Consider the following 72,089-nt stretch of genomic DNA (forward strand, 5'->3'; position numbering starts at 1 on the left):
ACATAACACTCTGGCGAAAAGTGGGTGCAGCAATGCACCTCTGCCTACCCTGGAGTACATTAGTCCAAGGCGTGAGTGCGTGTTTTTTTTTTGTTCGCCACAAACTTGTTTTAACTAAAGCTATGAAACCGTTTTATTTTGCAATTTATTTTTGTGAAATCTGTAACTAACTGACTAGTTAGTGACTAGGTCAGAAATTTCAACTACCTTCAATTTTTTTTAAATTTAGGAACATACACATACAGTGTACGCTTCAGCTACCCACATAGGTATTTTAAACTATCGACTGTTTTGTTAAAAAAACAACGAAAGTATATTTTTTTAATGTTTCAGTGAGAGGAAAAACACAAATAGAAAAAAAAAGTACTTTTTAATTAACTCTTTATTCTCCTGAATTTTGGAAATTAATATTACAATATTGAATGCGGGTACATATTATACAATTACCCAACTATTTTGCTTAGACATCGACACAGTCACAAAATTCAATCAAATAGCCATGTAAAAGAGCTTTACATGTTCTCGTACATAACATACATACTTAAAACATAATAAAACAGAAAATAAACAAAAAACTATGCGCCACATAAAACATACACGACTTTTATTTACAAAGTTCTTACGTAAGAATCATTAATTTTACCACAATTTAAAAATATATAGATATATATTTCAATAATATAGGTACGCAGCTACCGTAGTGATAAACGCTAATTTAAAAATAACAAAAAAATCCTGTTAAAATAACCTTTTAACGCTGCCGCTGTTTCGTTTGACAGCTAAAGATTTTACATTTTGGTAAATAAGGAGATAGTTCTTATTTTAGACAACGGAAAGTTTTAACATAACAATAAAAGAAACTTAATATAAATACAATAAGATAATCAGACAACTTATGAACACAAATATTAGTTATTGAAAGGATGTTAAACTTTGTTACAAAATAGGTATATTGTAAAATAATAATTATAACGATCCAACTAAAATGCATCAAAATTGTTGCTTTACTTAAGATTTCCTTTTTTGTGTCTGTAAAAGTAAACCTCTAAAAGTGTACCGTATTACGCAAGTTGCTGAAATTTTGCATATTGATATCTGGATTTACCCCGTAAAAAGTTACACGTTTATTTTCATAAATTATAAAGACAATTGAAAGGGGTAAAGGACGAAGAATTTAATTATCAAGTCTATATTCAATTATTATTACAACTAGTTAAAATAATACAGTTCAAAAACACCTAGCATGCAGTTATGGCAAGACAGCAATATGGGATGGAGGACGTAGTATATAATGTGCTCAGTTAATAGCTTATTGTTTCAAAATGATTTACAGAAGTACCTACAGTTACTCTGGTACACGAAACAATGAAATGACCATAAAATCCATGGCTTTCATATTGGAATTACCGCTTGAGGACACTTACAAGTAATTATAACTATGTATATTTCAACACAAACTAGTAATTAAGTTTAAAACTCAAATATAATGTAACTACTGCGTGTGTGAGGTTGCACAATCCCAATAAACGACAACTGGAAAACGGAAACCAAAAATGTTAGAACATCAACAACCATTTTTTTATCTCGTATACCTACATAATTTCGTGTACAAACCCATGGTTTTGATTTAAATAAATTATCTTAATAAACAATGTTTTTTTTGCTTCTGATAATACGAGCCGTTAGACAAATACATTGCACTTACGATTAATAGCATTTTATTGCAATACGTAGAAAATGAAGTTCATTTCATGATTGAATCCGTTTTAATTGGATTCATTCCCAATCGTTTTAGCAAAAATTCCGTTTTGGTTGCCAATGTTCGTGTATTCTATCCTAAAATGTATGTAAGAATTTTGAATAATTTTCTTATGAATAGTTTTTTTGATTTGACACGGTCGACGCAAACAAATCATTGAATTTATCCGTCCCTACAATAATTTTATTACTTAAGCATTGTAATTTATAAAGCCTACTTAAACCGACGACTTAAGTACATTTTGTTCGATTTACCATCTCAATTTAGGGTAAAATAAATTTTAGGATGACTTTCAAGAACTACTTCTAACGACAACCTTAATTTGTAGGCATTTCTTATGCTTTAGTCAAATAAATACGAAAATGATGAATGTTACCGTGGTAATATTTTGTATTTAGAATCCGTTATTGGATAGAATTAACTTTCTTGAGAAATAATGGTTTGTTCTAAATGATACTTTTTTAACATTCACAACACTTATAAAGATACTGACTGTAAAGGTACCTTATATTTTACAAACTACAAAATTCTATTCAAATTTTGAAAATAATTTAATGATGGGATGTAAACATTTAACGGGATTTATTGGGAGTGTCTGTGTTTCTAAAAATATGACAAGCAATGTCTATAATTCCATAATTACAGATATTTTTATTATTAATCTACCCTGAAATTAATTTACGTATAATTGTGTAAGACTATAAACACTAATTATTTAATCTAATTTTATTTGATCGGAATTTTACGTATCGAGGAAATGAATTATCATAGAGATATTTTATAAGTTATGGACGCATCTGCTTACATTTTTAAACGGGATTTGCAAAGAATTGAGAAGGTTCCGGGCGATGCCTAAATTATAATTAATTTAAATCCTATTTGGCACAAGTCGGATAAAAAAACTGTAGGTCAAATGAACAGTGTGCTATTGAAAATTTTGCTTTGAAACATATTACCTACTAATGCTACTACAGAAAAGATTTTAGACATAGCGGTTGAGAGTGTTAAACTAGCATACATGATTTACTTATTTTAAGATCTAAGCAATATTTCATACAAACTCGCGCCTATTTTATTTATAATACACTTAAACTACTCAACTTTTAAAATTACGTGTATAATATTTAGTTACATTATTGTAATCTATTATATGTATCATCGTTACGTATATAATTTTGAACATCTGATGACTTCAGGTTGTGTGCCCGCCCGAATGCGGGATTTGTTCAATTCTTTGTTCAATTTCTTGTATTTTGAAAATCTGGACACGGCTTTCTTTTCAATTACTAGAATTATCAAAAAATACACCTAATTTCAATATCCATTAAACGTCATGAAGATAAGAAAATATTAAACATAAAACGAAGACTTATCTGCAATTGTACTTCGATACGTATTTTTGTTATAATCATAGATTTACTTATGGAATTATTAATGAGAGATGATGTTGCTGAACTACCTAGAACTATTTTAAATAAACGTTCAACTTAAACAACAATCATGAAACTAACTAAGGAAGTGAATAAGAATCACAATCGACCAAAAATAAGAGGTTAGCAGCTACCAACTGATAATACAACAAATTTTACAATAAAAATGTGATTGTTAAACATAACTAACCCACCAATGGTGGACAAAATAATCATAAAATATACATCAAAATGTACAGAGAATATAATATTTATAATAAAAAAATATGGATAAGATTAAGCGGTAGTAATAAATACTATGAGATTCACAGATTTAAAATCTTAACTAACAATACCGAAAACTCGGACTCAATGTAAACTTAGAGCGAATCTAACGCTTTTGTAATTTAGTAAATATTATTGCAATACAAGGTGTGGTTATGGCAACAAAATAAATGCTTAAAGCACATCACCAGCCTGTTCACCTCGGCGACACGACGGCCTCGTTAAAGCTAGTCCATCTCACACTAAAGGAACATGATCAACCAAAGTCTGGCACTGGCTCCGCAGCGTCACTGATATCATCAAAAAGAATCCACCGCAAATAAAACTACTGGATACAAAACGACTAAACGCAGGTCCTGGCGACCTCTGCCCGTGGAAGTATTCACACTAATATGATACAGTCAGTCGTGGAATTGCCTAGTCACGGGCACCTTACGTGGGCACCTTGTTGACTTTGAGTAGGTCGCCGGAGCCCTTGTCGATGGGCATCTTCATGGGGTCGTGGTGGTGCGTGACGTGGTGGCCACCGTGGTGCTGCCCTTCCAGCTTGGCCTGCTTCTCCTGCTGCTGCTGCTTCATGCGGTCCTGCTCCTCGCGCTCGCGCCGCGCCTGCTCGTTGATCTCCTTCACGGCTCGCAGCTCCTTCTTTAGCTTCATGCGCCGGTTCTGGAACCAGATCTTGATCTGTCGTTCTGTGAGGCAGAGCGCGTGCGCGATCTCTATCCTGCGCCGGCGCGTCAGGTAGTGGTTGAAGTGGAACTCCTTCTCCAGCTCCAGCGTCTGGAAGCGCGTGTAGGTCTGCCGGCCTCGCCGTCGTGGACAACCGTTTGGTCCTGGAAATAAAGTAAAAAATCTTTAGAATGTGCATTAAAATGTCGAACGGGCGGACAAGAAGGTGCAGTTGTCACCTTTACGATTAAAAGTATCGAGTAAATTGTTTTATTGCACCATATATTATTAGAGACCTGAAACTCGTGCTCGAATTTGCGCCGTGAAATCTTTGAGCATCCATTAAATTTCACTTTTATTCCTTCTTAGATTTTAATGGCTCATTAATATTTTTATTACGGCACTTAAGTTAATTTAAGAGTTATTGGCTACTGTGACAAACCTGACAATAAATTAGATATATCGATCCTTTGTGCGAGCTTTGCTATATACAGACATATACGTACGGAGACCTAGGGCGTAGTTTAGTGTACCATCCAAGATGAGAAACCGAAACTATCTGGCGAAACACAAAAGGCAATATTCCGGTCGAGGATGAGTAAAAACAATCTTAACAGAACAATAAAGTTAACGGAAAGGGTTACAAACAAATGAAACTCGATGCGACGCAACAAAACAATAGATCTTTCTAAAAATCGTACCGGACAATGTCTCGGGGGTAAAAAAGGGTTGCGCAACTTTCTAATACTTCGTACAATGTACATTTTGTGTCTGTCCCAAGAATTTGTGAAAGTTGCTCTTTACCGGCGGGCCCAAGTCTAATCTCCATACATTTTTCGATGCTAAAAGGCATTTTTATCGGGTCGCAGTATCAATTAATACCGAAAAAGCATTCTCACGTACTCGCGTTTTATTTACGAGCTATCTGAGGCTTTATAAAGTTGGTTTACATAGTGTGGGTCTGACAAAGGCGGCGGGGACTGGTTTCTGAGCCAACCAATAAATAAGGTAAGATAAATGACCAACCGTTGGGTATAAAATTGATAGCGGACCAACAGTGTAGGAATGTATGCAAGTGTGTGTGGGTTGCGGCCATGCCTGGGTGTGTTCTATTGGCCTCTTGTGTTTTTAATTGGTTAATGTTGTTTGTTATTGGCTTAATAGATCGATGTGTTGGTCCTTCGTTAGTGTTTTCTAGGTACTTTAATGGTACACGTTTTCTATTAAATTGATTGTTTTATTCAAACGTCAACTTCGTTTGTTACCGGAAACCTGTAATTTATTGGATATTCTTGGTTTTATTTTATTGAACTAAACTCGTGGCAAATTGATACGTGGCTATAGGTACGACATAAGTATTGTTTAATTAATGTCAGAATGATTTAGTTTACAGCCTTCTGTGTACTAAAGTCTTTCAAAACTAGGCAAGTATAAGCAAGCTTACAGTTAGGTAGGCACCTATATATTCAGAGAATATAAACACAACTTCTCTTTCAACATTTACACCATATCAAGTATTAATTAAATCATGTTTTATCTATTTATCTGTATCATGGTAAGCATTGAGAAAACAGTTCTTGTCTATCTATTACCATAAATATGTGCTTATACGGTAGGTAGGCAGGTACGTAAAAAGTGCTAACGTAATGATTTTATCTTTAATTTAAGAACGTGGTTATTTAATTAGTAATTGATAAAAATCTGACAGTTTCAATAATTATGATGTGGAGTGAAAATCACGCGTTTTAATATACTCGAACTTGAATATCATTTCCAATGTTGCTGATAATGATTAATATGCTATTTAGTAACAAAAATAACAAAATATAATATAAACAATCAATTAATTTATGTTGTACCTAACTATAATTACGCCTGCTATTAATGTAAGTGAATTTGTAATACTTTTTGAGAAATAAATCTCTCAAACCGTAAACCGAAGGAATTACATGCCTAGTTAGCTAAACCTATTTGAAAAACTCGTTATAAAATGCGGTTAGAAAGAGACAGCAGTCGTGCGACAAACAGAGATGACGACTTCTATTATAATTTTAAAAGCAAAGATGGAGCCGAAAGCAGAATACGGGTCGATATCAGTGATTTGCATCCGAAACGTCATAAGTGATCCATTGTTGCCGAATGAAAAGGGATCGTTTTATTATGGGTGCAGGGTGTAAAGTTGTTTGAGGGGTGGTTAGGGATATGGCTATCTGGATATGTGTGTGGTGCCTTTGCCATGACAACTCCTCCTATCAGCTGGCGGCCATTATTCCCCGCGGTATTGTGTCTCGGCCGGGCTCTGAACCTGTCGCATGTTTGAAAAAAAACTCTCCTGTTTTTTTCCCATGACACTCGATAAGCATCAGATTGAAAATTGAACAGGACATAATACATTAACCCCGTTAATATTTATGGGCGTAGTGTTTGGAAAAACGTTTTGTTATCTACACGTCATCTGTGTTGGGGGAATATCAGTTTAGATTTTTTTAAACTATGTAGAGGTATATTGCCTATTTAATCAGATTTAAATGCCTATTTTGCATGTCAAACGTTTGGTTAGATAAGATTCCGCGAATGTAATTCAATACTTTAGATTGCTACCTATTAGATAAGTCTTTTATTTTGCCGCTTCTTTCTTAGTAGTTACACGCTATATAATATTCACTTATAAGAATAGGGTGATGTATTTGGGTATTATTCCATCGTTTATGTGTCTTGTGTACCTACCTACTGCCTCTAATTACAAACTACAGAATTCCTCGTATTATAGCTATAGGTGTTACAAAAGTACCCACAATCCACATACATTAATATCGCTACCAAAACCTTCATATATCTTAAGAGAAAGGCATGGCCCAGCCGTAGCATTAATTAGGCAGACAACATACGGTGACACCGCGGCGACGCTACGAACATAAAGTTTCTGTCACAAGAAGGTTTTACCTCGCCTTTTTCTCCGAAATAAATCTCACAGAATGCGGCCGGCTTTATTTATTATTTTATTTTACATACCCTCCTACCTTTGTGGGCTAAGAAACCAGTCTCATACGCTTGTAGGTCCAAGATTTCTTTTGATTAATGGCCACCACTGGATTTGAGTATTAAAAGGGCTGATTATGAATTAAAAGATTTATAAGATACACTTTTTGTCACGTTAAGTTGACTATTTATGGGTTGAAAGTAAACACGGGTTGGGTTTGAGTCGGGTGCCTCGGACAAGCATGGCGGGACCGGGTTTAATCCAGGGTTATTTGTGCCACCAGCTACGAATAAATTGGTGTCATTTTGACGCTCTCGAAACTGTTTTAATAGGATGCTTCAAAAGAACCGAGTCACGATTCGAGGATGAACTTTGAGAATTTAAAATAAGAATTATATTAAGTGGGCAGTCTAGTGAATTATTGGGCAATTAAGGACACAAAACAAGTGCTAAAGAAATATATAGATTCTAAACTAAATTAAGTGTCCTATATGATATTAATTAACTATATAGATCGCGGTAAAGGGCGATATATTCACGTGTTGCCGACACCGCAGTTTATTGCGTCGTAACTCGCAAAATGTCGTAAAATCGTCGGACGCCATCTTAAAATAGTTTGCGTTCGAAAACCACTGTCATAAGTGGAGCACGCCGGATTGTTTTCCGATACTGTTTGACGTTTCCAAACGCACCCGTGAAAATGCTGCTTCCTGTTTGTTTACAACAATAAAACGCCAGTTACATGTCAGCATAAAAACTAGAGTATTCATAAAATACGAACATAAAAATTATAATTATCAACAACGCATAAACAGAAAATTAATTTTAACGATCCCATAAAAATCTTCTCCATATATCATTAATTTAGAAGGAATTCGAGAAACAGTTAGTTAATTCTTAAATTATGTCGGAACACGCACAATCAAGCCGAAATGAAAGACAGAATCGCCATTACGCGTATTAAAATCGTTCCGACATAAATTATATAGAGCACGGTGGAGGTTATTATTCACTCGCACGGAGCCCCGCGGCTTAACTGGCCATTATTTTAACGTTTAAGTGCCTGTTATCAAAAATACTGGCCAGTTTCAAGAAGAAAAAATAGATAAGGTTAGAAAATTTAAATAAAGAACCGCGAGTTGTTAGGTAATTGTTCAAGTTCTCAGACTCAACGAATGGGTAGAAAGCATTGAGTGGTTTATGTTGCAGCGAAGTCGCTTCCCGTGGTTAAGTCGGAAAAGACTATTTTCGCTCATTGTGAGTCGAGTTTAAATCATCTCAACTGCATGCGCTGTGGCGCGGCGAGGACGTTGCCTCCCCACAGGGCTGTTGATAAAGCAACACTTTGCCTGCAACTCGAATGAGTTTAAAATTAACCTATTTGAAAGCTGCAGGTTTTATTTTAGCCGAACATGCAAGGGAAGTGTTAATTGCCCGATGTTTTGTAAGAAAGTGTTTGCAACGCGCGAAAAGGCACTTGAGTTGTTATTTATTTGGTGATAAATCGTGATTGTAGATAAAGAGACGATGCAAGAACAAAGTCGGTTGTGTGCTGATAGCGGAATGTTCACATCAATGGTGCAACGGTTTGAAAATGTTAAATAATGCATTAGAATTTCAAGGAGCTGGTGTCAAGATTATTACTAAGATAAGTACCTACAACCTACATAGTTACTGCGCAGTGACAACCCTATAAGCAATGATTCAATGAATGGAGATATAGAGCAAAGTGATCTTTGATCAAGCCCACTTTTGCTGATGATGACGTCACAATCCCTTCAGTGCCTGCAACCAGTATTGTCGTATTTTATGAAATCATAAGTCACAAATAATTATATCTACATAGTTAATATTACACACAATCAGCAGGGCTCCTTTATATTTTGTTAATCATTAGTATAGAGGGAAATCTTCATTGCCGACACAAAATCCTTGAGAAATCATTCATTTCGACATATTATATAGCGACGATGCCGACGACGAGTATATTTATATAGGTATTTCTGCATGACTGTCTGCACCTAAACGATTTACGACATTATGCGTGCGTCTGCATTCTTAGTGGATCAGCGAGATGGATGCGGAATCAGGTTATTAATATAAACTTGTATATAATACCTATATATGTATATGTAGCCCACAAGCCTGTCCTGCGAGCATCGGTTCGCCTTATTCATTCTGCTTTCAGTCATTCTGAAGACTTTCTACACGAAGTTGGAAACTTTTTATTGAAAGCCCCTATATAGTACGTATTAGGAAATAGATTCGCATATTTTGCAATGGATTTATTTATGCACCGTTTTATACCGTGGGTACCTAATAGAGTAATTATTAAATTCCCTTTTCCGTCTCTAAAACCATCCATCGTGTGACAAAGTCGCATATGCAACGGCACGGAGCGTTTCTGTATTTTGCCACTGTAAGTTTACGCGGCAAGCAACGAAATGGGCGATAAAAGCCGTTGTAAAGATTGACATCAAATGGGATATAAAATTAAATATTATGATATCACTAGGAACAGAGAAACAGTTGATTTGCAGATCACGGCAGTTATATTGGCCATAAAGAGCTATTTATTGTTATATATACATTAAATGTTATGCATAACGACAACTATTATTGAAATATATGACTTTATTGAAGATAAATGGGTCAAATGATATCTGGAATGACACATAATGTTCAATTTAATTAGCCTCAATGTTTTCATTATCTTGCCGGTTGCTATACTTATAAATAATATCATCAATGTATTTTTTTTTGCTTTTACATGATAAACAGCTTAATTTCTTTGTAATTAAGTCAGGATTCTGGTAAATTTTATGGAAAACTCAATAGCTGAAATTGGTAACCGCTAGATGTATTTACGTTTTCGCTAATATAAAAATAAAACTGTATAAGTCTGTATAAAGTTAAACCAAAACAAGTTGATTTCCATATTTTGCGGCCTGCTGTTAATGCTGCTACCAAACTCACATACATATATATCTTAGTCATAACAGTTGGACTATAAAAATCAAAACAGGTTTAATGCAGTTGTAGGGTAGGTACAAACGTACTTAGTCCATATAGGTATACGTAGAGTAGCTTTATTACCTGACATAATTTAAAACTCGACTGATGACAAAGTTTAATTCGCTAAAGTTTTCTTTTACTGACGTTATACCTATTCTTAAAAGAACATTAATTTATGTGGTTGCAGTTTTATACTTGCAATTAGTGAAGTCAATCAATAAACCATTGTCACGATAAAGCGATTAATGCCGCGTAAATTAATTCGATGTAAACAATGGTACCACTAATTAGCCACAGAAGCATTTAAAATAAATGCTAAAGTCATACTGAATGTATACCTACCTACTAATGACAGTATTCATGTATATGTACAATTGTACATGCGTGTGTTTGTGTATATACACGATATAATGAAATCCACAGAATCTGGTGTAATTACAAAGTCTGCTGCAAACGGCAGTAGCTGAAACTGAAAAAAGTCGTCGCATAATAATCCGATTCTCATCTCAGTCTACACTGCGTAGCGTTGAGTTTCCTTTGAAACTGACTGGATTGGACAAGGATTTCCCCTTTAAGCTAAGTCTGAAATATACGCGTCGAGGGCACAAATAAATATCTTTACCGTCTGCAGTCCTGCGGCACGGCGCGGTGGGGACTAATCCACTTTGTCTCGATGTTTTAATTAAATCGAGCGGAAACCGCCTGCATACCTAACCTCTAATACCTGACAAGGTTCTAGGAACTTGCTACGCGCGCTTTGACATTTCGCCGGCCCGTCCGGCGAGCGCAGATCGACTTACTTTTTGTAATAACATTTATTTACATTAAAACCATCACGTGTTGAGACTGTAACAGGATGTTTAAAGCTCCAAATAGCCTGATAAGTACCTTCTTCATTTTCTATTATTGTTAGTACCTCTTTTTAGATAAGCGGCTGCGACGGCGCATTTCTGAAGCTTAGAAAGCGTTCTTTATTAATAATAATGTGAAGTGGTCGTATATTTCTTGTGCTGTGAAGAACTGTATTATTTTTGAAGATGACTCCATCACTCAGTGATAATGGGCAGCGTGCGTCACAGAAAAAAGAACTGTTACGTTCAAATGTATTCTGGAAGCAATTAAACAATGTTCAGGTCGGATTAGTGGATATTCCTTTGACATAATTGCTTGTTGGATTTCGGGAAAGGTAATTTATTAAGACGAGGAATGTTGGAAGTATTGCGACATATCGAGGCAACGATATGTCTGGGAGGGAGCGTCTGCCAAAGAAAAACTTTCGTCTCGATGTTTAGACAAAGCCCGAAATGGAATGCAGACCAATTGCCATGTGTAGCTTGTTTTTTTTTAAATTATGCTTTGAACTAACAATCCTGCGCCGAGCATTCCATATGATATTAAGTCGGTAATTAGAATAAACTTTTACATTTAAATTAATACATTCTAATAATTAATTAACCTTTTAAACGGGTTGCTCGACATAGGTACGACGACAAAATGCAAACGAAGGGAAAAAGAACAACGCCGATATTAATAACGTTAATAAAACAAGAAATCAAAAAAAGAACAAAGCAGCTGTTCGAATTATAAAGTTTTATTGTTTTAAATATGTAGCATTCAATTACTGCCAAGTCCGTTGTAGAAATCATCTGAATGCTGTCATGAATCACATTGGCGAGAATGAAAGAGCTTTTATACAGTACGTTGATATCTACGCCATTGAGCTCTTATTACGCCGTGTTTTGAAGCCAAGGCATTACGGTAACGTTTCGTCGAAGCGACTTCGGGTTACGTTTTATACCGTCATTCGAATCTGGTGTTTGGTGCTTCGTTCATTAGCATTTTATGACTGATACGACCGATAAAAGTGTAATAAGAAGCATTGGCCGGGTGAGCGGAGAGGAAGTTGCCACTACGTTATGGGCGATAGTCGTCCGATGTAAATGCACACTCGTTCATCGAATGGCCTATTGGGCTGTTCCGATTTCGCTTTGCAGTTTGTGTAATTGAGATTACAGATGTGGCCGAGTCGGGGCTTGGTTGCGCGCGCTTTGAGCCAGATAGATTATAATAATTTATGTTCACAATCTACACCTAACTATGTATGTTATTAAAAAACTACTAGGCGGCTATTATTTATACAGTAAGGAGGTATACTATACAATTCCATGTCCATGATATTTGTGAAAATTTTACAATTCTTGTGAGTGATAATTGTTAATATTAGTATTTTGTGTTAGATGTATGACTAGATCAAAGGAACGTATTCAGAATAATCCATTTCAACAGTGATGTATCTATCTCAAATAAGATATTTAGCAATCGAATAAACAAATAGAGGCGGACTTGGCACGAAAATGTATTGTTTTGATTCAAAACACACCGCTTTTGGAACGATATCTCTATCTTTGTACGTGGTTATGGTAATCCGACATTAAAATGAAGACTTACAAAATAATTAAGCGAGAAAAGACAGGAATGTGTTATGTTCAATTAAATATATGAAATACTCGTAACTACCGCACAAAAATGCTTTAAGTTCCAGTTGAGTTTTCCCACCGCCCGCTCCGCGCATACTCACGGATATTACGAGTTAGTTCAATTTAACACCTTGGCTTTAATATTAAAATCTCCTTTAATTACCCTCAGCAAGCTATTTAAAGTGGCTAAAAACCTTAATTACGTTTTCACTTTTGAAAATGGCGTGTTCTGTGCGGGTAATGGGCGATATAGTCGTAAAAACGCTGCCTCTGTTTGAATATGAGTTCAGTAGTTGGTTTTACAATATGTGTGTTTTGGAATGGTGTCTCGGGATTATCATGGTGGCAGGTGGGCCGTGACCAGTGACATCTGGCTGGGATCTCCTAGGGCCTCCACAATAGAGCCATCCACGCTCCATGCCCGAGGGCTAGACCAATAAAGCACAGGCCAGGGGCACGGAATCTCGTAAACTTTTTTCCAGAGTGCCCCTCAACAAAACGCGAATCATAAAAGTAATTGGAGCCCATTCATATTAATAGACGTTTACGAGGCTTTGCCTATAAAACAGAGATTGTCATCGGTCCTTGCGAAGTGACGCAACTCCGCGTCTCACAGACATCGGAAACTCAGCTAATTCATTTTAAACTCGATTTAGAATTTTGTTTGTGAATCTACTTAATCTCGTGGCAAAACCAGCCTACATGATTTTTGTGTGACATCAAAGCGTTTTGAATTACGATATTGGAGCTCATTAATTAGATTATTTTAGAAATAGTACAAGGAGTATCGTTAAGTATGTGTTCCATCTGATGATAAAGTATTCTGACAGTCTGTCGCGTTTGATATCGTCGGAGAAATCACGTAATATAGCTGTCGTATAAATATGATAGAATGAAGATATAAGGGGGGTATTTTCAATAGATATCTGTAGAAGACATTAGGGCACAGCTGCCGTTCCATCCTGCTCCTAAGGGATTCAGGCAATTTTCTTACCCTTAGTTTAATTCCGATTCGGAAAGGTTTTCCGTGTGGAATATTTATTGTTATATCTTTACTAGCGATTGCTGTTGCGTGGAAATGGAATACCTACGACTATACAGGGTGTAGTTTTGGAGAGTAGATATGAAACAGTTCGGTATGTAGAGTAGGTACATTGCCCTGCCTGGTAAGTTGAAAATATAACACGAATCCACCCTGTTTACCTTTGTGTAGTAACAGTAATGTAGGGTTACGTTTCAGCAGTGACATAAAAAGCAACGATTTCATAGATCGTTGCAAACGAGAGAAGACATGCAAGTACCTAGGTAGGTACCGTACAAATTTGCTAAACCTTAGCATAACAGAACTAGCATAGAATAGGCTGCATAGAGACCTCGAAGTTTCTACCTATGCTAATTAATATTATATTTACATACCTTTCAAGTAAAAGGTACATAATTATAAAGTAACTAGTAGGTAGTTTGATATTTTCTCTGCATAATTTATATATACATCTTGTATATAGGTAGATATTTACTACACAATGTTTCGAAAGATAATAAAAATGCAGTTGTCTAATAAATAATGAAGTGAACATTTCGCGATAACAGAGGTTTCCCCATTCTTACGGCCGTAAATTATGTTTCTACGTTGGTGGGGCCTAAACTCAGCCTTTTCAAATAAAATATACAAACACGGATTATTTAGGAAGACACCTAACTGTTTTCTCATAAAAACTATCTAAGTCAATGAAAATAATAATGTCTTTAATGTTGTAAAACACTTTTTATTTATTTTACGATGATAAAAAAGCTACATAAAATAAAACATAGCGCTAGAACTTAATACCTATTTGCAATTTAGTAAATGTAGCCAAATTTGGGAGCTCCACTTATATAGAGTCAAATTGGGCAATAACCAAATTTAATAACAGTAGACAGGCAGTTACTAACAAAAGTGGGCGCCTCTAATAATCCAATTAAGTTTAAGCCGGAGTGCCTTCTAATATTTTATTCCCAACCCTCTCCCACCTTGGCTTATTTCAGCAATATTTCAACTAGAAAGGCAATATCGTAACGTAATTTAAAACGAATTAGCTTCTAGCTTCCTACGGAGTTTCAAATTTGAATATTCCAGGATGTTCACTCCCCATCCAGTGTCGGAGTTACTTTTTAAAAACAAAGGGAACAAAAATGTTATTTATAATAAGTTCAACACGCCCCCCCGTTCGCGAGATGCACGAAATGTGCTTTTAGAATAGACCCTCTAATGTTCGGGAAATTCTAGGTGTGGCAGCTTCGGCGCTCTCCGGCAAAATGGACGCTTTATCTTTTACAAAGATGAAAATGTTTACGTAGCTCTAAAAGGGAGAAGCATGAAATTTACTCTCTTATCTTCTCTGGAGAGCCTGTTTTGTATAAATGAAATAATTAGCAAATATACCAACTCAAGATCAACTATCCGTAGCTATAGTGATCAAATACTAACTTTACATACCTAGACCATTGAGCATGCAATTCCAACAGTATCCAGTAAAAAGCAATGTATTTAGCATAATCATAGCGCCATTAAATAAAACAAACAATGCAAACAAACGCCCTCCATTAAATCCGCAGCACGGTGGAGGTGGAAAAACCAATTTCAGTCGGACTAATTTATTGCCCCAGTGCACCGGCCACCGGACGAATAGGGACCAAAACCTAATAAGTTTCACGTACACTTCGTGAGGTCCACGAAACCGCGGCCACCACACTAGTGACAAAGAGAGACGCATGTGGCCGTCCATAAGCGAGAAAAGGACAGTCGACCCGCAGTCAAACGTACGCACGCGATTGCGAATTCCCACTGCTGCAGTCTGACCACGGCCGAAAGGGGTTGAAACAGGGTACGCTATGTAGAGGGAATTTAAATGAAACTCGCGTTGGTTTCAACGCGGGCGGTCGCTCTCGTTAGAAGCCCCATTGTGCACTTATTAATTCAACTACGTAATTTATAGGTAACTAGTCTGCTCGCTGGACGCATAAATTGGTTTAACAGAAACTTAATGCGGGCTTCGTATGTATGGACGCTGTTGCTGTGTTGTACGGTTAATCGATAATGGAAATCGGCGGCGCGATTCATGTTGCGTTCAGCCTTGTATATGGGAGTTTGATGTAAAGTGAGTGTGCATAAGATTTAGCTAAGCTCGATGTATTGAGTTACAAAATGATTTATTTGCATATAAGCGGAAATCGAATAACACTACGTTTAGATAAAGTGTACCGATGTTTCCACGCAAGGGCTATGTACATAGAACACGCTATTTCTAAGCAACCTTTAGTCCCGTAGCCCCTGAGACAAGGACGATTAGTCAGCATAATTTAGAGGCCCTGAATTTTCACCTTAAGCGCGCATTATGTCAGCCGCTCAGACTTTATAATCGTCACTTTAGAGGCTTTTAATTACTAACGCTCGTTCTAGGGGTGTAATGCGCCCTTAAGCGCCCTACGCAATGCCATAGGATGCTTACTTTATGCGCTTGACAACTACTATGCTAAAGGTGAGACCACACTTGTAAATTTTGAATTTTTCATTGGAAATTCATTATTCATTAAATTTCCTATCAAGTTTTTTTCGTTACTTTCATTATTACACTTGGCAGCTACCACTAGAAGAGTGATATTTTATTAATGTGCTCGTATTATTGTTATTTTAACTTGATATTTAGGGCTACCTATCAATTACTAACCAACTAACTAGACATTTCACGTAGTTACCCAAAGAGCAATGGGTAAAACTATGGGTAAGCAGCATGCCACAACATGTGTAAAGACCCTAATATCTGTGAACTATGATAGAGCTATGTTTACTATGCATGAAGGTTTGTAGGTGTTTAATTTAAGGGTCTGTTAACCAAGTAGTAACCGTAACCTGAAATTATGAGAATGGCTTTGTAGGTTGTGTTATTTTGTTTATTTTGTGTTGATTAATTTGTGTACATACACAGAAAGCTCCTTAGGGGGTAAATTGTTTGAATGAACAATGTCAGAAAGTAAATTGTTTTTAATGGGAAAGTATTATCTTGTAGCTACTGGAATTATGAGTAATATAAACCGTTATTATAAAAGCATTGATGACAAGTTAGCATACAAAATAAATAAAACTCCAGAAAAGGTCAAAAAGTACAATGATGACTTCTCATTCGTAACTCATTCGCAATTATTAATTAACTGAGACGCATATAACCAAAGGTCGGTATATAAATGAACAATGTTTAATATTCGTTCCCTTGCTCCGTCGTTATAAGTCGAGTGATTAAGCATTTCTACTCACGCATTCAGGACGCGCGGGCCCAAGCAATTTTCCACAGCACAAATTATAATTAAAAATTAATCTCGCTCCAAGGAGAAAACTTTTATTACAACGACTTGCGGCTTTTTCCCTTATAAATTATGAATAATACCATTAATAACGATGACTTAAAATGCTTGATACAAATACATACCACGCTGTTTCAGAACACTCTCGGGGCCGAAGATAAATCAGTTTCGAAAATAAGCAACACAAAGTTATAGGCGGCCAAATGTTAGATATTCTGAACGGAAGAGGCTAAAAAGGTTTCTGCTTTTTTATAAGGTGAGCCCCGAATAGCTCAAAATAAAGTTATGTTAATGTTAGGGCTCCCTCGCTGGCTAAGGAGATAAGATTGCAAATTCGCAGCAATTTATGATGGTCCTGACTGATATTGCTTTTGCAGAGGTGAAAGGAGGGTTAAAGTATGGACTATAGGCTTTTGGCCGTTCTGCCCGGTGTGTGGATGACCCTAAACATTTTATTTGGTAGCATCACTATTCCGGTAACGCCGCAAAATGGCGTCGACTAATCTTAGGCGGCCATTTTAGGGGAGCGTTCGACCCGGTAGGGACCCCTGTATCTGCTGTGCGATTATGCCGGCTGCATGCGGCTTTAGGGTGTCTAAAATGGCGCTTACACGCGTGAATTCCATCGCAGTATTGTGTTAGACATGCGTAAATTGGTCGGTATTGCAGTAACATCTTAGAGGCCTACGCTCAATTTGATGATTGCTAGTTAAGGCCGCGCACAGGATGCGTGCAATATGCAAGCCGCATGTGGCGATGGTTATTTGTAGTATTTATTCCCGGACTTATTTATTGACGTGTGATAAGCATTGGCAATGAGTAGGAGATGTGATTGGATTAAATGTTTCGTGGATCACGAATAACGATTGCGTGTGATGTGAACATGTGGGAAGATTAACTAGAGTTTCAGCTCATGTTTATGAGTATGTAGATATATTTTTTTCCTGGAATGTTGGGAAGCCATTGACTCAACCAAATAAGTTCTTATCTGTCTAAAGCTAAACATCCCCATGAACATTGCTTTCCAAATGTAAATATGACACCCCATAAACAGAATGTTTTATCGACTGCTAGTACCATTCCAATTTATTCTGGTCATTTTTGTCTACTTCGAGGGTGTCCAATTTTTAGGGGAGAATTTATGGTTTTTATTATGACTTTTTTAGTACTAACGCCCTTAAGCCATCCGACACCATCGGTCACGATTTAATAGATCGATAGAATTGACAATGGGTGTGGTGTGAAATACTAACGTATTTATGTAAGAGTCTTCAAGAAACCTAATAATTTTACACCAATTTTATAAGTGCCTACCAAGCTTAACATTCAAAAATTCAAATTCCAAACGTTTCATGTATAAAAAGTAATCGTACACAAATTTCCAGTCACGTTAATAGTTATATTTTCTTCTCAAAATGGCAATTTATCGAGAACACGACTCGCATCCCGAGATACGGCACAGAAGCCCGGGGCTGCGTATGCCCTGCATTGTAATCTATTGTTTAGGGTCCCACTACTGGAGGTAGCTTGCCGACTAACTCCCCAGGCAAATGTAAACCTTAACTGCAGCCATCGTTTAATGAAAACGATACATGGCTCGTAGAAGCAATAGTGGCTGAATTCGCGTGGCGCGTGGTGAATATTCGTATCTTGTCACGGCGTTCGCGCCCCCGGCTGGCCCCTCCGCCCCCTCTACTTATGCCGCTGTTATTGACACTTCTTCAATGTCAGACGCACCCTGTGGCCCGCAGTCTTGGCTCCCCAACAACATACATTACGGGCTCGCAACACGGCTCGAATGCTAAGGGGCCACGCGGCATAGCTATATAAAATTATATCAATTGCAAAGATTTTATTGTTGAATTACAATTTCAGATTCACCACGACCATTGTTATCAGTCGGCGGCACAGCCCGCCAAAGGGTTTGACAACCTGAATATCAAAAAGGTCCGAATTTTATGTGTCTGAATCGCAAATTACTGGTGCGATTTTGTGACGACGTCGTGCAATCGGGACGGTGAAATTGAATAAGCTTGTTAATAATACCTTTATAACTAACCTGTTTTATGCTTATTGATTGATATAATCTGTAGTATCTATTATAGGTATGGCATCAAGCGCTCGAGCAGGGTGGCGATCAATTAATTGCGGATTCTAATTACAATACGGAGCTTCATCTCCATAAATGGCATGTTCTGAGGAATGAGTAAACGCCGCAGCAATTAAATACATAACTCTTGCCGCACAGTGCAGCAGTTGCACATAAAACGCGAACACCATTGCTTATGACTATCCCTCGTACGGATAAAGCTATTAAACTATTATAATTATTGCTGCAAAAGTAATATAAGGAAAGGAATTATTTTTATTAATGGGATATGTCCGCTAAATGCGTGGGGAAGGAACACGTTTGGGTTCGAAAGCGTCGGCGATGTTTAAACGGGGAAGCTCAAAAATGCTGGACCTCACATTTCAAGTGTTCAAGTATAAAACCGCAGTTTCATTACTTAGTAGTCGCAATTAAATTACTTAGGTTCTCTTAATTGGACTGTGTCGTTGGTGAGAGTTTTCTGTGGCGTGGGTGTGTCCGTTTTTATTCGTCAGATTGAAACCATAGTTACAAAGGGAGCTAAAATTCTTTGACGAGCTCAAGTGCAAACTACTTTTGATATAAAAGTACATTGTACAGTTTCAGTATACCTACTTAGTAACTATTATGTTCAGTTCTATATAATTGCCATGGAAACCCAAAAAACTAACCTATTTACTAGCTCTAAGCTTACGAGCGATCTGCGTTTGGTCAGTGACCAATTTATTATTATTAAGCTTCCCTCAGTTATGCAAGCTGGTCAGAAATTCTCGTTGTAAACACACGCCTTCAGCCGACCAACCTTCAGGACCTGCGAGCATTTACGTGCGCAATGCCTTCTTGCCCGGCTTACGTATCCCAGTAAGAGGGGAGGGAGGTCTGACTACGCTGGTCTTAGTCAATCAGGTCCACCTTTAATCTCGAAACGAATGTTTTAACAAACGCCTGTGTTGGCTCTCTGGACGTGTGTAAACAATGCTCGGTGCTAATAGAGATATAAATTGTATGCTTTTCATTTAAACCTTTTGAGAGCAATCGCCACTTATGATATTGATTGTTATTGTATGGCGCAGACCTTTTACATCAAGAATGTATGTAATGTTTGCTGGACTGTTTGTAGTTGCGACTATGAATACGAACAAAGGATCAGGCTAGGAGTGCGTGTTTTCCTATTTCTATAAATAGGTATAGTATGTACGTACATAGGTATGCGTAGGTCGGTGGGGGTTAAGATTTTGCAACGCTTGTAAAATAGTGTTCGTCTGAAAATTTGTTCGTAAGATTTATCTAATCGTCATTACAAGTTAGTAATTAAAGCAATAGTAAAGAACTCGTACCTATGTTAAATCTAAGTCAAACAATGCAAAATAGAGTAGGTAGGTAAGGTACTACCTAAATACTACTTCATAAAATTTCGTAGAAAGGAAGCCGGAATGAAATTTCATGAATTTTCGGAATTTCTCAGCACATAAATGTGGTTACATTTTCGGGCACGCTCTCTCAGTCGATGCTGGTGACGTCACCCGAAATGTACTTTCGCAAACTAAAATCGTTATGGAGTTTCATAAATTGTCTCGCGGGGCCATTAGCATTTCTCTAAGTCGGGTCTCGTGATTGTTGCCGAAATAAAATTAATTCTAAGCTGTGCTCAACTGTACTTCACTAGCATAGCTTTTAGTACAAAGTATGCACATATTTGAAGCATTAACATAAGAAACATTCAACTTGTTGTATTGTAAAGTATTTCCAAGCTGTTTTTTCTCAGCAAAAGCCCATTGTTTTCGGTCGTAAGTTAGAAACTAAACGGAGAACAAATCTACATTCTAATAATGTTCTCCGACTAAGTGCCTACTTTTACAGCGCAAGTTTACAATGTTATTTTAAATTAAATAAGTTTTACAGCACTCAAAGGGTACTAGAATGCTTGGGTCTTTTTCTTAATTAAACGATTTGGTTAATTTAAATTTTCGAATTTTCTATATCTAATTTAATATAATATATATAAATTGCAGATCCAGTAAAGCAATGGTCACTTGACTAAAACAACATATTTTATACTGTTTGATTTGAAAGTAATTATTAGAATTATTAGACGACCGAATGGCGTAGTGGTTAGTGACCTGACTACTGAGCCGAAGGTCCCGGGTTCGATTCCCGGCTGGGGCAGATATTTGTTTAAACACAGATATTTGTTCTCGGGTCTTGGATGTGCCCGTAAAATGGCAATAGGCCCGCCCCCTATTACATTGGGACTAGCATAACACTCTGGCGAAAAGTGGGTGCAGTAATGCACCTCTGCCTACTCCGCAAGGGAGTACATTAGTACAAGGCGTGAGTGTGTGTGTGTGTGTGTATTAGAATTAAATTGTTCAAATTTATCAGTGTTTTTTAGTGTTAGAAAATATTATTATGAAATTTCATCACCTAAAAAAATACTTCCAAAATTAAAGTAAGAATTTAAGTCTGGTAGCTATATAAATATGGAGTATTTTCCGATGTTCCCATATAAATTATATTTCTATATAAAATAGTGACCGGGGTCTCACCAGTAGAATTCTAAGACGCAAAATGCTTTATTACATCCTTCATACAAGATTGACGCGAATATCTGAATAATTCTCGATTCGATTAGGTACTAATGTAGTTACTTCACCTGTGGCAATAAAATGCTATATTTACGACGGGATACTAAGATTAGTAGTTATTCTTACGTACAGTTCACAGTCACGATGCCTAGCCCAGTTCTTAGTAATACAAGTTGTGACTAGGAACCTAAAGTTATAGTAGGTCTAGTTAGTTGTGACTAGTGAGTAACTGGGACTTTGGCGATTTTATGTTGAAAACACCTTTATGATCGGTTTTTATAAGTTAACATCGAACAATAAAGTTCAAATAATATGTCTGAGTTAATTGCACAGTCTAACTTGTTTACAAAACTTTTAAAAAATATACATAAAATCACTGGCTTAGGTACATGTTAAACTGGTTCCCATTCATAATGTGAGTTACTTAGATTACATGTAGGTAATAATTTATAGTTGAAATATATCTAAATATTCTATGAACACATTCCCAAGTCAACGAACAGAAAAACGGACGGGGAATTTTTAATTTCTAAATTGAACAACTTCCAAGAAACAGAAGGAATTCTTTGAAGGATGCCTGTGTGTGTCGAAATATGTATTTTTTTATGTATTTAACAACCTAATTATGAGCCTGAAAGCAATTCACATTAATCTTAACTGTTAATTACATACAAAGGCTTCATAAACACGTGGGATTTGCTATTAAATTACATAAATTTAAATAATATGTACCTATTCCGAAAATACTAAACGTGGCTAGGGTAACGTATGAAATTATTGTGTAAAAATCTGAGCTGTTTTTTTTCAAATATTTATTGAGTATATCATCACTCGTTCAATAAACATGAAATAAACACCTAGGTGATAATGCAAAACATATGACTGTGTTTCACTGGAGCGATACAGCGCGTGCTAAAGTCCGTCTGTCGAAAAAGTGTCGTCACATTACGTCACTTCACCCAATTCATGAATCCCACGACAATACAAGGAATCTATAACTATACCTACACTAGTGAATGATGAGTACACCACAGACGGTCTCACGGCCGTGATTTGAATAATACCTTTACCTGTGCAGACAAACAAACTACTACTGTGTATAAACATGAGCAAAATAATTCACGAAAACGAGTGCCTAGTTTAGGCTAGTTAAAGTTGCATACAACACGCCAAGCGTTCATGTGACTGCAGTGAATAAAGACCATTATAGCGAAACACTAAGCTCCTAAACCAAAGCTAGACATAATGAATTCAGAGCCGATCATATCATAGGAAAATGTTCCTTAGTCACACCGCCTGGTGAAAAGAGCTCCCGCCTACGTTCGCACGCGGTTGATAGAGGTCATCGACCCCAATGCATATTTTTCGCCTGCACGTCCGTCGCACCTGACGTAACAGAACCTTGAACCAGAAAGGATTCGCGATGGCTCACTCTTTTTAATGCATCTTAATTCTTGTTAATCTATCTCAATGTATCTCTACACGGCGCCCATGGAAGTCCGTTAAGGAAAGGTCAAACACTGACTCAAGTTTCAGGAAAAAACTAACTTATAACGCTCTTAAGTTAATGTCAGCGTAAATGAATTGACTAAGATTATCAATTTCGTGTTCATAATTAAAATAGGCATAACATAAGTTCGGACAAAAGCTATTTTTGAACGGTCAGCCTTATATATGATAGGTAGATACTTCAGAATGGCGCCAAAGTATCACGACCATGACCAAACACAAGTATGACACATTAAACCTTGCCTTTCCTACCAACAAACCTAAGTTCACTCGCAAATATGAGATATAAACGGCAGTTGTACTTTTCAACGTGATAAGCCAAATTTAGTCTTGAGCCTACGAGATAAGAATGCTTCATACTTTTACTGCGCGACAGCTTTGGACTTGAAAAATAAGAAATATATTCACGTAGTCAGTGACCTGTGTCGCGTCAACACATGAAATACAAACTGTTTTGTCGAGAACAAACACTTCTTTATTCGTGTAAAAACAAAACATTAGCGGTTTCAACGATAGCGCTGATGGCTGGGATTTCGTAAAAAAATGCACAAAGCATAGTAATTGCGGAACTGCAATGTAAAAGACATCAACGGGTTAACGAAAAGTGTTAGAACTTACTTTTTAACGGTCATCTTTAATAGCGTTTTATTGTCAATGGTAAAAAAAAATTGGAATTGTCTCTTGTCTGTGGTTTGCGCGGGACACATGGCTCAAACAGCTGTTTCTATGACACATTTGGAACTCCATTCCAAGTTTATTCTGAACATTACTATTACTGTTCCTTTGAGCTCGTTAAATTTTTATAGCCACAAGGTCGCATTTTTATGGTCAATTCTGTTGTCGGTTGGCCTGTGTCAAATTGTCAATCATTGTTACGATACAGTTGCGATAGACAGTGATTAGCTCTTTATTGTTATAGCGCTATAAAACGATTTTATAAGCTACGAAAGTGTTGAGTTAATCTGCTGTTAATATGTTGTTAAGTGAATTTGTTTTATATGAAAAGTAATACCGGAGCTAAGAGGGTGCCAATCCCAAAACTTGTGTTTAGTTATAACTTAGCTACTAGAAATAAAGAAGGAATTTCGGTAACGTTGCTTTGTAGTTTGTGACAAGGTCTTGTAGATAACACGTTTCTAACATTATGCGCAAGCACAGGTTGGTTGGTTTTCTAAAAAGTTCAAGTTCATAAGCGCTTGATAAAACAACGCTATAGCAACATTGTTTTGACTGCGATTTCGGCGATATCGGATTACGAGACGGCGGCCGTAATAAAGCAATTCACAACCAACAATGCACTCCTTCTAAGATTGTTTTAAAACCTTTCAACGCCGTTATTTAAAACCCTTTGATTTGTTACTTGTAAACACCTTTATAATAACAAAAAGGAAAGAGCAAAAAAGGTTTTGCGCAAAACTATTTGCCGTAAACCCTTTGTTTGACGAATTTAGCGAGGCTTGGAGAAAGCGATTTCTGTATTCGCAATTTCGGCTTTTTTACCTTAATAGCTTCGGGTTTTGGAATAGTGACCCAGTCTTCTTTTGTTCGTAGAGAAAGTTTGCTGTTTTTACAAATTATTTTAAACCCTTTCCTTTATTGGCCAAGACATCAATAGAGTGTTTGTGTTACAATTTGTCACGAGTTACAGGTTTTTTATTGGTGCAATAAAACTAGATACGATGTCTCAAGAATCGTGCCTCAAAAGAAGTACAAATTCATGTAAGTAATTGTTAATCGATAACAAAATATGATAGCAATATTTATAGCCTACCAGAATAGAGTTATAAAATCAATTCCACCTATAAACAAATCATGAAATTTACATTAAAACTGGCTACTACCATCACGAGTTTCTTTGTAGAAACCGCCCAAGTGGGCAAATTATTAAAAGAAATTGAAATGATTCAACAAAGCCGTATCAAATCAGTGATTGCAACGAAATCGTTGAAGGAGTCGATTTATTCGTTTATTTTGCCCACTCTAACGTATGTTGTCTTTATACAACTAGCCTTGGCAACAAAGATAGACATGTTATTAACGTTATTCATTGAAGGATATCAATCGGAAATTATGCCTGAAAGTCAATTAAACGACAATGTGACCGTGACGAGAATAATTAAGTAAATCCGACTACGGTCATGGGATGACTTTGTAAATAAATCATTTTTGTATAATTTACAATTACGAGTAGTAAAATTAAGATTATTTATTTTTATTGTTAGACTGCACAAGTCTATAAATCAATGATCTAAAGAAAAAATATAAAATCTTTTTAAATTAAGAATGACTTATTTAATTTCTTGCCGGCCAGGCTGCATACGTTAAAGTGAGCGTTCGGAAATTAAAACTACTTAAAAATTAAAGAAAAATAAAGTGAAACGATAAATACCATTAAACTCACCGCACACGACACGGTCGAAGGGGCTCATCCAATCTGGAAATGGAAAATCTATTGTCAATAGTATTGAAAGTTCTCTGTTCCAGTGAAATTACATGCATATAAGTAGGTTAGTTCAATGCAGTTATATATTAGGTAAGTAAAGCATAGTATGTAAATGTATTTGTTTAAAAGCAAAATCAAAGAAAGACACACTGCTGATGCAGATACTTTACATAGGGCTGATTTTTCAGTCTAGAGACAAAAGTTATAATAATATGGAGTATTAGATATTCTTATTCAGTCGCGTCACAATATTTATGTATTATGTAGTGACGGCAACAATTTTAATCCAGATAGGTATTGGACTCTTATGAAAAATCTGCCCTTAAATAAATTATATTATCTATGAAAGACCTGAAGAAAATGCAACTATATTAATTACTAGGAAAATAATAAGTTCATACATATACTAAGTAATAAATTAATTATTGTTATTTGAAAAAACATGCTTGGTTACAAAACAACTAGGTAAGTATATATTTCATGCAACTTAGTAAACTATGACTTTTATAACTTAGTCTACCTTTAGATGTCTAGTTTTTCCACTTAACAATAAAATTCTAAGGAAAATTTTTCTATACGTAATTAGGTTATCTATAAAAAAACAAGTTTATTAGTTTGCCATTATCTTCTTAGTTGGGATAGTTTTTTTATTCCTATAAAAATACTAAAATATTATTTAGGTACATATTAATTTATCTCAACCAAAAAGTAAAAGCAATGACGCAGTTATTTTTCTATAAAATTAAACAGCAAAATAAGAAAGTAATAATAATGATAATAGTATAATAATGAATTTGTCCAGCTTTATGAAAGTGTGAGTGAATTTATACGAGCAATCTGTGCAACATTGTAGTGGGATGTTGATATTTACTCCTTGTTATTGAAATTTATTTGTTGCAGATAACAGGGTTTAAGTGAAAATGTAAACATGATTTTGCTCTAATAAGTAGTTGATTTACTTACATTATTGGCGAATTATGAACCCGGTTTTATCATTCTTTTATTGGTGAAGGTATGAATGAACTATTATCAATTTAATATTTTTGTATAATGCATGGATAGTATGGATATGCGTGTTTTCTTTAAATCATTCAATCAGAAGTTATTTAAGTAGGTAGGTCAATTAAATTTTGCTCTGAGCTACAGGCACCTTATTACCAATGACAATAATAACATCATAGGTAATAACATCTTTAACTACGCCTAATTAGATTTTTTTTCAATCAAACTGCTGTTTCATACGATTTAATTATTTCCTATCTAGTTAAGAATGATTAATGGCATTTATTCTAGGACTATCGTTGCACTATTCGATAGTTAACGTCAGAATATTTAACAAAAGAAAATTTACGTGCAATTTAATACTAGGTAGGTAGCTAGGTACGGTCAGCTGCATAAGTAGCTATACACTTTTGATCCTTGTCAAACTACCTACATAACAAACTGACAATATTTGAATAGGCAGTTTGTGAGTTTGACAAGGTACAAAAGTGTACAGCTACCTATGCAGCTGACTGTACATGATAAATACAGGTGTATATCTACAATAATCTACATATCGCTAAAAACTGGTATAGGTAGTCAATTAAGACTAATTATTTACGTTTAAATTTCAACACTTTTGCCAATAGGATGTGCATTATGCACAGCTACGGTTGAGTGCATCGTTTATTTTACGAATTTTGCATTAAAATCGAATATGCACTCGATAATTGCCTCAGTATCAGTAAGACATTGGAAAAGGACAAAAAATTCAAGGTGTTTCCTCTTTGTTACTTTTTAGTGCACAAAATATTGATGATAGTTGTTATTAGTACTTACCTACCTAGGTAGGTATATAGAGATGAAAAATGTAAGCTTTGTCGTATGGAGTAATTATTTACTTTCTCAGAATTGAATTTACTGTAGGAATCATGCCGATAGTCTATATACCTTATATTTGTCTCTTTTTATGTGTACCTACATTTCTCATTTCACGTAGTTATTAATATTGTTTGTTAATAGGTGGATACATCCCTGAAATAATTTTCAATGAGTACCTGCGTTTCTAAATCTCAAGATTCAGTATTCATGGTAGTGATAAAATTCACATCAAATTTTTACAACCATCAATAAAACCCCATATCAAATTTAAAGAAACAATTACAGCTACAAACAGATTGTGCAAGTTCCTACAAATAGCAATCACTAAAATAAGGACTGATTTATTATCGTTTAGGCGCGTGAGCCCTGCTGGTCTCCTATTGGTCGACGCACGCCGCCATATTTGATCGAGCATGCGCCCTACCCGACCGGCCTAGCATACTCTTAAAACGTGCACTTGTAAAAATAAAACTCAATTCGTAATTATTAAAACGCAATTTTCGTCTAAATATTTACGTTATTTCCCCTTTAAGTTGCGGATTGCGTATAACGATGTATAAATGTCTGAATGCTGTCACGTTAGCCGGCCATCTTGGTTTCCGAAGCGCTCCGTGTCACACAAGGGGGCACCTGCTGAGCTATTTTGGTCCCGCTCGAGACGGATTTTTGCTCTTCAGCGGCCCGACATGTTTATAATACGACAAATCAAATGTAATAGTCATTTTTAAAGACCATAACGTTGGGTATTAGGCTATTTTACAAAACAGAGTAAGCTACAAGGCAGTTTCGTATAGCTTCTGCGACAGTGTGGATGAGCGTTTATTCATGCGATGGTTATTGATCGGAACATGTGCTGGCAAGGACGTCTGTTTCAAAATGTGATAGTTTTTCTGAACTAGACCGTCGGTTGGTGAAATGCGGGCGACAGAATTTATTTTCACAAACATTACATCGATTTACCTACGTCTGCCTTCTTAATAAATAATTAGTTTAATTAATTAGGTAAACTGTGTGGTTAGCTTATAAACTTGGATATAATGTGTTAAATTTTTATCAATGCAGTATTTATTAGTTATTTATATGAGTCATACGAATGGTAGATGCTAATGTTAGTAAGTAGTTAAGTACCAGCTATACCGAAACGTCTTTTATATTATTTCAACTGATCTAATAATCGAAAAATACTTTTATAAAAAGTTGAATTGCTTTTAACTCAAAGAAATGACTTGTTTAATATTTGAATACAAATTGGCTCTCAATGTGACATTCATTAGTTGGATAACGTGCAGGAAAAACTAACCTCATAAACATATACATACCTCTACCTACTGCTTCTAAAATTAAGTTAAGTATAAATATTAAAAAACATTAAAATATTAAGCGGTAAGTACCTATTTAATTATACTACACTAACTTTCAGTGAAATTCGGCAATACCTACATCCAAATCTGTTAAATATACATATAGGTAGTTATGTACTGTATATAGCTACAGGAAATTGCTATTGTATGCAAAACATACAGGCACTTATGTACTAAAAGTACTACCGCAATTGTGTACTAAGTGGACCTCACAAGCACTAGATTTATTCATGTAGGTTAAGAAGCTATAAAGTTATAATTAAACCATCGAAACACTTGACCCCATAATTTTATATGGTAGTTAGTTGTTTTGAGGTAAGTTAGTAGATGTACCTACACTACCTTAGCTGATCTGTAGTTAAATGAACGCCGTTTCCTTTAAGTATTTACCTACTTTTACTTACTATATGTTTAATATTATTATTTACTACTTATGTAAAGTAAATACTATGAAAGTGATGTTTTAGGGATAGTAATAACTCATAAGAATTGCCTATGTAGTTGGTTTTTAGTTATTCAAAGCAGAACTAGACATAATAACGTAAGTACTACCTAGATACCTACCTACCTAGAAATTGATTGAAATACTTACTTAAAATTTTAATTATAGTTACCTACCTATAGATATGTTACTATGTATTCGAATAGTCAGATACCAACCGTGGAATCTTTCCAAAACAAAAAGCTGCTATAAAAGTGCATTAGTTTTAATTTCTTTTTAATTGTTATATTTTGGATGCTGCATTTTGGCCAGTGTTCGGTAGGTCCGACGGAAGAGGTAATGCTAGAGTGAACTAGCGTTTACGACCCAACATTATTGTTTTATGGCTCAGTTTTACTACTAAGGTATGTTGGTATGTGTGTCGCGACACTTTCAACTGCATCCTTGTTTGTTTGTGATACGATACCTCTTTTAACTTCAACTTGTTGTTTTCTTGTTTACCTTTCTATTCATAACTAATTAGGTATAGGGTAGGCTAAGGTGTCATTATAGTCCCATTTCAATAGTTTGGGCACTGATATATATTTCAAAAGCCATTTGAAGCAATCCGTGTGTATTAGATATGCTATAACTCCATAATGAGCAGAGCCACCTAATTTCATTGCTATTTAATAGAAGAAAGTACCTAATTAGGTTTTTACAAAAATTTCTTATTTCAAAACGTTTATTTATTTTGTTTAAAGTACCTCAATACCTATTAGGTAGTATCTTGGTACTATTGACATTGTATTTTATTGATTAGTAATTAATTTGAAATGATAATTATCATGAATGTTTAAATGATGTTGTTTATGTGTATCTAAATGAGTATATGCATATACACCTATAGCATGCACATTTGCACAATGACATTACACTATAAATCCAATAAATAACTAAATAATAATTAATTGAAACATAGCAGTAAGTATAAGTATACCTACCTATCCTGTGAAAGTAATTATTTTAAATGATTGATAAAGGTTCTAATTGGAATTATTATAAGTAGTATAAGTATTAGGTACGTAGATCAAATCAATAAACCAAATAAATTTATGTTTTACTGCCAAAACAGAAACTAAACAACTATTAAGGCAAACTTATTATAGGCAACTAGGTACTTAATAATAAATAATAAATTGATACCCAATAAAATTATCATATACCTAAGAAACAATAATAGGCCTACAATAACTAATAACAATAACTTCTACATTTCAGGAGACAACACAGCATGCACGGGAAGACGGATGTAATAATTACCAGTGATGGACATCCAAGGATAGCGGGGTATGTCGGGCAGGGGCTGGGCCGAGCCGGGCTGCGAGCAGGCGGCGCCCATGGCGTCCACGGAGGCGGCCGAGGCGGCGGACGCGGCCGACGCCGCCGCCTGGTGGTAGAACTGCGCCGCCGCCGCCATGCTGGCCGACGCCGCCGACACCGCCGCGCCGCCGTTGTGCTGCCCCAGCGCGTAGTTCACCATCGGGTCTCCACTCACCGCCGTCGGGTACCGGCAGCTCTTATCATCCGCTGCTGACAACCCTCCTCCGGCTCCAAACGGCACCGACCCTCCAAACTGCTGGTGATGCGACACGTACGGGTACATCCTGGCAGGCGCTCCCGGCGACGCTGATGATGATGAAGACGAGCGCTGCGGGCTGCCCGCGCCCGGGGAACTCGCTCCTAGAGCCGCTGCACTCAGTCCACCTGACAGCGACGATGACAGCGACGTCGACAGCGACGACGACAGCGAAGATGACAGCGACGCCTCTATCGGCGACGCTCCTGCGCCCGCGAACAAGTTCTGATGATGGAACTGCTGATGGTACTTGGGGAGCATGCTATCGATGATGAACTTGGAACTCATCGCTCAGCGCGTGGCGGCGCGCTCGCGGTCGCCTCGCGGGATGCGTTTATCGCCGGCGATTCGGATCGATTCTCGCGCGTGCACCTCTACTATGGCCGCGGATCGTTTATGACCCGCGTATGAGGCTCTACGACTCCGAATTCCCGTCGTGGCGAGCGTTACCGCTGCCGCGAGGCCGCACGTGAGATGGAGAAAAACACTCGGTGCGTGTGAGCGAGAGGCTGATAAAGTCGTGGCGGCGCGGCGGAACCATTGCCGTCTCATTAATTCCTACCTGCGTGGCTTATATTAGAAAGAGATAAAAGCTATTCGCTAACGGCGTCTCCGCCGACCTTTGTTTGTAATGGCGCCGGGCGCCGCGCGCCCCTCGACCCCCCGGGTCTACGCCAATAGTGAAGCGCCGTAGAACATTCACCACCAATCACAAACCATTCTGGCACTTCTAGCTGTCAAATTGAATCGCAGTAAGCGATACTGAACCATTACATTGGTACTGAGTAGCACACTTATAGTAATTTCAAATTGATACTTTTACGTAGACTTGGACTTATGATTACATCTTCAATTATTTATTGTATATGTGGTATTAAAACACTACTACTTTGAAAGAAATTCTTGTCATACATGTACTTAGTTAAATATTGCTGCTGAAAGTAAGCATGTTGTATTAAAATTCTAAGTAAGGTTTAATATTGTATAATTAGGTACTATACAAACCAAAAAAAAAATATTTCAATTAATTGATATTTCGCGGTTAGCATAAATAAATAAATATATTTCCAGGCACAGGCCCGATAGTTAATATTATTAAATACGCATTTATGATATTTGATTGATACCTAATTTGTAAGTACTTAATAATAATACGTAATCATTTTCTTCAATAAATGTAAAAGAATAAAATGATAACGTGATATAGCAGCATTTATAATAATTATGTCACAAATACCCTAGTAGGTACAGGGTAAAAGTAAATTTGTTAATAGTTTAATACACAGGTATAATAGGTACTACTTAATAGGTATAAATGGTATTGTGATAATCCTTACAAAAAGGATTGTAGGTATGTTGTTATATTTTTATATACCTAACTTAAGTTTTTTTTAAACTTGGTTTTTAGTTTTCAGTTAACTAAAGTTAAAAATATGAAATAGTATATTATTATACAAAATTTAGCATTTTTTTAAAATAGTGTAATTACAGATCTAATTAAGGCGTGAGTAACGCAATAAGGTATAGATCGCTATGGTAGTTTTTTATAATTCATTAAAAGTATAGAAAAAAATGGAATGTAATCTTTTTCTTTTTTCTTAGCGTGTCAATGGCAAACACTAGAGGTGATTCTATAAAAAACCCCGTACCTATTCTTTTGTATGAATGTTGATGCCCAGACATAACTTTTTAATATAGGTAGGTACCTAATAGATTTACTAAGATTCATCAGTGAGCCTACGTTGAATTTCATACAGAATCGCTTAGCTGGTAGGGTTTGTGACACTGATTACTTTTACAGTTCTGATTAAATTGCATTTTGCAACATTCAATAGGTATCTTTTTGATGTACACTTTCGATTAGGGCAATTATCCATTTTGAAACAAAATTGAGTTCTAATCTTTTCTTCATAGACACAGTAGTATTCAAATTATAAAGCGTTTTTTTTTATCTGACCTGCATCTAAGTATTCAAGGTCACTCAAAAAATACAGCCCATAAAAAAGTATTTTCTACGGAATGCACAATTTATTTTAGGACTTGCTCCGTACTACATAAAGCGTGCCACGTGGTGGAACACGTATGAGTCATCTCTGTCTTCCGGCTCTCGCTCTCTCCCTCGCACATTTCATTCATCTTCACAAGTCGTAACCGCAGCTACGTCACGTGCAATAACAATCTTTATTACTATAAAAATAAAACGTTTTATGGCGTGCAGAGTTTGTTTATTTAGTGCCGTTTTGATTGTAATGGTGTGTTTAGTGCATGGTTTTTATAGGCTTAAGTTGCCTTTTCAGCTTTATCAGGTCGAAGCGCGGGTGTGCTACTAGCACATTGCATTAATATAGGTTTTATGATGTTATTGTCAGGTTTTTGCAGTGACATTCGATGCAGGCGATGACACTTTGGCAGGTACGAATGTCACACTGCTTGTCTATGAATAAGGAATGCTTATGAGAGTGCTCTACATTTTATTCATTCTGTAGGTAAATAGGTATTGATGCAAGTACTCGTATTTACTCGTGTAATCATTTTAATTGAATGAAATAAATTTAAATTTACCAAATAAATAAACTTTTTTTTCTATTTAAAAGTATCATTACCGTATCGTGTAAGTTCAAATAAAATGTTTATTTTCCAAGGGACAGGGGACGTTCCTATGAGGGCGCACTCTCACAGACTCTAGACAGCTACGTAAAATTTATAACACCCCTCTTTTTCTGTCGGAGGTTAAATATAGAATCATTTCTCATTCTGATTTAAGACAAAAATATTACTTATAATAATATGAGCGTTAACGCTGTAATTTTATAATTTCATACTTAAATATGTTTGCTTCTCACATACAAACCAGCGCCTCTACCGGTAACTATAATGAAACAAACTATAGAAGATGTATGCACATTTTTCTTTGGGCTTAGGTACTGTGTCGGTTTTGCAATACTTTTTACATGCAGTGGTCTGTACCTGATCCTGCTACTGAGATTAAAAAATAAATATACAGGGTGTTGCAAAAACGGTAGGTAAACTAAACCGAAATAGCCATATTATATATTATTATAGTATTATATAATAGTAAAATAAATACCGGGGTAATTCAGGAGGTAATTCTGAAAAACTTTTGTTCTTAAATTTTTGGAAATTCTTGAAAAAAATGTCACTTTTTCTATAGAAGCTTTGTTGGTAGGTAACGTGACTTTTTACTATGGAAAAATTGCGATAAAATCGATAAATTGTCTTTAGCTCTCGGTGTATACCTACTGTGTTGAAAGTGGTAGCACCTGCATAACAATTTTAATGTAATTTAATACTAATATTTTTAAATTAATACAGACGCCGTCAACAGTATCCACAATCTTGTGAATAATTATGTAATTTCTTATTTTATTTATTAGTTATTAATGACACCTGTGTTTTAATTGAAATTGAAATAAAATTCGCATTCCACTATCTAAGTTTTTATCGGTTCCGACATTAATTTTGTTGCAAATGTGTGTCAACAGACGGTTTCGTTGATAACAATCAAGGAAGTAGGTATTTTTTATCGGTTGCGTTTGAAGTAGAACTTATTGAACAAGTTATGATTTTTTAAAGAGGTATTAAAAGTTGTTTTCTTAACACCTTTACTTTAAGTTTACTTAATAATTTCTCACATTTTACTATTAGTTTTACATTTACAACGTCACGTAGTTGACTAATGGCAACCCACTTCTGCTAAACAGTTAAAACTTTAAACACTAGAGTCGGTAGAGTCCATGTAGTTTAGCCAAATTAACGAGCTGTTTATAGATGTCACTATTGTCGCCTTAAAACCCGACATAAAATTGTCAAACTGATGTAAGTTTAGTATCTAGAGGTATAGTGATGGTTACAAATTACTGTCTAAAACAGATTGATAGCTGGCTGTAAACTTGGATATAAAAATACATGTTCGGTTAATTGAATTTAGTTTTATTTTATTGCCTTTTTAATTACCTTTGAATAGGATGTGGTGTCAGCGAGTTGATTCATGGATCGGTTAAATAGGTTAGAGGAAATCCATCTGCGTTTCTGAAGTTATAAATAACGAGGTATCGTGAGCACTTGTAGATAGTTATTTCATAGTTTTCTGCTCTCTAATAATTCCAGAGCGGTCATTTTCCTCAAAACATAATAGATGCCTGGTTACAGTTTGATTTAGCAGTCTATGGGCCGGTTTCACAATGTCTGTATAGTTGTTACCTGTGGGACAAAAGAAATTAAGAATCATGCTGCCACAGTCTAAAACATAGGTATTATTACAGAGAGTGACAGCATGTCTTTTATCCAACAAATAGTACCTAATTGTACAGACATACCTACAACAATTTGTGAAACAGGCCCTAGGTATACCTAGGCAGTATTGAATAATGTTACCACCATAGCAATACTTATGTAGATAAGTTTATTATAATAATATTGTTTTACCATCACCTCATGTGTGCAAAGAAATAAGAATAAGTAGAAAGAACAACACTTTAATAAGGTTTTTTTTTTATTAAAGATAACCAATACAAATAAGTACTTAGTTGAATAAGCACAAAACACCATAGAATTACAACCGTCACCAAAAATATAGTAGTTATTAGCAGTTGGTATTTCCTTACAGGTATGTTTTTCTTTTTTGCATTTCAATCCAGAACGTTTGGTACTCACCAAGATCTGAAGAATATCACATCTGAAAATAAAGAAAATATATTATTATTTTAAATGCATTAAATATAGCGTCGCTTTACTGCGTAAAGCAATTATCTACCTATCTCAAAAGGACATAACAGTACGATAATACTTCATTTTCTTTTTAATCTCTGAAAACCGTAAAAAGTTTTTTATTTTTTATTTACTTGCAATTGTTTTTTAACGTAGCGTAGGAGATAGGGATGTAATATACGTATATAAACAAACAGACAGAGAAACGAAGAAGTCTTGCATCTGGTGAAGCCATGCACCCCTACCTACCCAGTAAGGTATAAATGTTTATCTTAATTAGAAGGATTTTTTAAAATATACTTTGAATTACCAATGGCATCAAAATCATCTCAGCTGTCTATTTGTATGTAGGTCTATAAAACATGAATTACAAAAAAAACACCTCATATTTTACGAATCGTGTAGGTAAGGAAAATTCTTGGTAAGTAGGTAGGTAAAGTAGGTATAGACCCACTAGGTATAGAGAAAATTTTAATTTGAAGTCTAAAAACGCGGGCGGCTACGAATTTGTGTGGCATAATAAGTGAGATTGTTGTGAATTTTGTTACAAGAAAAAGAAAGAGGGCTAGGATGCCGCTAGCGATGGGAATGTATGGATACGACCGTATTGGAAAAATCTAATTGGTATTTTTTTTCTTTTAGTGGGTATAAGATAAAATATATTTTACAATTATTTTGGGTATGTTACACAATACAGGTATTATATTTTTATTAATGATGAAACTGTTCATCTGTCTATTAATGACCTACACTCTGTAGGGGAGTAACAGGTGTGTGGTGTACTATATTATGTAAGTAAGTATATACCCTATTTATCACTCACGCTCTCAAAGAAGGTGAACTGCCTGAAAAAGATGAAAATAGTACCTACATTGTTTTTTACCTCGCGAGAATCCCTCATTTAGCAAAACAAGCGACTAAATACCTAAGCGGCTTTCACGTTCGGTAACAATGTACTAGGTATTTTATCTTATTGGATGTTAAAAGAATTGTAGATAGATTACTAGATTTTGACGTCATGCAAGAAATTCATAGTCATGCATGAAGGTCACATTTCGTTCTTGCGTGCTTTGATATAATTGATTCGTTTTCTGCAGTATTAATTGCAATCAATACTTTTATAATTGGCATGTTGTAAAATTGAGTAATTAAAAAATCATTACATTTGTCTCGGACAGTTGAATTGTTGGCCGATTGATAGGTACCTATAATAAAACCGTGGTTTATTGTCCTTCCTAAAATTATAAAACATTGCCATGGGATATCTAACTGCTAAATTCGCGCTGGACTAGTCACGCATGCAAGCATTTTACCTGTATTAGGTTTTAAAAATAAAGATAAAAAATACTTAACTTGTATAATTTAACAAAAAATATTACAGAATTTAAAAAAAGTGTAGGTACCAATGCAATATTATTATCTCATTGCATAGAGCAATCTTTACCAGACAACCTACTTCGCAAAGTACTGTAGCACGGGCCTATACTAACTAGTTCCTCTTTTGTAAGTAACTAGTACTTTTGGATGTAAGTACATCCAAGATCATAGTCGATTTATATATACAGTATGTAGTATCTGCCTGCGGCCGTTATCACGTTAATAGGTAGCTATTTACGATTGGCAGAAAATTTCCCACGATACTTTTTATTTATTTTAACAACCGCGTGTTTTTGGGTAAGTGAAATGATAGAAACAATTCAAAATTCCTACGTATTGGCACCGCGAAATTCCATCTAAAACCCAGTTTTATATAAATATACGTTTGGCCGTATCCACCCTAACACAACCTTCTCCTGCGGGCGCACGTGTAAGTGGCAGCTTCAATATTTATGTGCAATTTTTCCGGAGCCCCTTCCCCCTACCACCCCCTCTCTGATAAAGGATGCAACCCCCCCCCCCTCCCCCTCTACAATAGTATTGCGTAACAACGCGCCCTGTTTATAAATATAATTATTTTAAAATTACATTCACGGCCGTTATTGGTGCGTCTACCCTTTCGTTTTGTCTGTTTTAGGTTGTGTCTGGTTTGCGTAATTGGTAAATTGGACGAATGCTGGAAATGTAAAGGGAATGTTTTTGTTATTAGAATGAATTTGTGTAGTTTAAATTTGAAAAAGGATGTTTTTTTGACTGCTAAAGGTTAGTATCAAGCCTTATTGGAATATGCGTGTGTTTGTCATTATCTCATATCCTAATACCTATTCATTCCAATTAGATTGCATTGCTTACTACATAAATTATCCAACTAAGTAGGTGCAAGGATAGAAGTTTTTCATTTTAAACTGCAACCCTTAAAACTAAAACATAACTGGCACCTAACGAACCAGAAGAAAAAACAACAAAACCACATCGAAGTGGCCAGCCCGCGCCATATTATTCAAATAAAGAACAATTTCAATTTGTTCCCAAATTGAAACGGAAGCATTGCGATATTATTACGTTTGGGCGTGAGGTTAGCGGCTGTACAGAGTGTAAAGTGGCTATAGGGAGTCCTCATCGCCCATCAAGCCAGCTCCAGGCTTTGGAGAAAAGCCTCCGAGAACCGCTCGATAGCTTACGTTAAACATTGAAGCGATTTTACTCAGAAATTATTTGTCTATAACTTAAAATAAAGACCACTAACTCACATTAACAGATTACCTTTTGTAAGAAAACATGATTTGAAGGTTTCGCCGTAAAAGATGCAAAATTATTTACCCAAGTACGCAGTGGTCTCGCTGTGGTTTTCAAGCTATGTGAAAAGCGACTTTTCGCGCCAAATTGCCATGAATGCTTTTACGCCGCATTTAGAGGTGTATATGGGTGCGTTCAGAAAGTATTGCATTTTCCCAGCGATATTCCTGAAGGAGCGAAATGGATACTTTATGGTTCGTCGATCGCCGTGCCCAAGACAGTTTGTGGGTCCGCTTATGATGAAGCTTTGGTATTTCTTTATTTAGAAAAATATGTGTGGACAGCCTTTGTCGTCAGCTGATATTTTGTAGTGTGATGCGATACGCGTCGTAAACATTTTGGATATGATGGTCAGCTTTTTTTTATAGCTTACTAGATTATGTGAGCATATAAGGGCTACATACAGATCGTACTAAAACTCTTTCGTTGGATATAGACATGTTTTTTATGAATATTGTGTACTAAGTAAATTATTAGAATAAGTACCTATATAAGATAACTGTAGCTATGAGGTCGTACTTAAATATTTATACTTAATTACCTTACTAAACCAAGGAATCCAATAACATTAACTTTAAAATCTAGAATCTAAAAATTAGTAAGGATATTAAAAAATACGAGTAGGTACCTTACCCTTCCTGGAAAGAAAAAATCCGTTTTGCAAACATAGGAACTGCAACGTTGCTGAAGCCAAAAATCAATAAACTCAACGAAATTAACAAGTGCGATCAGTAGTGACATCTTGCAAAAAGTTGCCACACTTGTGTGTACTTTTCATACACCTCTTGGGACTATTGGGACAAATGAATGTGCTAAAAAATTGCAACATTATTCAATTCTGTAAGTATATCAAAAAGGAAATCATGATATTAACTCAATCGAAATGTTTGACTGCAACTTTATTTTAGCTTAATCCAATAGTGTCAATAAGTGGACAAAGTATTAATTTTAATTTAAATCATGCTGCTAATAACTGAATCAGCGCCATCTCTTGTAGGGTGGCAGGACTACGGTGACAACTGCTAAACTTGCAGTTTAGCGAAACAGGGATGCTACAAAAACAGTGTTGAGAAAGTTACGAATCGTAACCCCGTTTATAGGTACCTACTATTGAGACGTTAAAATGCATTAAATAATTATAAATTAATCAGTGTGAAGTAAAACCTTAATATGTAAATTTCTGAAAGGAAAATTCGTTTCAGCCGGAAACTAAAGCTCCTACAGTAAAATAAATAAAGACATAAAAGAATACTTCGAACCAAGCAATAGCGATAACGGAAACATTCCGATAGCTAAGCAAAGAAAGACAGGATAGTTGTAAAACATTTTGTTGCACAGAACAAAATGACTAGTGGTGATGTTCAAGATTTGATATGGTATTCGATCCCGGGCGAGCACTCCCACTTTACGAATGTGAAATTTCTATTCAAGTCTGCTCATTATGAAGATTAACTTATAATGTTTCAGTATTAGCTATACCATAGCTCCGTTATATCGATTTTAACCTTGATTGAAAATTTTCGTCGTTGAGCTTGTATGTTTTAGGTATATGTAAAGGAGGGGATTACTCTATACTGACGAAAAACCAACAAGCAGCTGCTGTTGTCGTGCAATCGGCACATTTAATACTCAACGAGATATAGTCGTGGCTCGCGCAGCAACAATCCAAAACTTTCGTAGTTTTTTGTCATATGGAGTGACCCCCAGGGCCAAGAAACTCCGAATTAATTGATATTTAAATTTTGTTTTAGTTTCACATTGACTTATCATAAATTATGTAGGTTCCTAGGTAACAGATTAGGACGGTAATCCTAAAGCCAGAGTAGGTGCTTCAGCTGCTGGTCAGTAAAATTTCAATTCCTAGCCATTACACTCTGGTGTAGCGAATCGGTACAGTTTATATTGTGACATTGTTTCCCACCTTTACGTGTTACTAAAGTGCCACAAACTTATCTGTTCCGGTGATAGCTCACGTAGGTAAATGTCTAATATTTCATTATTTTATAGAAGTAATTCGCCCTTGCGGTTTTAAATAAATCATATTCTCATCTATAACACTAAATCATTCATTTGTGATATGGATGAATTTAGTGCGCTTTCACGAGAACAATTAATAACTTTTGCGATAAACTTATTAAATTGTCCTCTATTCTGTAGACCATTTTAAGGCAAAATGTTTTTCGTTTGTGATGTTAAGTTTGATTTATTTAAAAACCATTTTAAGGGCATAACTTACTGCGAACCTAATTTCAACTTTTCAAGTCTAGACCTCATAATTATTATGTAGGTAGGTACATATATTTTTCATGAAATTAATTAAGTAGGTACAACAAAAATATAGCGTATCTAAAGTATAATTATCGTAGTTTCAGTACATGGTCTGAAACTTCGTATTTCGTAAAATCCGGAGTGACCCCTCCGAGCAAGAACACAGCACACAATACCCACCGCCGAAATATATTGCCCAAATAATGAACTCATTCGCACGTACTGTCGTGATTTACAGCCAAATAACGTTCCGTTCTCGCACCTAACTACGCCACCTACCGCACACATTGCTGTATTTTTTTTATTTAAACTTTTTCACATGCCATGTTTTATTTTTATCACGTAAATTTCCCGTCCAAAAGGGAAATCTTATTGTCATTCAGCGCATAACTGCTGTTCTTATGAACACGCGCCGCCATCTTCGGAAGGAAAAGAATAGCGATATTTGAGTCACGCAATACTTTGATTGGGGGTGATTTTCTGAAATGTAAATTACATGGACTTTTTGTAGAAGGTATTTTTGATACTTACGCGTCAATAAAGCTATCTGCATTAAAAAAAATTAACTAAACTTAGACTTAGTGTGTTTTACGCAAGTAAAAATTATGATGTTTAAAAAATTACGAAATATCTACTTCCTGAATTATTACTCAGGTAGGTAGTTAATTCTGTGTCTTTTGCATTAAATACCATAATGACTAGCAGCTTTATTAGCTAATAATTGAAGTACCTAGGTAAGTATTTAATTTTATCAGTAAATCATACATATAATACATAATACTGGATTGCAAACAGTTTTTTATGAAATTGTTTAAAGGACGTCCCTCGTAAGCTCAAGCTTAAGCCTTATCTTTAGAGTGAGATCTTTCTTTCGTTGTTGGCACTTACATAATTTTACTGTAACTTATTGCCTTAAAGCAACCGTTCAAGAGAAAAAACTGTTTTGTTATTATTATCATTTAATCAATAAGGTTGACGGATTCATGGTAAGTTCATAAGATAAACGAAATCTTTTGTATTAAAGACTGAATTTTAATACTTTACTCTTCCAAACTCATAGATCACGGAAGCTCAAAATTTATTCAACTACGCTAATTAATTTCCAAACATTCAATAATGGACAACAGCTACCAAGCTAAAACCGACCTTATATCCTACAACTTAAAGACCATTTACTCAACTGGATCTCGGGTCTCCCTCGGTACATTTTGCCCGGACTGCCCCAGACACATTGGATATTAGTCGTTAAATAAGGGAGGGGGTGCATTGTATTGCAAATACGCAGACGTAACCGCGAGATGGGGCTACCGTATTTTGGAATCTAGTTGCTAGTTCAGCTTCTGACTAGTAGATGGAGTTCGGGTAGAATTTTGAAAATATACCTAATGTCTGTTTTTTATATCATATACTACTAAGGGCGGATTCGACAAACGTCGAGTAACTTTTTACTCACGAGTAAACTACCAGTTACTCGCGAGTAAGCAGATTTTGCATTCTACCAAACCTGAAACCAAGATAAGTAGCTTATCCCAAGAATAAAATGTTATACCGCCAAAATTGACCGTGTAACGAGCTTATCCGAGAGTAATTTTGTAATGGCGGCGGCACATCAGCTGATTAGAAAACCATCATAATGACATATAAACACATCTGTCAAAACATAAACAAAAGTACGTTAAAAGGCAAATTCTCAGAATAACAACAGCGAATAAAATATTAAAACATAAACAATTTTATACTATTATAATCCATTCAAACTAAGTTGGCATGTCATTTCTATTGCATACTTTGAAACGCAGCTATTTTTATTTTAGTTGCATTACAGTTTCGTTCATCGTTCATTCAATTAATCATGGTATAACTTGGTAGAATGCAAATGTACTTATCCCAGATATTTACTCGCGTATAAATTTTATTCCGGTATAGTTATTCTCGTGTAAGGTGATGTTTGGACGAATTCGCCCTAAATGGACAGATTCGGAACGGTTCATCAACACAGTTGATTGTCCCGCTATATTGACGTATCGTTCTATTGGCGGGACAATCGACTGTTGAACCGTTCAGAATTTGTCAATTACAAATTCAAATTCATTTATTCATCAAATACATTGTTTTCTTAAACTAATACATCATTTAGTTTACTCCTACTAAGTTTAAATAACCTGTGACAGGAGAGACTTAGTTCGTATTTTATTTAATTTTTATCTCATTTAGTAGGTATCGGAGATTACAAAACAGACTTTAGTTGCATAGTGGTCTGAATACAAAGTCAAGGAACTACAAAAATTGGGTAGGTCAGATTAGGGTCATCCTGATAAAATTATCCTTTTATATTTTATTTCCATCACTCAACACTTAACTAGTAGTGTGGATACCTTAAGTAGTGTCACTATAAGTAAGCCTTAAGATCGACGTTAAAAAAATCTTGCCTTCTTTATCATTATCTTGCAGAGTTTCTCGACGATAAACGTATCCATGATAAATAAACATTTTTAACCGACTTCAAAAAAGGAGGAGGTTCTCAATTCATCGAGTTTTTTTTTTTTAGATTTTTTATGTATGTTCACCGATTACTCCGCCGTTTATGAACAGATTTTGAAAATTCTTTTTTTGTTTTATTAGGTTGAGCTCCCAGGTGGTCCCATTTTTTTTTCAGAATTATATCTCATCCCCAAGGGTGGGTAAAGTGGTAAAAACAGGGTATTAATTTCCATTTTGGCCATCTATCAACCGATTCTAATGAAATTAAGAACGTAAATATAGTTGTTATAACAAAAAAATATGATGGTGACCTTGAGCTGATCTAATGATGGAAATGGAAGGCAGTCAGGGGAATTCCTCAACGGTATATAGCAACTACTTCGTGTTTAGGCTTGAATGATTCGTATTAATTAATAGTAGTACTTTTTGGTATAATTTGCACCTTACTTTTGATTGAAAATTATTGCAAATAAACTAAAAACTATAAAATAAAATAAAAATTAAAAAAAATAAAAAACCGACTTCAAAAAACCACTAAAATGTAAGAAATAATTTATGGCACCAACTTAAAAAAAGAACAGTTCCTGCTTAGGTATATTTGTACTGTCACATACGAGTAGAATTTGTGTAAACCTTAAATTATTTCTTACATTTTAGTGGTTTTTTAAAGTCGGTTTTTAAATTTTTTAAAATTGATAATCTTGTTTTAAAAGACTGAGAATCCTGTAAATGACTCATTATAGACAGTAGTAGGCATGTAAGTTTTATAGATAACAGAGCAAATGAAACTTGAAACTATTTATTTACGTTATTTCTATTACCTACTTACTTTCCTAAAGACATTTTTTGTAATGAAGAGACCTCTGCTGTCCTTTTGATAATTTTATAACAGAAATAAATTTATTTCACACCACCACACCTTGAAGCAACAAAAACAAAAAACAACACTTTTTAACTGTCATTACGACAGGTACCGTAAGGGCAATTATTTTTTACCTTTCTCTCTCTTTTTGTGTAAAATTAATTCCTGTTACTTTTGCAGCCGACACTTAAAGGGTTATGGACGATACCTTTGTTCAATGTCTTTTTGTCTAATCAGTTAAACGTTTATTGACGCCAGGGTGGTTAATGTTTGGTCACAACTTCAATATAAACCTCGACTAAACGATTTAGATAGTCGTTCGGGCCATGAAAACTATACCTTTGGAAACATAATAGTTATCATAATTAGGTAGATATTGGATAATTTTGATCAGGGTTACCTGTACCTGATATACAACTACCTAAACGATAAATAAATAAAAATAGAGAAATAATCATGGCAATTTTATAGATTCTACTGATAGTTTACTGATCTATAATAAATACCTAATAAGAAAGAAGGGGCTCCGACATTCATGAATTACCTACCTACTTACCTACACACTAACTTATAGGTAGGTAACTTATACGTACCTATTCCCTTCATTTTTTTTAAATTGCGTAGTATCTAAATCACTCAATCCCACTACACAAAACGTCATCACTACAATGAAAGGAAATTGCACAAAGCCTATAAACGCAACCCTTTGCCTGCAGTTTTTTTTACCAAATTCCCTTAATACTGTTATGCAAAATCCAGCCTTACGCACCACAGTTTACGAATAAATTTGCAGTGGTTACGTGTTCGTTTTATGGAATTAGTTTGTGAAAAAATAATTGCGAAGGTAATTAGTCAACAATGCCGTGAGGTAAGGGTGATGATTACAGGTACCTAATAGGGGTAAAACGCTAAATTCTTGCCAGTACAAGTTTTGATGCAAAACGTGTCACAGTGGTTTTTTAACGGTGTTGTGCTAAAATAGAGTGTAACTAAGTGTAACTTTTTTTTAAAGTTAGGTAGGTATCGATATTATGCAACATAATTTTTTATTTACTTTTATCTTTATCCCAGGAAGAGGTAAATAACAATTAAACATTTTGTTTATTCCTAAATAAGTGACAGTATGATGTAAACTACACTAGCCACTAATCCTCGGCTAGAACTAAACTTTGTACCTACCTACATATACTTATTTTATTGAAAAGACTCTTATCCCGACTTGCCAATACTTTTAAATTAAAGCTGCCAATAAATCTCAAGAGCTTTAAAATTAATTGCTTTAGAATCGTACACATTCTATTTGAAGTCTTTTAAAATCCCGACCAATACGCCATTATCTTTAAATAATTACAAACTCAAGTAACGTGAGGAATCTCTGCAAACAAACACAAACGATAATGGCAGTGAAACTTGTGACAAAGACAAAACAACAACACGTTCTAAATAACTAATTCGGCCAAATAAAACGTCTAAGGTAACGGGTCCATATATCGCGGTATTCAAAATGGCGTCCTTATTTCGAGTTATATTTATTTTCATGATTATTACTCATTTTAATAGGTTTGGATACTCTATAAAAAAATTAAAAAACCGACTTCAAAAAACCACTAAAATGTAAGAAATAATTTAAGGTTTACACAAATTCTACTCGTATGTGACAGTACAAATATACCTAAGCAGGAACTGTTCTTTTTTGATGTTGGTGCGGTGACAAAGTAATCTGAAGAAATATGGCACCAACTTCAAAAAAGAACAGTTCCTGCTTAGGTATATTTGTACTGTCACATACGAGTAGAATTTGTGTAAACCTTAAATTATTTCTTACATTTTAGTGGTTTTTTGAAGTCGGTTTTTTAATTTTTTTAATTATTATTTTATTTTATAGTTTTTAGTTTATTTGAAAAGTAAGATGCAAATGATACCAAAAAGTCCTACTAATCAATACGAATCATTCAAGCCTAAACACGAGGTAGTTGCTATATACCGTTGAGGAGTTCCCTTGACTGCCTTCCGTTTCCATCATCAGATCAGCTCAAGGTCACCATCATATTTTTTTGCTATAAGAACTATATTTACGTTCTTAATTTCATTAGAATCGGTTAACATGTGCCCAAAATGGAAATTCATACCCTGTTTTTACCCCTTTACCCACCCTTGGGGGTGAGATAAAATTCTGAAAAAAAAATGGGACCACCTGGGAGCTCAACCCAATACAACAAAAAAAGAATTTTCAAAATCGGTCCATAAACGACGGAGTAATCGGTGAACATACATAAAAAAAAATATAAAAAAAAAAAAAAAGATCCCGACGAATTGAGAACCTCCTCCTTTTTTTGAAGTCGGTTAAAAATTACATTTAATCGTTCATTATCTTTAACTGAAACTACTTGATGTAGTAAATATGTTTAAAATTGCCTAAAATTATTAAAAACTCATGTAATGTGCCGTGAGGGCGACGCCGCCATGTTTTTCATACAAACGCGACCCGGCTTACGTAAGGCCAGCCATATTTAATAATTGTGTTTTTTAATATTTATACGACGTTCAACTTTGTAAATAGTTTATATTTAGTTTATTATATTCTTATACTTACATTAAATTTAAATTTTAACTCTTTTTAAACTAATTTAACCCCTTTAAACTCAAAAACAAAATACCTCGGTATAAGGGCCTGATTTTTATACGTTGTTCCTAACTCCGAGTTACCCTCGGTATAAGGAAAAATACTATGTCATGATTTTTAGCTTATAACTTTACAAATAATAACATTTGAAGTATATGCTTGATTACATAATAATAATGATGAACGTGACAAGCTTATAACCTAATTCGGCGTTACAAAATATCCTCTAGGAATCTTAATATGACACGATAATTGTTGACCCAAAAATCATGGTTACATAGAAAACCTTAACTTAGTATGTATATTTGAAATGATAAAAAACAGTGTTATTTCATCGCTATTAACGTAAGTGATACATAATTTTACCAATATTTTATGTATGATTTGAGTAACAAATCTATGTTGTTTCTAAATCGATAATTTGATAACTCGGAATATGGATTATTAAAATACTTGCTGAACCCCTAACATGGAGTATGACATTTTACATAGGTAGGTACCTCGGAAATCGGAATATGACTACATCACACCTTCGCAGTGTCATCCGATGCCGTCATCAAACCATAAAATCAAGATGAATTAGCGACTTTCTTCCTAAATATAAAAGGGGTGTGGATAGATATGCCTGACTTTACGAAACTACTACTAGATACTACCTACTTATTACTCTTTATAAAAGAAGAAAGAAACAATGTACAATGCGTGTTATAAATCTGACTGTATCAATTTCTTTGATACTAATTTGTATGTAGATAATTTTAAGTTGACCTGGGACAGTTTATTTCTGTCCTTAAATCAGAAACGACGTTTAGCTACAGAAGTAGCTCCTCTTATTAACTCAGTTATAAGCATTATAACGAAGAAAACTTGTGTCCCTATTGACACCGTCAGTAGTAATACTGAAAATAGTACAGTAGATTTAAATTAGATTTTCAGACAACGGGAGAGCATCATAGCGTTGATATAAAGATTGATTCAGTTCACTGCTCTCTCGGCTCAAAACTATCGAAGGACAAGACATTTAAGAATGAATTTAAATTGGTACATCAGAATATTCAGAGTATTTCTTCTAAATTGTTAGAAATAGAACTATTTTCGGAAAAATTTAACATTGATTGTTTATGTATCACAGAACATTGGTTAGACGAGAATAAAATGATGTTCCAATTAAAAAATTACAAACTTATAAGCTGTTTCAACAGAAATATCAACGAGCATGGTGGGTCACTTATATTTCTTAAAGAAAATTGTAAATGTAAAGAACGAAAGGATATAGTTGCTCTTTCTGTTAAACATCATATAGAAATTTCATGAGCTTAATAAGTATATAATAGTATGTACCTACAGGCCACCTACTGGTGATTTTATTACCTTTGAGACTGTCATGGAGGATGTTCTAAGGTTAGCTTCCAATAGTAAAAAGGAAGTAATAGTGTGTGGTGACTTTAATGTTGACCTATTAGGTGACTCTCCTAATAGGTCGAAATTGTTGTTACTTTTTAAATCATTTAATCTTTTTAATGTTTTTCTGGAACCAACTAGAATTACACCCACGTCAGCCACTTGTCTAGATAACATATTCTGTAACTGTGAGTTTAAAGACAGTAGTGTGATTAATTGTCTGAGGTCAGACCACAGTGGGCAGACCATTACCTTAGTAAACACTGACAAGACAAATAAAACTAAGGTGAGATGCAGACCGATTACTACAAAGAAAATTGACAATTACTTGAAGAAACTAGACGAAAAACTTCCGAATGTTGAATTAGATTGCAATTCTAATGAGATGTATAGTAACTTGTTTAAGATAATAGCTGATGAGTTTGAGAGTAATTTTGAAACGAAGGAAGTTTTGATTGACAATAAAATTAAATTTTGTGACTGGGCTACAGAGGGTATTCGCAAAAGCAGGGCGACATTATATGATCTGTATGAGATGAAAACATTCATACTCCGACCTGACTTTCAATCTTATGTGAAGAAATATAGCAAGATGTATAAATGTGTCTGTCACTGTGCGAAGACAATTTTTATTAATAACAAGATTAAAGACTCTGCTAACAAATCTAAGGCCGTTTGGACTATTATTAATAACGAAACGGGGAAGAATCGAACACGCGAGACAAATTTATCTTTGAAGGTAGGCAATGACATTATAACATCGAATGATGCGGTGGCGAGGGTCTTTGAAGAGTTTTTTACGAACATTCCTTTAGAGACTACGTGTAACCTGGATTCTTCGGCTGCAGCAGCTGAAACCCTGACGAAGGAGAACGCACCTTCAACCGATAAGGAATTTAAATTCAGATATATTAATACATTAACTATTATAAAAACATTTAAGTCATTAAATATGAAGAAAACTGAAGACTTGTGGGGAATGTCAGTTAAATTTGTTCTTTCTATTATTAATAAAATCGCCCCAATTTTGGTTAACATCTTTAATAAATGTATCGCTGAAGGTGTGTTCCCAGATCTTATGAAATTTAGTAAAATTATACCTCTGTTCAAAAGTGGGGATATGGAGGACCCTGCAAATTTCAGGCCTGTCTCGGTTCTTCCAGTTTTGAGTAAAATATTTGAGAGGGTCATACTCAGTCAGATGCTTTTGCATTTCAATGATGCTCGATTGTTTCATAGCCAGCAGTATGGTTTTACAAAAGGCAAATCAACAGCCGATGCCGGTACTGCGTTGATTAAGCACATATTTGACGCCTGGGAAGACCATCACGATGCTATTGGAGTCTTCTGTGATCTGTCGAAGGCGTTTGATTGTGTAGACCATCAGACTTTAATTTCGAAACTTAGATACTATGGAATAGGAGGAAAGGCTTTAGATTTGATATCTTCATATTTAGACAAGAGACAACAAAGGGTCGATATTAACAATACTAAATCACAGGGGGCTCATGTAAAAATAGGCGTCCCTCAAGGATCTATTCTAGGACCATTTTTATTCCTCATTTATATTAATGACTTGCCTTTTATGGTTGAAAAATTGACTAATATAGTTTTATTTGCTGATGATACTTCTTTGCTTTTTAAAGTTAAAAGAAGAGAAAATAATTTTAATGAAATTAATTCAATTCTATCTGACATACACGATTGGTTTACCGTTAATAATCTTCTATTGAATTCTAAGAAAACGAAATGTATTAAATTTACACTGCCGAATGTTAGACAATGCGATACTAACATTATTCTAGATGGGAATAAATTGGACCTAGTTAATGATACTGTCTTTCTTGGGATGACTATAGATTCAAAGTTACAGTGGGGACCTCACATTGAAAAATTGTCTGGAAGGTTGAGCTCCGCAGCTTTTGCTGTACGGAAAATTAGACAGCTGACCGACGTTGAAACCGCCAGATTAGTTTACTTTAGTTATTTCCACAGCTTATTATCGTATGGCATTTTGCTTTGGGGTAGAGCAGCTGATATTGAAACTATATTTGTATTACAGAAAAGAGCCATCCGCTCTATATACAAACTTGGTTCCAGGGATTCATTGAGAGAACTATTTAAAGAAATTAACATCCTTACAGTTCCATGTCAGTTCATTTTTTCCAATTTAATGTATGTACGAAAGAATATTTCAACTTTTGATACAATTGGCAGTAATCATGACATTAATACTAGGAACAAGCATAAGCTGGCTTTTCCAGCGATGCGTCTGGCGAAAGTTAATAAATCGTTTTTAGGGTACTGTATTAGATTTTATAATAAGCTTCCAGCAGAAGTTGCTCAAATGCCAGAGAATAAGTTTAAGTGTTACATTAAAGAGAAACTCAGTAAAAAAGCTTATTATAAAATTGATGATTACTTAGAGGACGTTAATGCATGGCTGTGATAAGTAGTTAGCTCTGCTCATATTATTATAATAATTATTATTAAGCTTATATGTATTGTATACCAACTAGTTTTAAGTCTTTTTTTGAAAAGATGGCTCAGGAGTTTCTTGCCTCCGTTCTTCTCCTTAGACAGAAAGAGCCCCCCCTTATCCGAACGGAGAGTAATTTGTAAAAATTGACGTTCATCAGAAAATTTTATATTTGTACGATGAATAAAAAAATTTGAGTTTGAGTTTGAGTTTGAAAGAAACTTGTAGAAGTAAAACTTTATTTGGGTGAATAAAATAACACACACGACCGTGGAGTTTTTATAACACTTATATACACAATTGCCTAATTTCATTTCTGTATTTTATTTCCATTATCCTTCTACTTCGAGGTCTGATGGCCGTTGTAATATTGTTATCCCAGAATTCCCAGATAAATGAATGTCCTGTATACTGCATTTCATGTTTGGTTTAGAGGTCTGGTTGATTTTTTCATTTTCTTGTTGTTGTCACTGAAAAATAAAGTAAGTAGGTAAATTGTATGGATAGTTGACAGAATTAAGCTTATCCTTATAAGTTGGTACCCATTTTCACAAAACTTAGTGAGTTTAGAAACGAAAACGCTAGAACAAAAACCTAGGTTAGTAACTAAACTGATGCCAAATTACTGATAAAAACATAAAAATATTTCCATTTTACGTAATTTCCTAAAATAATTCGCACACAAGCTTACCTTATCGATTTTCCAATTGCATATTGCAAATACAAACATAATAATTTAATAAAAGATGTTTGTTTTCTAATGTAAAGACTTAACAAAAATACTTTCAAAGAATAGCGGCAAACTTTTCGGCGGAAAATTGAACATGGCGCCGGCGCGCCTCCAGTCCAGCGCGCATGCGCCATAGAGATGTACCTAGTGCAATGTTCCTTGCTTCCGACCTATGCTTGAATGAAAAAATAATCGATGCTGGATCGATTCCTGGGTAGATACTTTTATTATAATCATATTCGTTTATGGTAAATACATTAGGTACTCATCGGAAATTAGTACTGATAAGGTATTTGGCTTTTGTAAGTATTCGATACTTTTCCTCATCCCTTACACATCTACTTTTATTACGTATCATCAACTTTTAAACATTTAAGTAAGAACATAAAATATCGTGGAAAATTTTTAGACCTTACTTAGATAAAAACTATAGTAAAAAATGTTTAAATCATTCGAGTTCAATAATCGATTATATTCGATTACTGTCACTATTTCATCAATTTACCCCATCTCTACTCTATTTTTTTTAATCGCTTGGAAAAGTCCATAGAACATCATAGAAGCATTATGAATATTTTTTCTAGCCAATGTTACCAGTTGCAATAATGAATTATGAAAATGTTACATAAATAATAGAAATTATCACGAAAACCAATATAAATGGAGAGTATTTAATTCTTTTCATTATTTTCAACTACTATTTAGAATAATTAAATTTATTTGGAGTACTTTAGGGTTGAAAAAGTATATCGATATTTTAGATTGTAATTTCCTTATGTTCATGGCCACACTCATGGAGCCACTGACAGGACTAACTCGGAATATGGAACAGGCTACCTCGGTATATGGAAGAAACCATAATCCTACCTCGGTATAAGGGCAAATCGACATGTGTAATAAATTATATTTTTTTAAGTATAATTAATGTGTTATCAATGAATCTGTGTTAAGAAATATAAAATTTAACGTATATTCTTACAGAAGACAATATTTCACATCAATATTGATGGTTACAAATGCTTATTTTTCTTACTTACTTTCAAATGTTGTTATTTACCTCGGAATATGGACCCGTTACCTTACTATGTAAGTATACATTTAAATTTGTCAATAAAAATAATTTCCTCTACTCGCATCATGTTAAGAATGATGTGTGTTTTATAATAAATCAGCATGAATATAGGCAGTAAATTATAAACTTCGTATCAATGGTTGCGATAAGTAAATTTTCTTGTGACATTCAATTCGCTTGTACTATCTCAAATGTTTTGTGTTCAAAGCTTTCTTATGGATGGTTTCTATAGCCTGGCTATAAGATAAGGTGACTAAGCGGAACTAAACTTTCTTGGATTTATGGAATAGGTAGGTATATAAATTTATACTGAGGTATCTATGTGAGATTTAGAATAAAAACGGGGATGAAAGGTATTAAACATACAACCTACAATTATTAGTAAAACAATAATAAATTGAGATAAAATACCTCATTTCTAAACCTATGTAAGCAACTTACCTCGAAATCCTTATATACCAACCCCAACCATATTGTCAGCAAAATATGAAAGCGATTCAATTGTAAGCTTTCATTTTGCCCCTCATTTGGTTCACTGCGTCTTTTTCTAATCAAAACCTCTACTGACCTACTTACAGAGCCTTATTCTACTATGTAAGTACTTTAAATGTAGGTGGATTAGTATATTTTGAACAAATTTTAGGGCTTTAGTGAAATGATAAGCTATGCAAAATAGTACTCACTATAAATATTATTATGAAGCTGTTTGTAAGTAGTTACGTAATGTATTTTCACATTATTTTCATACAGGTGCTAGGAGGTATCAAATTATCAATACACACATCGTCTCAGGAAAGTTTATTGCGAAAAACCATTAGATGCTTATCTTGAAATTTTGCTTAAAAAACAGTTTTACTTTTTTTCATCTCTGTGTAAACGCTTAAAAATATATATTTTGCAGGATAAAGTTACACATACGACATACGAGTATATTTAGTGGAACCGGCTCACAGTTATAGGTGCGTAAGGGGGTATATTTTGCGCTTCTAGTTTTCTCATTTCGCCGCAGAAACAGAGGTTTGAAGTTGGCGAAAACCATTTAAAGTTACAAACTTGTAACAAGCTAAACTTTCCTTGATGTTGGTTATTTCGGCAACACCCTGTATTTTTATTTATTTTATAACTTGTTGTTTATGTCTGTGCGTCGTGCTGGGATGGGCTAGTAAAGGGTGTTAATTATTTTAGTGTCACATCGTATTATTTTTCATAAATCAACATGTGAATACCGATGTAACACATGTACACCTAAATACATTGTATTGTAACGTATACTGTACCTATATTCTGTCAAATGTAGACATCAGCCTGTATATGTAGAAAATACTGCCAGGCTCAAATACTACAAGGTTAAACTTAGTAAAATAGTTAAAATGTTATCAGTGGAAAATAAACTTTCATAGTAAATTACTAACTGGTACTTATGTACCTAGGTTATCTTCTATATTAATTCTAAAAGTAAGCTGGAATACCTAAAGTTTTTATTGCTGAAACAAAATGTACATAAACAGTATTCTTGCCAACTGAGAGTTTTCAAAGCGATAGTGAGAATGATTTGCCTTAAAATTATATTTTACCAAAGCAGTTTTTTTTTATTCGAATACAATATCTAGAAATGTAGAGGTTTGCAAGATTAACATTTTTACATGGAACTTTTCTGATTTAAAAACATGTCTTGAATAAACAAAGTTTCATTATTCAAATCAGAAAAGTCAGATAATTAACCTCAATTCAGGAGGTCTTACTGAGGTTACTAATTGTTAACTTGGCCTGTTTGTCCACGTATTGGAATAAAGTAATAAAGTATACAATTGTACCAAATTCATCAGTGGTTGATCCGAAGGCAGGTCATAGTATGTGAGTACCTGGCTTGTTGATTCAGATAACCAGTCAACTACCTTTTGGTTTATCGTACATCGATTATCGTATGTATCGCAAGTAACATGGCTAGCATAGGAGAAAATTATTTTGAAAAGCATTTTTTGGTATATGGTTCTTAATTATTTTTTTATTCAGTTTTATGTTAGCCGTTTTTAGATAATTATTACCGGAATATCGTCCAATTATTGCATCCCATCCCAATCCATCCCAAGGAGCGCCATACTGCTCTGTTATCATGCCCAGACTTCCTCAGCTACATTCTGTCGCATATTGCGCGATTTAAACCTCATTAGATATTCTAGTGACTAAAAACCATTAGAACTTGAGCAATTAGATCGAGCCGTTAACAGACAGTTCCTCATTTTGGCTTTAAATTAGTGAAATTTTCAACTTTCACGCAGACATTGTCTGAATAGAAATGTTTGTTCCTATTTCCATAGTACCTACCAAACTATATTGGTACATAATATAATATATTTTTTGGAAATAAGTTAAGTACAGGTACAGTAAGGGGCAGATAAACCTGACCCTTCTCAGAAGATTGTTAGTATGAGAGGGGGGTCAGGTTTTTTTGCACCTGACCGTACAACCAGAAGCGATTCAGTTTCAGTTCTCTAGAGCCAATAGATATTTCATATGCATAAGGCCTTTCTCTGAATCTCAACCATTTCTCAAATACTTATTAATTTTTATTAACTTGCCAATAAAAAAAAACTTATAATATTTTTGAGTGATAATTAACTCGCACTTTGCATACTTTCATGAATTCATATTCTCTACGCACCTATCACGGACAAAATTTTCACTGATAAAGACACCAAAGACACGAAATGCCGTGCCGAAACTAGGAATGGAGACGTGCGCTTCAACGAGACACGATAAGCCATCGTAGAACTTTCAATTACATGAAAGTAATTAAGTGCCGGGAGGTTTACTCTATACTGACGAGCAACGAACGAACGAGAGCTGTCGTGCAATCGGCACGTTTAATACCACGAGATAGAGTCGTGGCTTGCGCAGCAGCGCTCCAAAACTTAGTTTTTCGTCAAATATAGTGACCCTCGGGCGTCGTACCGAGTTGCCAAGTTGGGCTACCGAACTGCAACTCTGTGTCTGTATATTCCTAGAATATAGGTACACTGTATTTACACTTCTGGGGGAAACTGGGGTTCAATGTCTCGAGAAACTTATACGTGGAGGTAGGTGCGGATTAGGAAAGTTAAATTGAATCCTGAATAGTTTTTCTCCTTTTTTTGTTAATTATTTTACAACTTATAATTACGTGCTTAACATGTTTAGGTTGTCGCAAAAGTGGTAAACTAAGCTGAAAGAGGGTGACTCCATGGGTTAATCTGAAATTCTTTTTTTCTACGACTTTATAATTCGCGATAATAAGTTATGCGTGACCATAGAAACTTTGATGGTCATGTCACTCTTCACTATGTATATTCATACAGGATAGTAGTAGGTACATTGCTTTTTGATATACCTAATTCAGATTACCAGCAACCTTTATACCACATTTAAAATTCTGAATAAGAAATTCATTTCCTTATAAAGTAAATTTACCTGAAAAAGACTAGTCATCTAGAAAATGAAAGCGGGTATTTTTGTGCTGAAAGCCCCATTTTCATTGGATAATGTCAAGGAAAATTGAGCATCAAAATTCACACCCAAGTTGAAATTGAGATGGAATTATAAAATGACTCGCTTCGTTTTTTTAATTTTAAATAGTATATTTGTGATGAAAGTATGTACCTACGTTCAACGCCGTTCCTAGATAATTTTTACAGTCCAATTTACCGTACACAATACACAGTTATACAGGGTACACAACGACACAGGTATACGTTAGATACAATATTTATATGTACTTAAATAAATAAATATAAATATGTGGGGACATCTCACACACGGCCATCCGACCCCAAGCTAGGCAGAACCTGTGTTATGGGTGTCGGACAGCTGATATATCTACACAAATACATAGATAGATAGATACTAAATATAAATATCAACACCCAAGACCCGAGTACAAATATCTGTCTTTAAACAAATATCTGCCCCAGCCGGGAATCGAACCCGGGACCATCGGCTCAGCAGTCAGGTCACTAACCACTACGCCATTCGGTCGTCTTAAAATACTTAAAATTCTTCCGGTACTTGCTTAGCACAAAGAAAACCAATTGAATTGACTCCTACACAAAAGAGATACATTGAAGGTTATGAACTTAGTTTCGTTACAAAGATTAAATTTAATATTCGTGGAAAACTTAATTTGATCAAGACATCCAAAATAAGAAAACATACCTACCTACTTGAGTCCTACAAATAAAGAGTAACATAAAATAATTTATCCTAAGCTTACAGTTCATTGTTAATTATAACGTATTGCAGAATATTAATGTTTAATTAATTGGATGCCTGAAAAAAAAGTTATATAAATAAACTTTTTCAGACATTCTACGGGAAAATCTAGGTGGATTGAGGTGAACAGTTAGTAATACATTCAATATATACACATTATTATTATATTAAAATAAAAATAAATCATAACAACTCTTTGCCACATCTGCTTGTGACATACTCTGGAGACGTTATTTTAATTATAAAGGAGCCAATTGTCCACTTGTTACCCTCGAGTTACAATGACGTTTTGACCGGCCATCGACCGTGAGTGCATAATGCACAAGCACATAATTTTTTTTCATTAAGGTAAGAGTTGGCTGCAGATGATATTATGAGGTTTATGAAGCAGAAGAGCGGAAGAGCGTGCTTTCATCACATACCTACCTAGTCATGTCGCTAGCCACCAAATTAATTCCTAAGAAAAATTAGGCGCTCCGCTCACTGCTAGAGTCGAGGCGGAGTTGAAGCGGCCGGTGTCTCGACAGCCTTAAGGTCTCAGCACATAAAGCGTAACGTAAACGGATCGCCTTTTTTTCTTCTGTCAACCAGGCGTTCGCGAGATCGCGTTCTACGATCGCGATCCCTTTACGTTACGCTTATAATATATATGTGCGGTGACTTTTAAGGCGCAGGGAGTTATGCCTCATTTACAATGTCGGCTTCTCATATCAACTCATGTTGTCCACCGTCAATTTGTACCTTTATTATCGTGTATAATCCAATAAAGATTTGTAACCTTAGGTTGGTAAAACAAGTGCGGTGAATAATATTAATATTTGATACAATTTTGATTATGATATATAACTTTGTTAAGTTTGTAGTTTTCTAAATAATCAGAATGTTTTTTAGAAACCTTTTCACAAATTTGCATTTATCATCGATTTATCATTAAAAAGAGCAAATATTTTATAATATATCATAATAGCAAACAGGAAATTGACAAAAATATTCGTAAGTACTCACATAACCAACCCCAGTCAGAATAAAACCAAAAACAAAACAGTATCAATAACTTATATTTACGACCTGAAACTTAGCAAACTGTTTCCATTTTTTTGTTGTTGGAATATTTCCAAGTCTCTAGTTAGAGTTTCAGTTCAGAAGTCGTTTAGTAAATCAGTTGCCCCTTTCGCCCCTCGTTTAAGTTTGTAATAGAAACTAAGTTCCGAACGCGTGGGACGAAGCACCATACTGCTTTGACAGCGAAATACATGAAGTAAAATACGTTCCGAACACACGACTCTGTTGAATACTATGTAGTTTCTAGTTTCTAGACCAAGGCGTAAGTTTATATTTTAAAATGATTTTAAAGTACATACATAAGTATAAAAAAAAAACACGCACTCACGCCTTGTACTAATGTAATCCCTTGCGGGGTAGGCAGAAGTGCATTCCTGCACCCACTTTTCGCCAGAGTGTTATGTTAGTCCCAATGTAATAGGGGGCGGGCCTATTGCCATTTTACGGGCACATCCAAGACCCGAGAACAAATATCTGTGTTTAAACAAATATCTGCCCCAGCCGGGAGTCGAACCCGGGACCATCGGCTCAGTAGTCAGGGTCACTAACCACTACGCCATTCGGTCGTCACATACATAAGTATTTATTATATAATAATAATAATAATAATAATAATATGTGGGGACATCTCACACACGGCCATCCGACCCCAAGCTAGGCAGAACCTGTGTTATGGGTGTCGGACAGCTGATATATCTACACAAATACATAGATAGATAGATACTAAATATAAATATCAACACCCAAGACCCGAGTACAAATATCTGTCTTTAAACAAATATCTGCCCCAGCCGGGAATCGAACCCGGGACCTTCGGCATAGCAGTCAGGGTCACTAACCACTACGCCATTCGACCGTCAAATATAAAAATTAAATTTGGGTACTCACCAAATGTTTATAGAATATGTCTTTTAAAACAGGATACCTTAATTACTTTTCTATATACTTATTATTTGCACTAATTTAAATAGGTTGGTGCTCCAACCAAAAACAGATCACGTAGTGTACTGACTAAAGATTCAAAAACGGATGACATAATATTTTTGGTAAAAAAACTATTTCATATTGTTCTTAAAAAATCTTTGTGTGGCGTTTGTTAATTTATGAGCCAATAAGGAAGTGTCAGTTATTCATGCGATACTTCGAGTAAAGGGTTAAATAGCTTATTGTTAAAATATCTTTCGTACTTTTTAACCCTTTTTCTTCCGCTTGAAGTTAATGTCCCTGTGTCATTGTTGTCCATCCATTGTTTTTCTTTTGTATATTTTATTATTTGTTTTCATAATTTTTCAATGCCCTCTGTCTGCATTCTGTTTATGAAAGACAGACGCCAAATAGGAAAAAAAATATGACATTCATTTGTTTCCTATTTCGTTATGCAAGAACCAAAACTAGGTTAGTGTAATTTGACCATTGAGAGTGCAAAGTAAATTTTTTATTTAAAAAAATGAATAAAACTAACTTTTAGATTTTATCAAGTACATAAACGATTCACGTCTCCAAGGTGTAAAAATTAAAACACCTCTACATAGCGTTCCTCTTTTAAAATCGGCTTTAATCTCGCGAGTGCAAACACATAACTCGCAAAAAGAATGTTGTTCGCAACACTTTAAAAGCATATTTTAAAGGATTATTTTCCAATGTGCTCAAGACTATTTAAAGAAGCGAAGGACATGACGTGGGCTCACTCTGCAGTTCACGAATCGTAACGTCCAAGTAAATACCTAATTATCTTGAAATAAAAAATAAGATTAGGGTGAGAAAGACTTTATTTTTATTTTCTAGTCACCTGTCCTGAATTAGGGCAATGGTTCTTATGTCACTCTTGTTTCCTTTGCTGTAGCTCTTCGTGAGCCTATAAATGCAAAGCATTTCACGTAAACTGGCTTATGATCATAACATAATGATGTGTGACCTGACAACTTCAGTAGGTGCAGTTAACAAGGTCGATTGTTCAACGGAGAGCCATGCTCCTCCTGCATTAATCATTTGATTGCTCGAGCCGTCAGCTGTCTGATTGTGCCTTATTTACAACAATGATTCAAACGACATGAGCTCTTTACTAACAAGGGCAATCTTGAGAAGTGTCACATTTACCTACATAAGGTAATTGAACCGTGTCCACTATCCGTACTTACAATTTTAATATTTTTACTTGTTTCGTATGGTCTGAAATTCTGAAGGTTTGTTAGTGGTGATTATTAGGTACACTTCAGCAAATTGGCACCTCTAAAAACAGTAGGTAAATACATTTATATTATAAATTTTTCTCATTTATTTTTCTACTGATTTCAGGACACAGTTTGTACTGAAATCCATAAAATCCAAAGATAATATTTTTAAACCAAAACCAGAAAAATTATAGTACCTATAAATTTCCGCATACCTACCTAATACAATGACCCGTAGCTTCCCTCCAAGTAGCTACTCTCACAATATTCATACGTAGTTAGACGACGGCCGAGCTCAGCCGTAGGTACATTTCTATTGAACGGAAACATTCCCGGGACCAACGAGATCCCGACTCTTCATTGTAATGCAAATGCGAGTCGTTGTCTGCCTCCAAATTACCCCTCCTGGTCAACTGAGCCGGGGGAATGACCGCACATTAGTCCAGCCCTCCCCTTTAAAACAAAATGCACGCACGTATTTTTCACCCTTCACAACCTGCGCGATCAAAATATGCCCCTAAAACAACCGAAATACGAGATAATCTCAAGCGCTGCCCTTAAACATATTTCATACAGATATGGCGTTATGAGAGCTGTTAATGTGATAAACTTTTATATACGGTGTCGGGAGAAGCATCTGCAATTGTGCGGACAATAATTATGGAATAATGTACCACCACCCGGCACCCGGCATAGATCGGCATGATTACTAGTGATTCCGTGAATAGCTGGCGTGGAAGTGCGTACATTCATACAATGGGCACTAATACCGGGCGCTTAGTAATGGTTATGGCGACTCGTTTGGACATCCACTTCTTTCTCCCAGCGTATCAAGATACTTAATATGAAAATTTATAAATGCTAAGTCATGAGGTTCAATGGTTTGACTGATCAGTATGATACTGGTTAATCTTTTTATTGGCCGTAGCGACTGCAAACCAGACTGAAATTTGCGTTTTTGTTGATTTGCCTTTTGTGTTTGACCTCAAAGTAGAAGTAATTTCTGTAACCAATTTGAAAAAATACTCCAGATATACCTACTGTAGGAAGAGGTACTAAAATATGTACATTTTAAATTATACGCATATTTGCATATGTCACACACAATATAATGCAATTCAGTATGCATAGCCCGTTATTTGTGTTGTTCAAAAAATGTTTAGAAAGACAAGTTATTGGTGGCACCTGTGGAGATTTAATTAAATTGAGGATATTCTATGTATTTTTATAGAAAAATAAGTTATGCTTGATTTAAAATATGTTCTATAATGTAAACAACACATACGTCATACATATTATAATATCTATGATAGCAAGGTTATCTACCTTTGTATATACATTTTCATAATGTACATTACCTTTACTTAGTTTTTTCAGTCTGCCAAAGAATACATTAGTAAACTATGCCTATACCTATCGAGTAAATTTCACGAAAGCTTACAGTTCTTGTTGTAGTTGTATTTGAATTAAATTTTCGCATTGAGCATTGAATGGAATCTTTTATTCTTGAATCCAAACGTAATCAACATTTTAAAGTCTGATCGAAAAAGGAAAGAATTGCTTCGATACCTACCTTTTTTAAAATTGAAAAAACTTAGTTCAGAGTTCGGAGCACTTTAGGGTGCATTGGCATAATTATATTAACAAATCTGCCATAATTATATTAATTAACCTGCACACGGGAAGACTTACTCCAGGCCAACCAGAATGCTATCAAAGTTGCTTCTTTTTGGTCTGGACAAATATAAAAATCGCATTTCACTGACACGAAAGAAGAAGAAGATTAACAAATGAGTACCTACCATCGCAGATAACCATACTAGCCCGGTTTCAATATAAATTTTGTGTTGTAAAGGACAGACTTCCAGTCATTCTAAGTTTAAGGTACTCGTATTTATGTCATTGGCCATTGCCATGATAGCCCTACCTACTTATTAGAGATATTCTGCCTCTATGAATAAAAAAATTCTTATCCTCTAAGTTACAATAAAAGTAGAGTTTATTGCTAAATATGGAAACAATTGCTTTGGAGCACGAGATTAGACTTAGAACGCGCAGTTATACTGTCTAGACTGGCTCTCTTCCTGGTTATTAAGCGTATGCAATGCACACTGGTGCATTTCCTTCCTACGGCTATTGTTAAACTTAGAAATGGACGTGTGTGTCGAATTAGCTTAGTGCGCGTTGCACAATGTCCATATAAACTTTATCTGGGGGTAAATATCTTGCTCTCCGTATATATAAATATCTTAGGTAGATTTAAAAATGTTTGTTGGATAAGTAATTTTTATAGTAGGTCGAGACTGCCGTCACGTCTACAGTTGGACATAGGCCTCTCCCAAGGAGCACCTCACCACTACTGCTGGCTGTGCCTACTCCCTGTCTCAGGTGATCAGTTTGCCAGTCCAAAATCTCCACATGAGAGCTAGCCTGGTCCAACTGGTTCTTCGTCAGATATGGCTCCCTGCCGCTACAGCTTGCAGATTTTAAGCTAGCTTATATTTTTGAAAGCAATTCGGGTGGAATATCTAGGAGGAACAAAGGCACCGGGCAAGCAACGAGGTGTTTAGTTGCCCCCCCCGCGCCCCCGCAGCGCCCCCCGCGCCCGGCAGCTTCCGAGCTATTTCACAAAATGCGATACTCCACCAGACGCAAGCACGTTTCCTGTACGATACTTCCTTTGTAGTTGTTTATTATTTTCAGTAAATATATTTAATTAAATCTTTATATACACAATATATATTAACAATCTTCGTCATTCTGTGTAGAACATCGTCATCGTCAGCGTAACATGCTTCGTCAAAGTAAAAAGTAAAATTAAATTAATCTAATAATCCGCCACGAGTCATACCAGTAAATTAAATTTAAATAGATTTGCAATTTCTCGTGCATTCATTGGCTGTAATCTACAGATAATTATGTAGGTATAAGATACTAGTATCGGAATAATTTGTAGCTACTGGAAAAATGTCAGTAGGTATAGGCTAAAGATTCGCGGTGAAGTTAAGAAAACCACTAATAATATTCTAATCTCAATAACTCTATATAGACCAGGTATGTAGGTACCAATGTTAAGCTTGCACAATGCACATTTCAATATCGCATTGTGTCTCAGTGTCTTCACCTGTTAATAAAGTGAAGTAAAAAATATAGTTCAAACTACGGCTACGAAACAATATAACCGTGCGTTACGCATTCGGAAGCGCCCGTTCTACCCCGCTTTATTCAACAAAACCAGCTGAAGCTCGCCCGCAGTGTCCCAACAGGGTAGATTAAAACAACGGAAGCCGGCAGATCTGCTCAGAAATAAAAGGGTCATGCAATATTGGACGAACGTGTGCAGACGGGTGTAACAAGACGGCCATAATTAGGAAATAGAGAGAGGATTCGTTAATGGATTTCATAAATAATTAAAGGACCCAATGAAAGGTCTTATCGGTCTACGTTCATTAGGTAAAGCGTGTTGTATAAACTAACAATCTTACGTATACATTCATGTTTACTTTGTCATGTCTATAATTAAATATTATGCTGGTGTAGGTACTCGGAGTTAGATAGTTAACTGAATTAAATCTGATGTTATTTGCCAATTCATATTATCTAAATATGACATTAATATTCCAGTATCTGTGTATTTATTGCTGCAATAACAGTAATTCCGAAGATAAAAGTTTCTATTTTACCGATTACTATCAAATCTTACGTGTATATGCTGTCTGGGTGTGTCGCTCAGTAGATTAAACTACTGAACACGAACGATTTCAAAAAATATTTCAACGATAATATCTTAATATTACAAAATGTCCTGGAAAGTATGCTCTTAAGTGTCTATAAGCCATTTGAAAAATCTCAAATTATACCAGTTAGCAATAAATCAACGAGCATTCGATTGAAAAAGGAACGATTTACGAATAGTTTTTAAACAACGTCCAATTTATTAGGACCCCTTTTAGCTTGCGATTCGACGAGAAACAAATGTGCTTGTTCGTTGATTGAGATGTCTATTTCAGTTGGACGATGGTCCACGGGCGGTATTTTGTAAGCACGCTATATCCATTTACTTTATTCGATACTGCCCACAATTAAGACAATAATTCAGACCATAAAAGCCATATAATATACATATAAGACGTTAGATTCGAATAACTTAATTCTTATTGTGTCTGGTGGAAAAAAGTTCAATACAGGGCGGCTCTTTTCTCTAATAACATACAGGATGGAGGTGTGGGAAGGGCCGAGCGAGACAGTTCTTTACGGCCGGCCGGCTCCAGATAAAGTTGTGCACAAGGCTGTACGCAGTTTCTTGAATGTGATACTATTTATAGAATAGAAGGTACATAAAGAGCTTAACTTAATCGCAACATTTAAACCTACGGACTTTATGCAGAGAAATGATAACGCGACATATGTCTCATTTATTTTTGTGTTCATTTTATTGCTGCAGTAAAATTTACACAAATATCCTACATATACGTTTACAAGTTGCACTACTGTAGTGGTTCTAACTATGCGTAGAATTTATGGTGCGTATTATGTTACCGTGTTAATAGCTACCAGGGAACCAGGATACCTAAGAGGCTATCTTTAAGATGGTGCGCCCATTAGTGACGTGGGGGAGAAGGGCTGAGTTGTGGCCAATCTCGAGCCCATTAGCCGACAACCTCTTTAAATCACTTGCAGGACCCAGCGGCAGCGCCACTAGCCTAATAATAATATTTGAGATGTTTAGTAAATGGGTATTACATACAGCTGCTTCCAACATCACAAATATATTAAAAAACTAAGCCCATTTTCTGATATCAGAAATATTACTGAACCATAGAAAATCTGTTACATTACAACGTATTATTTCCTATAGTTTTATGCGTTACCTTTATGTTTACGGCACAAAACCTCCGGCTATAGATAACTGAATGACTGCGCTCGTCAAGTTTAATCACACGAAAGTCTTTATAGTTCGCAACAAAAAGCTCATTTTCAGATATCTTCGGAGGTAAACGCAGTTTCAAACTACGCCGCCATGGCTCCAACTAAAACTTCTTTTCATACTGTCTCGTTTTACTGCTTTTAAGTCCATGAATTTTATATAGTTTTGAGTCGCAACGACTTTGCATATGAGTCTCGCACTCCGATGCCTGCAGTTATGTACTAAGCGCATGTTTTACGGCAAAGGCTAGATTACCACGCTAGTTGTGTTTTATTTATAAACGAGTTACCTCATTTCTGTTGTGGTCTGTAATATCGACCGGCTAAAGAAAAGGGATTCTTATATAGCCAGCTTCGAACAACTAAGCGCCAGCAAAATGGCCAACCGTGAATATTAAGTGTCTAATTTAGATTTTTCAACGAGACCAGTATCTGTGCAAGTAGCAACAGTTTCCGTTGATCGATCCAAGACCCCTCAAGTTCCGGTCGCTGCTAAAATTTCGTGCCCGTTTTTATAATCCTCCAGTTTATATGCGCCAGCGTTCGGTGGTCTTCCCTGCCGGGGTGTGTTTGAGCTGGAGAGGGGTAGCGCGGGGTGTGGCGGCGTCCCGGGAGGGAGCTGGGTATCCTGGATGCATTATCTCCAGCAGGTAGAGAGAGCTAATTGTGTATTCTTTCCTCGCTCGCATCGCCCTTAATCCGGCCAGATACCCCCCAGTAGGGAGGGGCAACTAGACGTGAACTTTTTAATACGAATTACGTATGCAGATTTTTTTCGACGCTCGTTTGGATGCCGTTTGATGTTTTAGGGGTGTTAGTTGTTACTGATGTTTGGGAGATGATTTGAATACGCAATCGGCTTGAGTAGCAGTTGTAGGTATGTAACAGGGGCTTAGCGAGTATTAGCTAACTTGTAACAAAGTATGCATTTTATGTTCTGATATATTAATGAGGTACATGAGGTTATAAAGGTTTACGATTAATACGATATGAATAATTTGCTTATTATGATTACGAAGACCATTGTGGTTCAGTAAATTGTAGTGTAATATATCTAGGCATCTCAAAGACTAAATTAACTTTTGCAATTTAGTATAGGTACTTATAATATGTGAAACGTTTGGTAGGTAGGTAGGTACTTACCATAAATGCTTGTTAGCGTTCAGTTATTAGGTATTTATTTCATAGAAGAATTATAAATTTTAAAATTGCTATTTATAAAGGCGGTTGGGGTTTACTTTCTGCAGAGAATATCCAGGGATGGAAATTTACATATTTATTGAAATATCCACTTCTACACGGATAAAACTATGTTATTAAAGTGTAGATGCCAAATTCAGTTAACGTCAGTATTAATTTTAATAAGATTCGTACCTTGATAGTTAAATTCAAGCCATCATAGTGTGAAATTGGGCCACAAACAATTGATGTAAGTACTTATTGGCACTTCTCTAAAGAAGCCAATGTCTAGCATTTGATGATTACAGGTGGATGATAATGATCTACGTAAATACTGATGAATTATAGGTAATTTATCGTTTCTTGTAATTCATGTTGTGAGACAGCAGTAGGTAAATTAGTTAAGTAGTTGTATGTAATGCCAAATATACATATTATTAAATACTTATATAAAAATAAATAGCAGCCAACATTAATTAATTACATACTATGCTATTAAAGCTACTGTTTGTTTATTATTCATCACGTAATCAAATAATCACAAGAATCTCAACGAACCTGGGCTTAGGTATAATTGCGTAGCTATTAATTAACACAAGTACAATTTCACTTGGAAACACTGAGATGTTCGTTTGTTGAATAAATGTTATACATACATTTGTTAATATGTATTATATGCATACGAGAATATCGTCAGACACATGGGTGGTGCTAGAGATGGGGCATAGAAGTTTATCGATATAATTCCTTTATCTATATCACATGTTTATGTTTACCTAATGTACTGTCACAAGATAAACGGAACACAACTTTTCCTGCAACCGCGATAAATATGAAAAATACGATAGAAGACGCAGGATAAAATAATAGGTAGGTATTACAAATATTTACTAAATTACATTTCAGGTTGCTGTCACATGTTGTTGATCGAGGTACCTTTAAAGCGAGTAGCTACAAAGGTATGTAGTATAATGTATTAGGTAGTATATCTTATAACAAATAGAAAATCGATAATCAATTTCCCATCCTTACAAGCGTGGAGCAGACAATCGCAGTACAAGTGTACGCAGTTGACTTTAGGGAGGGGATCATAATAGGAAATTTTCCCCGTCGGATATCCGATACCCTTTTCCTTTGTATTCTTTTTATTTCCCCGGCGCGACCCTAATGAAAGAACTTTCCACATGTGCAACAGTATTGAAATTCGCCCGCTTATGAATAAGTATAGCCCTAGCAATTTATACCTTTTTATATTGAGGATTCATGCCTCAGTATTTTCTCGGAAAACATATAAAGCTGGATTTTACGACCGATATATGATTTACGCGGTCACAAACTAACTTGGAAAGAGTTGTTCTTTTTGTTCATCTGCAGTAAATGTCTGGACGAATTGCTTGTAAATTATCAAGTTTTAAACAGTTTATTGTAGGGTTATATAATGTAGCCACTTGTATAGCGATAAAACAATGTTAGCCACCGGTTTTCGTGCGGCCAAAGTGTGTCAAAGCATGTGGTTGTAAGGCGATAAAGAGCAGACTTGCATGGCAACCTCCAGTTTTATGGTCTGAGGGTTAGTGTTTTATAACCTCTTATCGGACGTGAAAAATTTTGCTTAACAAAGAATTACATACAAAATAGCTATTGATTTATGGTTAAAATTTCGTTTCTAGAGGCACTTAGTCATAGAAATAATAATGTCTGACTTGCTGTTGCCCGCGAGCTCCAAAATTACTTTTATTTTAAGTTAATTAAATAATGTTGGTATTTTTAACATGAAAATCGCATAGAAATCCATAATTAATTAGCAGCCATTACGAAGTTTTGCACTTACAAACATACAGACAGACATAAAGAAAAAATATTGTTTTGGTGTTCTTTTATTGTCCTGACTACAATTTATTCCTTTGCACTTACAAATACGTACGCCGCAGGTCTTAACTTTATTTTTTTGTACCTGCATATTGATGAACATAGTATAATTACCTACCTATGTAATTTAACAAGTAAGTAGGTAGGCATAGGTGTCAATACAATTACATTATTTATATAGATTCCTAATTATAATCTAAATTTGGTTCTATTTGTCAAACTTAATCGCGGCGTAATTTCGCCAAATCTCCATGTCTGATAGATGTGACCATAGCTCGATCAGAGCCGATAATATCTCAATCGCTGTCGAAACAAACTTGCCGTAAAGGCCTCTGACACCTATATACCTTTTATTTTATTCATGATAAAGCAAACACCGCACTGAGAAGATAAAGAGGAGAAATCGACCACAACTATATAAAGGTTTGCGGCTATAAAAATACCATGTTTATTTGCACGTCCTACATCAGAAATGTTCCAGTGGAAAATCGCCTTAAATTCACCATGAACCTTGAACAAAAATAGCACTAATCTTCGAACCTGTAAGGTGCGTTTCTGTATGGAGGTGGAGTAAATTGAAGGGCGTTTGTAAAGCAATCAGTTCCCGAGCTTACATTCCGGCGTGTCAGTAAATTTGGATCCCTATCTTGAGCATTTTTCCTAAAAACGTGATTTAACTTACTGTTACAAAGTTGTGCGTACGAAAGGGTTTATTTGTATTGAATTTTTTACTGAACTCTACACAAGTTTATTTATTCTGTTTGGTACACATTTTAAAAGTTGTGCGTTCTGCGTGATATGCCTAGATAAAACTGTTAAAACATACAAAATGAATTTAGTAAACATGAACCTAAAGATATTTTTTTAATAAATACAAAGCTTAATAATATTTTTCCGCATACCTATACTAAAGGTATCTGCACTGCCTCCTATCTCCCACGTAGGTAGGTAGAATGTAGAGGAAGGTACATTGTAGCAAACAAATGTCACACTTAAGTTACTTAAATTGAACACTTTATTCGATTTTGCCATTCATAAAAATGTGCAAAGCTATCATAAACTGCCCCATTTTACTATTTCAAATATCCTTTCGCGTCGAAGCCTTCGGAAAATAAGCCTGATTTTTCCTTCTTTACTACGTTCTGCTAAGTCAGAGAGGGACGGCGATATTGTCGCTATTATTTGTGGAAAGCAAAAGTTCTGTCCGGCTGTCGCATTATTTAGAAATCGAACGACAACAGTCAATGTGTTTGAAATTTTCTATTAATCGATATTTTCAATGCCTGTACATGCTCAAGTTTAAGTTACCATTTTGTTATCACTCGAATGTTGTTTTCATCGTTTCTCGATACTAATATGAATCTAATTTAGGCTCAAACTTCCTTTGAATACTAAATACTATCTCCTACAAGCAGTTACAAATGCTTTGCGCTGATTTTGTTCGTGTCAAAAATACATAAAACCGATCAACATTCATTCACAACCATTGAACATGACGCCACTGTATGAATAATTACTCAGAAATCACCCAGAGTTTCAGTTGTAAATTGTTACAAACTGGTCCATTTATTTTTATTGACCGAAATAAAAGTCGTTCATTTGCTCATAAAGGTCCATCGAAAGGAATGCGAAAGATAATAATATGCTAATAGGTCAAACAAGTGACGTAAAGAAGTCAAACTTCCTCCGCGGAATCGCTCATACAGATCAATACTCGCAGTATTGGCTTCGATAAAACCCCGCCGGGTGTGGGCATGAAAAATTCAATAGGCTGGAAGCTAACGAAAGTGAAAAAAAGACAATAAGGCGAGTTTAATCAGTATTCTGGGTGCAGTGCTTGTGTCTGTCCGCAGCTGGGGTATTTGGCAAAGGGACAACTCGGTACATTTGCCGCAGCGAGTTGTCAACTCGACTGTATTTCGGCTGTTAACATCGCGAGAGTGAGAAGACGCACGATCTAATTATAAAAGTTTATTTTAGATCGCACCATGAACGCTTCCAATTAGCTGACTTAGAAAGCTCGTAAGTAATGTGTATGTAAAGACCTAAAAATATTTATCTACGTTGAGTTATTATTAATATAGAAGACCTCAAGTATTGAATAGGTAACTCAATAAAACCCCAGTTTTATCGTTTATTTAAATAGGTGGTCGCAAACAAACGAAATTTACATCACAAAATTGCATTATTTTCAGCAAATTATCGTAAGAGTTAATAACATTGGAAAACTTTCAACTTAATTCCATTAGACAAATTGCAATAATGCAGTATTTCCATTAATAATACCTACTGAAAATGAAACTTACATCGGACATTATCAGTAATGTACTCATAAAGGTATTTGCAGACTGACTCAGATCAGATGCAAAATGTGTCGCAAGTAATTGTATGATTAAAACAATGTTGCCTGTCTGTGGGTCGATAAATTAATTAATTTAATACTAACCGATGAATTGGTCGGTCACTTACCTGGTCGAGTTGCACGGACGGCAGCTTTGCCACCCATTTGTTCTGTTCTGCCAAATTGTTCTTTTGTTCAAACTAATTGTGAATTCGGGTGCACTGAATTACGTTACAATAAATTTTGTGGTCTGCTAATTTTATTTAGGAACAATTGTCTTTATTCTTGAAGTGCTTTATGAATGTTTCATTTAAAGCGTGCAACGATTTTTTAATTTAAAATTAGCTGTTAGGTACTTTTTTTTGTCCGTAATGTTAGCCAAAATAACATGAATATAATACTTACCTGATGTAGCGGTGTTGGCAAGAAATATTCAAATACAGTTCCCCAATTTCACCTTTTTACCCCTCAAGCCTCGAGGATACATCCAAAGGATCCTTATTACATTTACAATTCTACAAGTTGAACAGAGGCAGAGGTGACGTAAAGAGACTTATTCAAACCATCATCTATGCGATTTACATAACACATAAGAACACATAGTAGTCATAACTAGTATCTACATTTATTTAGATTATAATATACTTTTCTTAAAGAACTCCCAACATGTATAGGGATAGCAACCAGGTCAGTAAGAGAAATTACTTACATTAAAATTCGACACAAAGGTACGCTGTGTTAGGTACCATATTCAAAAAGAGCGTAGGTAGGTAGCCATTCACCCAACTCCACTATTTAATACTAGACTGTCAAATAGCTACTCGTAAAACAAAATGGATTTGACATGACATAAACTATAAAAAGCTTTTATCTCTTCATTTAATGAACAATTTGTGTTGTCTCAATCGGCTCTTCATTTATAATTCCCTGAGTAAAATCTCATAACATCCCAGTCGCAAAAGAAACGAGACATCTGCTGTGCCGCACACAGAGTTTGTTTTTATTCAGTTCAATTACATACGTACATTATGTGTGGCACGATAAGCTATGTAGGTTATACGGACGTCTACGAGAGCGTGCGTTGACCTTGCAAGGACGTGGCTCGTCAAACCCCGTGTCAAGGTCACGTCACACTCATTCGCTGTGTGTCATCGCATCCGAAGCACTACATCTGTGAAAGTGGCGCGGGTATCATGACATTTATCAACGCAAGCGGCTAAGCAAATTAGGACTCTAGAACGTGAGTGCAGAGAGCGGTTTGGTGTGTTACGGATTTGAGAGTAAAAATAGTTGTAAAAGTGCATCGACCTCAGTCATGGGGGCTCCAGATGAAGATTGCGCCTACGGATAGTGTTCTGTAAACGTGTTGGATAGGGTTTTTTAAAAGTTTTATTGCCTGTTTTGTTAACTAAAATAGACTTTGATAGATTTACACCACTTTCGAAATGTAAATATTTAGTGAAAGAGAAATATGTAAGTAATAGGTGAAGCCTGACCTATCATAGTTTATTATTTTCAAGGATATAAAGGTATGGCGTTTTTTACTCAAGTAAAAGTGGGTATTACCCACTTAGATTCTGATGTCCAGTAAACAGTGCATATTACAAGCATAAAAAATGATTTTTCATTAATTTTATATTAAAACATAACTCTCACATTCAGCTTCACCTTCCCTGTCAGATAATATGCTATCTAACGAGGCATTATTTCATTTTGACTTAGCAATTCAGTATGCATTATCATAAAGTGCCGATTAAAAATGAAAAAAATAATCTCATAAATAAGTCGCGCAACAGATGTACCATCCCACATAGTTCAGTTTTCAGTTTATTGGGACTCTACATTGATAACAATAGGTGGTATATTGGCTTGGCTGGTTGCGGGCGTACGATTGCCGCGGAGTACATTCGCTCCGCTCGATCCGCCATCTTTATTTCAAATTCATAATTTAAAAAGACATCATAAATTGTTGTAGAGGAAGGTACAGCATAATGGACGGAGGTAGAGTCGGCACCTCAAAACTCAAAGGTGTGTTAAATTTCAAGGTGGTCCATAATTATACTTCTCTTTCAAATGGAGAGATGACGAGCAGATAGTACTTCATTAGTCCGCGGGCGGCGAGTAATTTAGAAGTTAT

The 72,089-nt window shown here is 35.3% G+C and overlaps 1 protein-coding gene across 4 annotated transcripts; it reads right to left on the reverse strand.

Annotated features, from left to right (window-relative positions):
* Positions 1-355: 355 nt before the first annotated feature.
* Positions 356-31,316, reverse strand: LOC105398745 (homeobox protein abdominal-A homolog). Of its 4 annotated transcripts, none has more exons than XM_011570968.3 (3): positions 30,527-31,316; positions 25,517-25,549; positions 356-4,286 (listed from the first exon to the last, which is right to left on the reverse strand). In XM_011570968.3, the coding sequence occupies exons 1-3, from the start codon at positions 31,128-31,130 to the stop codon at positions 3,886-3,888; spliced, it is 1,038 nt and encodes a 345-aa protein (XP_011569270.1). In that variant the 5' UTR covers positions 31,131-31,316; the 3' UTR covers positions 356-3,885. The 4 variants fall into 4 exon arrangements, with proteins under 4 accessions (XP_011569270.1, XP_048477566.1, XP_048477567.1 ...); XM_048621609.1 differs by having other exon boundaries at positions 25,517-25,564; XM_048621610.1 differs by having other exon boundaries at positions 25,505-25,549; positions 30,527-31,315.
* Positions 31,317-72,089: the final 40,773 nt, after the last annotated feature.

The sequence above is a fragment of the Plutella xylostella genome, chromosome 6 (genome assembly GCF_932276165.1).
Source record: "Plutella xylostella chromosome 6, ilPluXylo3.1, whole genome shotgun sequence".
Taxonomy (NCBI): domain Eukaryota; kingdom Metazoa; phylum Arthropoda; class Insecta; order Lepidoptera; family Plutellidae; genus Plutella; species Plutella xylostella.

Bases quoted from the DNA above. Each gene is read 5' to 3' on its own strand.
- LOC105398745 (XM_048621608.1), bottom strand. From the start codon at position 31,130: ATGAGTTCCAAGTTCATCATCGATAGCATGCTCCCCAAGTACCATCAG. The intron at 25,565-30,526 runs GTAATTATTACA...TATTGACAATAG, and splicing joins TCCTTGGATGTCCATCACTG to ATTTTCCATTTCCAGATTGG. The intron at 4,287-25,504 runs GTATTTATCGTT...CTTTATTTCCAG, and splicing joins CGTGTGCGGTGAGTTTAATG to GACCAAACGGTTGTCCACGA.